At 38.7% G+C, this 62,479-nt stretch overlaps 1 protein-coding gene across 1 annotated transcript; it reads right to left on the bottom strand.

Annotated features, from left to right (window-relative positions):
* Positions 1-1,924: 1,924 nt before the first annotated feature.
* heatr5b (HEAT repeat containing 5B) lies at positions 1,925-43,922 on the bottom strand. The gene is made up of 36 exons (XM_073834322.1): positions 43,886-43,922; positions 43,409-43,535; positions 37,720-37,931; positions 35,983-36,091; positions 35,755-35,904; positions 34,741-34,912; positions 33,586-33,740; positions 33,158-33,407; positions 31,458-31,613; positions 29,978-30,228; positions 29,764-29,875; positions 29,523-29,675; positions 27,694-27,793; positions 25,922-26,035; positions 25,673-25,832; positions 23,951-24,126; positions 23,160-23,265; positions 22,882-23,072; positions 22,571-22,730; positions 21,487-21,676; positions 19,197-19,366; positions 18,869-19,016; positions 18,609-18,788; positions 17,458-17,718; positions 16,045-16,226; positions 15,471-15,539; positions 14,635-14,814; positions 14,275-14,506; positions 12,544-12,771; positions 12,329-12,456; positions 12,045-12,189; positions 7,887-8,150; positions 6,424-6,642; positions 6,202-6,353; positions 4,762-4,975; positions 1,925-3,369 (listed from the first exon to the last, which is right to left on the bottom strand). The coding sequence occupies exons 2-36, from the start codon at positions 43,532-43,534 to the stop codon at positions 3,065-3,067; spliced, it is 6,120 nt and encodes a 2,039-aa protein (XP_073690423.1). The 5' UTR covers position 43,535; positions 43,886-43,922; the 3' UTR covers positions 1,925-3,064.
* Positions 43,923-62,479: the final 18,557 nt, after the last annotated feature.

Below are 62,479 nucleotides of genomic sequence, written 5' to 3'. Positions count from 1 at the left end.
AAGGCTTTTACATTTGTCAAAAATACAACTTTTTATATTAAATACTTTCCATAAAAAGTAACTAAGTAACGCAATTAGTTACTTTTTAGGGAGTAACTCAATATTGTAACGCATTGCTTTTAAAAGTAACTTTCCCCAACACTGTTCATCACATACATACATTGTGCAATGTTAAATATATTGATTCAGGCACTAAATATTGAGTTTAAGTCTAAAAAGAACTAGAACTAGTCAAAACACATAAGAACAACCCCAAAATAACAGGCAACCAAATCTAAAATGTAATCAAATAAACACAAGAACTGCAGATTAGAGCCATAATCAAACAATACAATACCAGGAAACTCAGGAAACGTAGCTCAGCTAATGAGACTTTGCAGTGAGTGAAAGAACGGTCCGGTCATTTGGACATACAAACAGGAAATGAAGCATAGGTGATGGAAATGAGGGCGTGAGAACCGTTCGGTGATCAGCTCATACGGAAGGCTCACAGGTCTCAATGAGCCCAAACAAACATGTACTGTTTTCTAGCGAACACTGACTCATGACACTCGGAAACTATTCGCAACATTCTCCTCTGCACTCGGCCCCCCTCCACCACCTCCCGCTTCCTCTCGGACTGCTGATGCATTTGCCAGCCGTATAACTGATGATGGCATCCATCAGCAACCAGTTCTCTACCAACCTCCACCCACACATTTCCACTCTTCTTTCTCACCCCTCACAGTGAACAAGGTCTCCAAACTTTAAGTGCCAGATGTCGTATGTCCGATACCCTCTCACACTGATACCTGCTCTGATTCACCTTATCAGCACATCTTTCACCACTGGCAACCTTCCCATTGCATTTAAGCAGGCTCTGGTAACCACTGCTCACAAACTAGACAAATACATTTGACAATGCAACTTTCACATTGTAGTGTGGACTTTGAAAATGGAGGTATTTGAAAATGATGACATGATATGTCATGTGACGCATATTGTGCCCAAATCAGGGTTCCCACACTTTTTCTGTAATCATTTTCCAGGACCTTAATAATGCTGAAAATAAACGACAAGGTAAATGCCCTAAAGTAAAATCTTCCTTTCTCAAGAAGTCTTTAAAAACATACAGTTTATGGCCATGAATTAACTATAAAAACAGCTCTTTAATATGAGCTCTTAACTGTTCCATTCCTTCCTGGCCAGATGAAACCAGCAGTTTAATTCTAGGCTGCAACAAAGTCCGATTGTGCAGAGGACTCATCTGGTTCCTGCAGTCTTGTCCCGATGGCCATCTATGTGATGTGGGTCTGTCTCTGAAGCTCATCTAGTTGACACGGTTTCCGCTGACATCCAGGGCTGTAGGGGTCGTCTCTAGATGCTGATCCACCATCTGGTCTGGGTATGGACTGGATCCGGGGACTGCAGTGACCATCTAAACTGGATACAGACTGGGTTTGATGGCTACGGTGACCTTGGAATAAGAAAGAAACAGACTAATATTAACGTAGATGCCATTTTTTTAACGATGTAACATGTACATTGGGTGTTTTGGGAAGTTTGCCTAATTAATGCAGCCTAACAATCCTTAAATGTATTTGAATTATAGAAATGTGTTAAAGTGTTAAAGAGATGTGTCTTTAATCTAGATTTAAACTGACAGAGTGTGTTTGCCTCCCGAACAGTGTTAGGTAGATTGTTCCAGAGTTTGGGAGCTAAATATGAAAAGGATCTGCCACTCGCAGTTGATTTTGATATTCTAGGTATAATCAAATGGCCAGTGTTTTGTAGCGGACGTGAGGGACTATAATGCAATAAGAGCTTGTTAAAATACTGAGGTGCTAAACCATTCAGGGCTTTATAGGTAATCTTTGAAACAAAATTTTAAATGTATATGTTTAATGGTCAAACTTCTTGGTTCTAGTAAAAGCTTCATTGTGAACCAGCTGGAGTTTGTTTATTAAACGTGTAAATTCAACCACCCAATAAAACATTACAATAATCTAATCTTGAGGTCATGAATTAACATTTCTGCATTTGCCATTGAGAGCATAGGTCTTAATTGATATATTTTTGAGATGGAAAATTTTGGTTTTACAAATGCAAGATATGTGGCTTTTGTACTGAGCCTTGAGGTACTCCATACTGCACTTGTGATTGATATGATACCTCGTCATTCACTGCCACAAACTGAGGGCGGTCAGATAAGTACAATTTGAACCTGTTTAGAGGAGTTCTTTATACCCATTTCAGATCTTGAAGACTCTAGTAAATCAGGGTTTGATTAGGATGCTCCATGATCAGCACAAAATAAACTCAAGCAACACTTTTGTATTTCAGGTTTTACATCTGTTAGCTTATTTACATGAGAACAACTGTGCAGCGCATCAATAAGTGTCCAGTTTGTTATGGAAAGTTTTGAAATATTGATTGAGACATTATTTGTGGACAGACAAAAGTCATATATCATAATTTTACTTTAAGAATGACAGACAAAAGGCAGACATTACAATCAAGTTATTAAAAGCTCAAACTAAATGTTTAAAATATACAATAGATCCACAGACTGCAAATACATTTAAACAGAGATTCAGAACATGTTTGGTCTGTATACCCTGACATTCACAGCATAAGTCAAGTAGTTTACACTTTGAATAATCTTGAACAGTAGTTTGAAACAACACTTCAGTAACCAAAACCACAGGTGTAATTTATGGAGGGAAAAAAACGTGATATTTAAATTATAATTAGAAAAAAAACACCAACCTAGCAGTTGAATAAAAAGGTATATGGGATTTAAATTATAATCAGATTAAAGGAATAAAAGAGTTAATTTTTAATATTTCCACCAGTGTTATGTGAGCTTTTAAAATGAGGTTCTCCATTTTGACCATTCAGGGTGCATTTCAAAAGAGCCCAAAAAACAAACAAGATGCACTAATGCTTGTAACAGACCCAAAGCTTCTGACAATGTCGCTGTAACCTTTATTCACTTTAGAGGGGTGGTTGAATTCACTGGAAAAACTGAACACCCACATATGACTCCAAAGCAGCGTTGTGAATGGACAGCTGTGTGCAGAGACTAGAAGAAGCTGGTCTTGAGTTTGATGGTGGGAGCCGCTTGTACAGTCGGCTTTGGTCCTGCTGCAGTCTTGGCTTTACTGTTGGCTTGTTTGGATCTGATGGCCGCCTCGAGTCGGGTCTTGAGTTCCGGTGCCGCCCCAATAACAGTCTTGAAGGCAGCAGGGTACAGAGGACCAGTGTGCATCAGATTCTGAAGGGCAAACTCATGCAGGCCTTTAGAGGAGGTGGAGGCCGTGGAGAAGGTAAGATCATCCAACAGGTATGAAATGAGGGTCGGGACCAGCAGAGCCAGCAACTGAACTCCTGTGTGAGAAAGACCAGATGAGTTTAAGGAAAGGAATCTGGATTACAATTTAACATTAGCTCTGTATCTCCAAAAATGTGTCTTAGTAAAGTGAGATTAAAATGATCCAAGCATATAATGCAATACAACCCAATGATGATTGAGAGATGAACAAATAAACATTCATCAAGAGATGTGAGATGTTTTGGAGGCTTAGGAAGATAAGGCTTCTGTAAACAAACGTTCCTCAAAAGATCCTGGTGTTCAGATTTGAGATTCACTGATTTTTCTACAAAATGATTCATGAAGAATCAAGTAAAGCCAAGCTGCTTCAGTCCAGTAAGTGCGAATCTGGAAATATTACTCATGCTATTCTTACATTTACTCGATAAAAATCAGTCAGGATTTGACAGCAAAAAGACAAAACACCAGCTGAAGGAGGACGTTTGTACAATTACACTAAAAGAGCTTTGACTTGATAAAAAAAATTCTAAACTATCAATTAGATTAGGGCTGCTCGATTATGGCAAAAATCCTAATCATGATTATTTTGGTCAATACTGTAATCACGATTATTTAACACGACTAAGACTGGGTCCGTAACTTTATGATTGATTAATTTAAAGATACAAATACAATAGAAAAAAAAAAAAGATACAAATGAAACTGTTGTGAATTGAATGCACAATAAAACAGCATAGTCTTTAGTGTAAGAATGAAACATGCTTTGTTTCAAATAAAAACTACAAAAGTCCCTCCGTCAAGAGCAGTGAGTGATTTTGTCTTTGTGTTTGTTGTTTGATCAACATTAAGCTCAGAGATGGCAGAAGGAATATTTATTACTCGTGGTCGCTTTAAGAGCTGCACTGATCCAATATACTGTTACACACGGATTTCCATTCTCAACTGTTTATGTTAATTGGAGACATAAATGACGAAGGTACACGAATACTCACCAAACGCCGCATTTTGACATATATTTGCATGTATTTGAGCGTTCAGGTTCATGCATCTTAACAGCGCAAATTCTCTTTTGTGCTTTTAAAAACACAACAGCAAATAAATCAAGCACATCCCATTTTTAAGTCATGTTACACGATTTTACTGATTTGCACGTGAAACTGGGCTTTTATGGAGGAGCAAAAGCGCACCGCTGGAAAGGGGGCAGAATCGAGAGAAATAATCGTTTTATCTCTATTACTGCATTTTCAGAATCGTTTGGAGCCAAAACCGAAATCGAAACTGAATTTCGATTAATTGCACTGCCCTAAAGTAGATGACAGAAAGCATGGAGTACTCTGTGTGTGAAACAGGTTTAACAGCGAAGTTTGTTTAGAAATTTGAGTATTAAATATAATGAAGTAGCTACACAGAGTTAATTGCCAAAATCATTGGCCCAGCAAAGCACTTACGGTTCTGCTCTTCTCCCATGGCCACAAGACTCTCCAACACTTTAACTCCTTCCTGGACGGCCTGAAGCTCAGCAGGTGTGGATGGTCGACTCTGCTCCACGGCCTTCAGCTTCTCCACCAGCACCGGAGCCAGCGAGTGAATGTACGGAGTTGAGAGACTGCGACATGAGTGCTGGAAGACGGACAACAGCAGCTGATAACAGCGAGCCTGAGTCTGCAAAAACACATCAAATCAAGAAGTAATTCAGTGTTTTCATCAATACAACATTCATCTGTCCTACACCTGTATATCTGCTACTCATCGATGCAAAAGTACTCTATAACAATAAAGTGAAGCACTAATCCAGACCAGGGCTCTACAGTGCAACCATTTCACTCGCAATTGCGACCGAAGACTACTGCGTGCGACTATGAAAAAATATCTAGGAGCACCATGTGTGACTGACCCGATCAGCATATTTGTGTTCGCGCTGAGGGGAGCATCAAAGGTTTCTAGGTGTGTTTGCAGAGTTGAGTAATGTATCATGGACATATCTGACGAATCCTTTCATAAACAAAGTGTAGAGAGAGTGTAAATAAGAGACTGATTGTGCAGTGGAGAGAGCTTCCTTGATTATAATGGAACTTTGTGAGATCGCAATGAACTAAGACGACTGACAGCTTTTAATGATTTTTAAGGTGACATATTGATTTAATACAACACTTAAATAAACGATTAGTTAATATTAAGTGACTTACATTGTCTGAGTATAATAGTATTGCCTGATTTTGCTCTATTTCTCAAAACTGGTCTGAACTGAACCTCTTCGCATCTCCATTCAAACACAGTGGTTTATGAATGAACGTGCATTTTTAAAGGAATCTAGTGAAATTATTCAATTTCCTATTCATAGAGTCATTTTATTCCTGAATGAATCAGCCGTTCGAATGAATCAAATGAATGAATGATTCAGCAAATAAATCAGTGACTTGCCGCCACCTGCTGGCAGATTTAGTTTCATTTTTAAATGATCTTTTCAGTTATTTAAATCATTTAATATTTCTATATTCAAAATTTTATAGGCCTATTAAAACATTAATCTCAACATGAATTTGATTGCACTCATGCCACATCTGAGCCTCATTAAACATGAAAATACACCTACAAGCCACTTTAATAAAAATAAAATAGTTATTACAGATTTCATTTGATTGGTAACTTATTCTTATTCCACTTGTTCTTATTCTGTTGTTTTAATTAGAAATTTTAAAGAGCTAAAAAAAATCGGATTTTTTGATTAATTATTAGAAGGTGCTCCTGAAACTTTGACTGTGCTCCTTAATTCTTTTAAGTTAGGAGCACAAGTGCAGAAAAGTAAGCAGACACTGTGCTACACTGATTCAACAAGGAGAACAGACACATTTATAGCGCAGTATAAAGTCTGGATCCTTGTAACTCACCCAGGGATCAGCAGAGTCGAGTCCATGTCTGTAACGCTCAATGCATCCTTTCTGGAGGACAGAGATGCCGACTAGCTCACTGCTGGCTGACAGCAGAAACAGTGTGACGGCCGTCAGCAAACTGACTTCATCCGTGGTAGCGCCGCAGGCGTCTACAGGAGAGAGAGTGTCAGAAACAGCCGAGCCACTGGTGCTAAACACAGAAACATGCATTTGTCTGACCTGGCTGTGAGTACTCCAGTACAGTGGCCAAGCTGCTCCTGACCAGCGCGCTCCACTGCGTCTGGTTCTTGGGTGACAGCGGTGAGCTGAGGATGGTTTTGATGGCCTGCAGAGCTGCAGACACGGGCGCAGAGACCGAGTTATCGGACGTCTTCACCGCCGTCTCTCTCAGCACGCCAGTGATCAGGAAGAGCACCGTGGGCAGGATGGTCATGCTTCCTAAAGCAAGAAATACAACTATACTCAGTTAAACTGGTTCATTAAAGCCTATAAAGTCTGCTGTATTATATTTGATACTTTCCTAAGGCCTCTAAATGATCAAACTTTGCTGTTAAACCTGTCACACAATCTTCTAATGTCGTCTGATTGATGAAGCTCTTTCAGTGTAATTGTACAAATGTCCACCTTTGCATGTCTTTTTGTGGTTAACGTAATAATTACTTTAGTCATATTTCCAGAGGAACACTTACTGGACTGAAGCAGCTTGGCTTTCTCCATGAATTAATTCTCTATGAATCAGTGCGTCTCAAATTTGATTATCAGGTTCTTTTGAGGAACGCTCGTTTCCAGAAGCTTTACATTCACTGTTTCTCAGTGGAGGAATGATCTTCCCAAGCCTCCAAAACATCTCATATCTTTTGAGGAACATTTATTTGTTCACCTCTCAATCATTGCATTATGTTTGGATCATTTCAATCTCATCGTACTAAGACAAATTATTGGAGATACAGTGACCGATATTTAGATCATTTTATGTCAGTATCTCCTGTACTGTTATAAAAGTCTCATTTATTTACATTACAAGCAGCAGAATTTATCTTATAAACATCAGCATCTGTACCAAATTGCATAATTTTGCTCACTTTCTTTAAAATGTAAATCTAAATGGTAATAAACTGTTCCATTTCAAAAAAAAATATTTTTCAAACTATTTTATAACTTTTATTGTATACATAAGTATGTCAGGTTTTACAGAGTTAGGGAAAGGCAGAAAATAAATGTGTAATAAATTCAATATAATTGAAATTGTACATTATTTGCAATTGACTGTAGTACTTGTTTTACCAAGTTCATGCATATTTAAACAAAAACTAATAATTGCATTGATACATCTTTAAGAAGCAGAAGCCATAGAAGTCGAAGAAGAAAAAGTCATAGAAGTAGAGGTCAAAGAAAAAGTAGAAGAAACAGAAGCCACAGAAGATGAAGAAGTAGAAGTCGAAGAAAAAGTAGAAGCAGCAGAAGCCATAGAAGACGTCAACATGTCAGGAACTGACTGTCAGATGTTTTTTTTTAAATGTGTCAGAGATAGATTTGCTTAGATTTTACCAGTATTGGTGTTGGTTGAACACAAGGTGCTGCACAATAACAAGACAAACTGATTTAAACTTTGAAAAACAGGATAAGTGTCTGGATATGTGTGTTGTGGCAGTGTGAACCGCACAGGAACCCTGGGTGTGTACCTGCAGGAGAGCAGAGTGATGGCAGCTCGGCGAGAGCCGTGACTGTGGCTGCCACCAGCCGGTTGCTGTCTTCGGACAGGTGTTGAGGTGGTGGTCTGACCGCATCGGTGTCCTCTGCTTTCAGATGAGGCAGATGACGGACCAAGATAAAGACCAGCAGCTCCATCGCAGCAAACACCAGAGATTTTCCTGGAAGAAGCTCCCCGGTTTCACCTCCTTCCCCGAGCACTGAGACACACTCCTCGTCTCCACCGTCCTCTACAGCTGCCACAAAACACACAAACATAACATCAACTATTGCTGCCAGTCTGTAGAACATGTGACTGAATTATCAATGTATGCAAATTCAACCACAGCTTTGTTTGTGGTAGTTTGCCATTATGATTTATTACTATTTTATATATGTAAAATGTGATTTGTTGCAATTTTAGAGTGATATCAAAACTCCAACAGCTGTTTCAGAGTTTGTAACTGTATCACTCCGCTTGCGGTACTTCTTATAGCGAATGTTATGGCGAACGCCCAAATCCAATATCATTTTGTAAATATTACTGTTTTCAATCAAGGAATGTATGGTTTTCAGGTGAGAATGTACTTGTTTATAGTTCAAATATGCACTTTGTTAATTAAGACAACATCTATTTGAAATTTGCGTTAACGTTTCGGACAAGGGAGCTCCAGATCGTCAGCAGCCATTCTCACCCAGATCTACTGAAATTAACCGCTGGCTCTGATGTCTCTACAGCGGTTAACCATGAGATATAATTTGTTTTGGGTAAATCAAAAACAGTAGACTTTGGTCTCATTAATCTATTATTTGTTCCAGGGAAGATAGCTTTGGCAAAATCTCATGTTTATGTAAATTCAATGCTGTATATCAGAGCGCTGCCTTTGTACTTTTGGCTGAATTGCCTAGCAACTTTTATGACGGCTGTTGTTGTTATATAAATATTAATAGTGTTTAGTATTGAGCAACAGTGTTTGTGTGTGTGTGTGTGTGTGTGTGTGTGTGTGTGTGTGTGTGTGTGTGTGTGTTTGTAATGGTGATTTTAGTTACATTGTTCCGCCATTAGATGGCGACAAGAGACTGTTTTTATGAGTCAGCAGTAAAGACTTTACAATAAAAAAAAATATTCCATTTATAGTGTCAACTTTTCATTTCACCAACAGCTTGACGCAGCGAACAAATGCACTGAGCAATAAAACCACCCTTAACAGATGAAAGGATATTAACGTTATGACAAAGATAATGCTTTCCAGACATTCAAACTAATGTTTATTGTGAATAAGAGACCAACTCGATCCTTCCATCTCTCTATTATAATACTCTACTACACATAATACAGTGAGCTTATAATACAATAACACAATTAGCTTTCAATTACTAGTTCTAAAGTGACGCTTTGGAATTAGTAAGACTTGGGCTGTTAAACTGTCAACAGATTTGAACTTGTGGTGGAAGGAAGTAGTCCTGCACAAAAGAGGACTTTAAAAGACACTTATTTTGTTGATGTATTTACACACTTGTGCCATCGAACTGTTAAATAAATGCAATACCACACTCAGAGATGTAAGATATGGCTGTATATCGGCACAGCAGTCTCTTACTGCTCACCTAGGCTACATTAATATACAAATAGCTGTTTTCTATGTAAATATATTGTAAAATGTCATTAATTCCTGTTTCATGTTTTAATGGCAACCAAGCTACACTATCGCTGAACGTTTTGTAGTAAGAATTCTTTTTCTTTTTTTAAAGAAATTAATATATTTCCTCAACAAGGGCACATTAAATTGATTACAATTCATCTGTGAAAAATAAAAATGTATCCTGGTTTCCAAAAAAATATGAAGCAGTACAACAATTTTCTTAACACTGATAATAACCAGAAATGTTTCTTGAGCAGCAAATCAGCATATTAGATTGATTTCAATGAAGACTGGAGAAATGATGCTGAAAATTCAGCTTTCATCACAGGAATCAATTACATTTTAACATAGATTCACATATAAAACAGCTATTTTAAATTGTAATACTTATAAAAAGGGATTAAAATAATTAATAATAATTCGTTACATTTATATAGCGCTTTTCTAGACACTCAAAGCGCTTTACAATGTCAGGGGTATCTCCTCATCCACCACCAGTGTGCAGCATCCACCTGGATGATGCAACGGCAGCCATAGTGCGCCAGAATGCCCACCACACACCAGCTTACTGGTGGAGAGGAGACAGAGTGATGAAGCCAATTGGAATATGGGGATGATTCAGAGGCCATGATGGTCAGAGGCCAATGGGCAAATTTGGCCAGGATGCCGAGGTCACACCTCTACTCTTTTCGAAAGATTTGGGATTTTTTATGACCACAGAGAGTCAGGACCTCGGTTTAACGTCTCATCCGAAGGACGGTGCTTTTTGGCAGTATAGTGTCCCCGTCACTATACTGGGGTGCTAGGACCCACACAGACCTCAGGGTGAGCACCCCCTGCTGGCCTCACTAGCACCTCTTCCAGCAGCAACCTAGTTTCCCCCAGGAGGTCTCCCATCCAGGTACTGACCAAGCTCAACCCTGCTTAGCTTCAGTGGGCGACCAGTCTTGGGCTACAGGGTGATATGGCTGCTGGAAAATGGTTTACCTGGGAAAATGGTTTACCTTACCTTAAGCCACCAAGATACAGTGTATAAATGTATATGAAGGAGTGTATAAAATATTCAGAACAACTAGTAGTTTGGAAATGCAGGGGTTTTGAGACACATTTAACTGATAACGACTTGCCATAGAATGGAAAACTGTGTTTACCTTGGCATAGTTGAGTAATAACAGTTTAGTAAATGGACATGACATACCATGAGTCTCAAATAGCATTGTTTTCTCCTTCTTATATAATTCTGGTGTTTGCAAAAGACCACCTAAAAATAGGTCAATTCCAACATAACAACGACTATTACGCAATAGCCCCGATCGTTAATAGTTACGCATCACCCAATCATCAGTAACGTCAGTACATCAGTAAAATAAGGCAAGCCACTGAAGGGACATGGTTAGCTTAATGCTAGCGCTAGCCTGTTACATTGCAGTACATAAGATTTCACTTACCACATAAACAGAGTAAGGAGAGATGACTGCACTGATGATGCGGTGAATGATTAACAGATCCTGAGCATCACTAAAGCATCAAAGCTTGTGTGGTAAGTCCTTCTTACGTTATACTACTTCACTGCAGTATAACGTTACACAGAGCACATGCGATCACAATAGTGAGAGTAAAATGTCGGCAGATTCAAAACGGCAGATTCAACAAACCGCATATTAAAAGCGGCTAGAGTTAAATAAATAAAGCAGCCGTAATTAAATATATATTTCCATGTGTTTCCTTACGGTGTGTTCACACGGGGCGCAAGCGTCAACGCTTAACGGAAGGCGTGGCTGACGTTTATGGTCATAGCAGCGTCAGCCAATGAAATGCTGCTCTTGAACAGGATGAACGTGATTGGCTGCCGCCTGGCCACTGTATTTGCATAGAGCGATCTGATTGGCTGACGCAGCGCTTCACTGGCGTTGCTCGCGGCAGAAGTTGAAAATTTCTCAACTTCTGCCGCGAGCAACGCGAGTGAAGCGCCGCCGACGGATCCACAATTCCTTTCGGCAAAGGTTGACGTCACCCATTCAAAGTCAATGGGAAGCGTTGACGCTTGCGCCCCGTGTGAACACACCGTTACAGCTGTGTGTGAGTGAGCAGCTCTGTGAAACAGCCAATCAGTGCAGAGCTCCTCATTATTATGCATGAACGTTCCAAATAAGGCAATAACAGAGCATTTCATTCTAGGGACAAATCCTAGGGTTGTAAATGGACCTGTAAAACCGTTTCTGGAGAATTTTTGCTCTTTTCTATGCCATATACCTTCTATGTAGATGTCAGAGAACAATTTAAAATATTGTTTCAATGCATTCTTTGGCACCTTTGATCTTCAACACTCATGGTGTGAGATGCTGATAAACTGATAAGGACATCCTTAATAAGCAGTCACTTTCATTTCCCAATTTGCTTCTCAAACCTTCAGATGACCCAGTTTAGTTATCCTAACAACTACAGGTAATCCGTCAGCCGTGACTGACCCAGTGATGTTAAGAACATATAACTGTGACTTTCACTCACTCTTGCTGCTCCTGACGTGCTCCAGATGCTCTTGAGCTGCACGGATGGTTTTCTGCACGACTGTCGTCACCTGCAGCTGCGCGCTGGGTGGGTCGCGTGTTAATAACAGCCGGTGAAGCACGTTGAGCAGCTCCACAGCCAACAACTACCACAAACCATGAATTACAGCATTAAAAACAGTACAAAACAGAACGACCACCACATGCTGTTTAGTGGCCCGTGTGTATGATTTACTACTGCCTAAAGTAAAATAAATGATAAAGATGTTGAGCAACTGCTCTGACCTGGTCTTCTGCGATGTGCGTCCGAGCGCTAGGTGAGTCCAGCAGTGTGCAGAGAGCATACAGACATGACATCACATCCTCAATGGGCTCCTCAGCCCGAGGAAAACACAGGAACTCAATGCTGATGCCTGAAACAATGTGAGAGACATTACAGCCCTTTACATACTTGAAGAGAATATGTAAAGAAGTCTTAATCAGTCTCATGAATAATTTACCCAAAAGAAGGTGCAATCTGTCTTTCACCACGTCTTCATTGTTCTTCCTCGGAGCAGAAGCCACTATAGGTCCGGTGACGGGAGCACTCTTGCCCTCCGTAGAGTCTTCAGTCATACCAAAACCTGTGCTACTGAGCCACAGAGCCTCAGCGTGCAGGACAGACGCCCATGAGTTACGGTAATGAAGCCTGGCTGTGTCTATGGTCTCAGGAGTGTAGAAAGCCCCTCCTGATGAACACATGAGCAACAGAAACTGAACATTATTGGCTTCCATTGAACAAGTACAACATTAAAGTCAATGGACCATATGCATGGATCACTTCCTTGTTTTAGACAAGCCAGCTCAGTCATTTCCGGTCAACTGTAGTGTGCCGTAATAGGAGTGTACTTTATTTTCTCTATCATCCATTCACAATCAGAGAAATGTTTTGTTTGCCTAAGAGAACCAAACATCCATGTATACCGTTTCAAGAATGGCAAACGCAAGTTTAAAAAAAAAAGTGACTAAATCGGCTAAATATGCGTGAGTCATTGCTATGATCGACAGTAATAACCGGACGAAACATCTCAAAAAAGAGCTGTGCATTAAATGATTCAGACTAAATTCAGAGTAACAAACTACAGCAGTAACAAGTTTGTGTTGGTTAAATATTTAAATATTTTTACAGTTCAATTATTTTACTTTTACAGTTCAAGATAAAGCTTAAAAGATGTAGTTATTAAATAAAATAAAATAAAATATTTCGAATTCATATTGAGTGCATTATTTAATTCTTATACCATCACTATTTAACTTATTTCATTTGTAGTGAACTATATATAAGAATTTCAATAATTCATCCTTATAGGCTGTTTATTTATTTTAATGACTTTCTGCACTTGCTATACTATATACTAAAGTGCGGCAAAAATATACAATTCATTATACTAGTAATTTTATAATACATCAAAAAGCAAGAGGTCTTGAAAAAACTATGGAGTTGAAATGGCAGCTGCAGCCAATGATTGATCCTCTGCTGCCATCTTCTGATTATATGGGTCATTTCATGTCATTTTCATCTTAAAAAGACGTTTTCTGTAAAAATATTTTTTTCCATATCATCTTTATGAATGAAAAGTGAATCTTTGAAGTGAACTTTATTGCACAGCTGTAGAGTTGAAAAATAATAGTCTTTAAAGTATTACAAGATTTTAAAAATCTGCTCACGACTATGAAGGCAAGTTACTGATTATCAAGAATACGGTTATGATGTCCTTGAAGAGAAGGGTCGCTAGCTAGCTAACGTTAGCCTAAACATATTATGATAGTGTTTAGCTGTCAGCATTTAAATATGACTTGATTTAAACTATGCAGGTTCTCTCCTGGGATTACCAGACTTGGCATTTAAATGATATGTTGTTAAATAATATGAAACTGAATGTTCATGCCGCTATCATTATTTACAATGTTGCAATTGTAGAGTCTCAAGAGTGTCCACATATATATAGCACATATAAAATGAGCTTCAGTAGAAGTTTAGGAGCTAGCTTATCATTATGCGGAAGTCCTAAAGAATGTTCCGTGGATATGGTCAATTAGTCCCACAATTCAACCTTTTTTAAGACCTGCACAATTAAAACTGATACCATCTGTACTTAAGAACAAACACATTCTCAAAATAAATCATGCATCTCAGATTCTTTTACTAATTTAACCAATTACTATTTAAATCCCTCTGGGTTTGACTTTACCTTCAGGCGGCAGCTGACTGGAGAACTCCGCAGGCAGAGTGAGCAGCGCATAGTCCCTCAACACCGCCAGCCACAGACGGCTGAGAGACGGCAGCTCCGGCTGAACTAAAGTCATCAGGCTGTCTGGAGGAAGAACATCTCCTTCATCTCCCACATCCTCATCCTCCCCCTGAGGAGGACGCGCCGGCCTGGACTGAGACTCCTTCTTTATGTTCATAGCCACGACGAACACCTAAAACCAGAGAGAGTAAGTAATGCTAATAAACGTTGGGAGGATGTTGATTTATTTTAAAAGGCCATTATCATTGTTCTTTATAATTGTAGGTGCTGAAGGGGCAAAGCTGTAAGTGTTTGACTCACCTCAGCCCATGCTTTGAGCACAGCGAGTTTCTCCATAGTAGTGGCGCTCTCACTGTACAGCTGGCTGGACTGGCCTTTACCCGCCTGAACTTTGTCCAGAGAGGATACTAAGAGGTTGTGGACACGCCGCAGATCATTGAGGTCACTGACAACACCACTGCCTATCCATGCACTGCACACCTGTACATGAATATGAGAGGAACTACTGTTAAACACTGAAGAATGCACTAATGAAGAGGTATTTTGTCTGATCAAAATGCAGTCAAATTTAAGACACCACAGGTGAATTTTAACGAACAGATATCACCATACTTTAACCATCTAATTAATTACAGAATATCAAGGTAATTGTTTTGTATTACAATTCAGTTTTCTGAAATGTTTAAATATGCAATTGAGGCCTTACCTAAATATGCACTCATTTGAATAAAAGCCCAGAACAAAAATGTGAACACTGGATGAAGTCAGGTTCAAAATTCTTGTTTGATTTTGTTGACATATTAAATGGCTCTTCCAGAGTGGATTTTTTTTTTTTCACTCCATAAATCAGAAAATACAGTCAACAGTCACAACAAAATACATTTCTACAAATGTGTATTTTGGATGTTTTCTTTTCACTATTCTAATAGAAAAAAAGCAAAAGTGTCACCCTTTGAAAGGGTACTAATATGTATAATTTAAGGGTAAATATAGTACAAAGATGTAACTTTTAGCTGTTGTACCTTAGGTACTGCCCTACAGACAACACTTTTTTTCCTGACAGTGTTGGGCTGAAATTTGACTACCTGAAATAAGACTAGGTTGCGGTGTAGTCTAAAGACGGGTTAAACGTTTACCTGGCAGGCTTTGGCAGTGATGTCTGACGGTGTATCTGGGGAAAAGGCTGGTCGGAGTGCAGCACCAACCTGCAGTTTAAGAAAATATAATTAATTCATTAATGTCACCATGAAATCAAATTCAAAATTCTAATTTTATTGTGAACAATTCAACCATGAATGGGTTTCATTGTTTTAAAGTGTTTTGAGCTGGTGCTTCCAAATCATTGTGACTTTAAAATGTGTATATAATGTAAGACAATGAAACAATACCAAATCAAAACATCAAAAAGACAAGGGTCTGATGCATGTATGATGCAGCTCATTTTATTTTGAAATTGAACATTTAGCTTGAACTGAACTAAAATAAATTGTGCTTAAAAATTTGTTAATTAAAATAAATCTTTAAAATGTACTGTATTTGAGCAAAAAAAAAAAAAAAAACTCTTTAACTGACATGTTAATTCAAAGCGTGTTTCTGTCTTCTTGTGGTTTCTAATAAAGTAGTGACTGCCAGTGCATTAACATGTCATATGACTGAACGCAATCGAATGAGTGACATTCACAACACTAGACACACACTGAGAACACTGACATTGGCCTGATACTGCTCCAGGATCACATGACCAGGAAACTCTGGCTCCGGCACAGCGGCGAACTTCTTAATGATGTCCTCGAGAGCCTGCAGACCAGCCATGCGCAGCTGGTTACTGTGGTCTGTGGCAGCCATGAACGCCATGCGAATCAGGTCACACAAGTGCAGCACGAGGAGGTCAGCTGCAGAAGATACAACAAATCATAATTTAACTCCCACTTTAAATGTGCTGGTTGATCACACTCTGCTTTTAAAAGGGTCATATGACGCAGTTTCTTGTTTTCCTTTGTCTTTGGAGTGTTACAAGCTGTTTGTGCATAGATAAGAAATGTGAAGTTGCAAAGCTTAAAGTCTCAAAACCAAAGAGATATTTATTATAAAAGTTAAGACTCAGCCACATCTCCCTAAAACGGCTCGTTCAAACACGCCCCACTGGTGTAGATTAGATTAGCATAACACCGCCCATATGTATGTGGAACTTTTACCGGCTGTAGTAGTGTTGCAGATGTTGTGGAGACGCAGTGTGTTTCATTGCCAAAGCAAAAGTACTTTGTTTGTCCTTCCAAATGAGGACACAACTAGAAATCAGTGGTTAAGTTATATTTACAACACTGTTCCTGAACAATACAATGCAAATATTCAAGAGGGTGATGTGCATTTCACTGCGGACTGTTTGCTGAACCTGGGAGAGCAGCTTCCAATGCCAGCTGTACACAAAGGGTTAAGGCTATAAAGTGGGGCAATTCAAATGTTGCAAAGACACTCCACGCTTCTGACTCGCAGCCTGTAAGTACGTTTTCATATTTAAAGAACTCAGTACTGACTATTCAAACGCAAGTTTTGAGTAGTGCTTGATGTTTCTCATTCTACGATCGCAAATGCAGACATGGTGTTATGATTATGCGCGTGACACACTGCAATGCGTAAAAAGACAGCATGAGTCATTACAATCAGTAGCTATGTCCCCACTGGATGCAACAAATGCCTCGTTTATAATGGGTTTTATTGTTTGTCTCATCACGCTGAGAAACGGCATCACAACATGGTAAGGGACGTAACATTTCCGTCACACGCTTGAGGTATTCGGCCAATCACAGCACACCGGATAGCTGGCCAATCAGAGAACACCTCGGTTTCCATCAACGATGAGTTTTATAAAAATCGTTGTAAAAATGAGTTTCAGAAAGGCGAGTCAGAGAAGAGCAACAATAATGTACAGTATGTGGAAAATAATGTTTTTTGAACACATTGCATTACAACAAATACACAAAATAATGCTCTCTTTAGCAACATCATATGACCCCTTTAAAATGCCTGACAAATTTCAACCAAAAATGAAAATTCCTTCATTATTTACTCCCAACATCAAATGAATGCCATCCCTCCTGTGCATGAAGAGTCACAGATGATTACCTTCAGGTTTTTTAGCCTTGGCGACACGGGCAGCGGCCAGATCAAAGTGGGCCTTGTCTGCATTTTCACAGAGATGAATGATACGGCACAGACAGTCGGCAGCAAACACTCGAGTAACCCAGCGGGGCGCCACGGACGGTTTGGACTTGTCATCCTGACCCAGTGATGTGAACATGATGTCATCATCCATCTCATCCTTCTTCTCAGAGTCTTCCTCCTCATCCTTCCTTCTGCCATCAGATAAAACAGTTCCGCCAACCTCTGCAACACAAGCACAGATCAAATACAAGTTGGAATGAGAAAATCCTGCCGATTACAGTAAAATGTGCACCATTTCTAACACCCAGTCGATCACTGGCAAAATTCTGGGTTGGCTTAGCTTTAGTATATCAGTATCAATAGTGCCCTCAAGCAGCACATAAAAAATGGTGTTGTTCTGGCTCATGTGTCTAATTAATCGCATTCTTTCAAAATTATCACAAACAAACGAGATTATCATCACTCACTGTATTATAAAATGTTATCTACAATAAGATGATAATAGCACTTTATTTTACATGTACATTTACATGTATTTGGCTGAGATACAACTTTTTGAAAATCTGAGGGTGCAAAAAAATCAAAATATTGAGAAAATCGCCTTTAAAGTTGTCCAAAAGAAGTCCTTTTTTATTTTACAAAATATCTTCATGGAGCATGATCTTTACACAGTATCTTAAAGATTTTTGGCATAAAAGAAACATCGATAATTTTGACCAATACAACGTATTTTTGGCTATTGCAACAAATATAGCCATGCTACTTAGGACTGGTTTTGTGCTCCAGGGTCACATTTTTGACAATCACTAAAGAACCTCTAAACAGCTGCCATGAAATCTCACTTCTTGTACAATGCATTAATTTTCATTCGATTCTATTATGAAAAACTAAAGAACCTGGAAAATTCTTAAACCAAACTCCACACTTTCCCAAACCCTGTAGGAACCCGGAAGTCCTTATGGCTGCAGGTTCAAACAATTTGTTGTTATCCTATCCTGTAAACTCATTAGATGCATGTATTATTTACAGGCTAGACTTATAAATGTACTGCTTTATCTCATTCTAGTCATAAAGACTTCAGCTCAAAAACACTGCCAATGAACTGTTGTTACCTGTAGTAGCTGCCAGAACATCTTTGCAGAGTTTGAGCCAGTGAGGAAGTTTCTCCACAGCCAGAGACGAGAGCATGTGACCTAACGTGTCATGAATGTCCGAACACAGCTTCCTGTCCGTCTCACGGTCCAGCATTCCAAACAGGACACCTTCCAAACCTGTCTCTGTGATATTCAGATCTGAAAAAATACCAGATATAACCGATTCAGAGATTTGCTGGGATACATATTATATAAATATTATGGGACACGTTACGTACTGAAGCTCGTGTTGTCTTTGCTGTCTCCAGCCCTCCTGGCGAGACTCATGGCGTACTCACAGACCTCCGCCGCCTCGCGCTGAGCCAGCTGCCGGAGACACGCCACAGCGGCCCGCCGTAACAGCAGGTGAGAGCTGCACAGATGCACCTGTGCACACGCAAACACACATCACCTACTGTCAGACACACGTGTGGAAAATCAGCTTGAACTGATTTAACTGCGTATATTCTCCATGTACTCATATTTGCAGCCAACCAAGAAATGATTCCCTAAGGCAGAGCTCTAAATGCGAACATGTTAAATCTGTAGTTGATGAAGCAGCCTTACACAGAGGCTGGGCACCAGGCTGGACAGGTTGACGTGTCGCGGTGCAAACATGTGCAGCTGCTGCAGACAGGAGATGGCCGCCGCCTGGACCAGAGAGTCCGAGTGATCCTGCATGATGGCGCAGCCCACCAGACACGACGAACGGATCGTAGAGACGCTGCCACTGTTACCTGGCCAAAAAAAAAAAAAACTGAGTTAGAAATAATTAAAGTACTCTTCTGCAGACACATCTTAACATTTTATGTTCACCTATGTAACACTGATAGGGCTAGGGATGCATGAGACAGAGGAAAATGCAGTATGTGATAATGTGTCACTTTTTAATTAGGGCCTTAACATGCTCAGAAACTCTTGACAATTGGCACACATGTTGGAATCTGCGGTCATTAGGACCCCACAGAGACTGAGACCCAGATGCGACACAGGGGCTCTATGGCGCCCCCTGGAACACAGTCAGGAAACTTGATGTATAGCTCATACATACTTGCACGTATACTTATGAAACTTGGTACACATTTAGACCTCACTGAGCTGAACAAACTTAGCACTCCATGTCATATGCTCCGCCTAACAGGAAGTGAGCTATTCAGGGCTTTTTGAAAAGCGCATGCTGTGGAATTTGAGATACTCCTACTGGGTTTTTCCTCTGATTGCCACCAAACTTTGTCAACATGAACTCAAGATACTGGGGATGCTAAACTGCAAGGTTTATATATATATAACTATATATACTATACTATAATAACTGTTGCCCACATTGTCTGATTCTGATCAAACTTCAGCAGTTTGTTCCTTGTATGATGCCGATCACATAGATGTGACTGTTAGATGTTAAAGTTATAGTGCCACCAACTGGCAATAGAAAGTGTCATTTTCATAATGCTTTGAAATCAGCCTCTTGTTTTTACTCTATTTGCTTCAAACTTCATCTGAATAATGTAAAAACACAGCCGATGTAAAACTGTGAAGGGATTCTTGATATTACTGTTGCCATGGCAACCTGTCAAACTTTAATATTCTTTCCAGTGATTCTGAGGCACTTAACATTCTTAGAATTTCATGAAACTCAAAACACACATCAGTACTGATGATAGTTAGACACTGACAAAAGCTCATAAATGGGCATGGAGGAGGCTCCACCTTTTGACAAAAGTTGGGGAGGTTAGTTTTTGCTACAGCCACCAAACTCAGTACATATATTATTCTCATCAAGCTGGACAACTTTCTAATTTACAGTTATTAGCTACGACCAACGGGAAATCAATTATTTTGGTTTAAATGTGGATTTTTTGGGAAAAATCAGGCTATGGAATAATAAGTTTGTCAACATGATGCCAAGATACTGGAAATTCTAAATTGCAAATGGATTTGGGATATTTTGAAGTGTGTTGCAATGGAGATTTATAAAAGTAGCTTACTTTAATCTTTAAATTGTATTATCCAAAACTTTTTACATATGGAGAACAAGTAATTTTCAAGAAACATGATGTTTTCCTGATGCCACCGGGGTGGGAGCTGCAAAGGCATTCAGCTGGAGTGCCTGATTTTTTGTTAGGCCCTAAGCATGATGCATTTATAAAAACTAAGCATGTTTCCTGAGAATGACTTGTTCTCCATATGTAAAATTGAAGAGTTTAAATAATTTAATAACACTTTAAAGATATACTGTTACTTTAATAAATCGCCATGGCAAAACCGTTCAAGACATCCTTTCGCAGCATTTTGAAATATCACTGAAATCTAAAATGTTGTTATTGTAACAACTTTATTTCCTGCAAAAAAATAACTACATTGTGACATATTACTCGTATTGTGATGTAGTAATTAGGTATCACCTACTCCTATTGTCCAGCTTTGAATTCAATCAAATAGAGGTCTACACAAACAGAAAGCTTAATTACACAACTGACATGTGCATAATGACACAGACCAATTCTGAAAATAACTGCTCTTTTGACTCTTTTTTAACAATTAAGGAAAAACAATAAAAAATGATGCAGAACCCAGGTTGCAACTAACCTAATTTTGATAACTGATTCACTTAATTAATTCATTCATCACAGTAGGCTAAATATTATTCCACATTTTACTAAGAAAACATGTTTTTCCTAACTGTCCCGGTGCTTTTCCCTCATGTAATGTGCATAATGTACATCATGTATAATATACAGTTTTTCCTACTGGATTTTGTGAATGCATCAAACTGTGGTGGGCCACCTCTGTCTTGTACTTAATGGGAAACACTGCTATGTTTTAAGCACAAATACTACAACTGGTAATTGTTTGGTACCCTGTAGTTCTGGGCCCACGGTGGTGATGAGCGCTCCGAGACACCGGCCCAAACACTGATGCACCTCTGTGTGTGAGGGGGGGACCGTTAGGAGCAGCGTCAGCACCAGAGACAGGGTGGGCTCCACATAACCGCGGTACATGGGCCCGCTGGAGTCCACGATGAGAGCCAGAGAGTGCAGCGCCCATGTCTGAAACAACCACACCAACACATCACACATCTGACCTCACCAGCAGCAGAACTCTCTTCAAACTAGGGATGCACCGAAATGAAAATTCTTGGCCGAAGCCGAACAAAAAAAAAACACAAACTGAACACGTTTTTTTTTCGTGTTTTTCCCCCATGCATTTCGACAATTTTTTCACTATTGCATAAATTAAATAGCCAAAATGTGCTTTTTACAGTTTTGTTTTGCTTTTCAAAAAAAAAAAAAAAAATCAATTACAAAACAACAATTTGAAAATATTTACTTAACACTGAACATTATTAATATTCTAGCCGACATTATAGCCTACCAACAAAGCACAATTTAACTTTAACAAGTTAGTAAATAATATTCTTTGGCCATTTTTAAGACCCCCTTCTTGAGTCAGGCATGTGTTTTAATGTACAAATAAATGCAGCCTTGCTGAGCAAAAAACAATGCTAGAATAAATGTATTAATAGAGCTGCTCATCATTATTTTTGTCTTTCTTTTTTATTTTATTTGACAGAACAACAGTAAAATGACAATACTAACATTTATGAACGTTCACTTTTTGCTGACAGCAGCAGATTTATGAATGATTGTCATCTTTGGTCTTTGAACCCTGGCTAAGGAGCTGCTGCAGCGCTGTCAGAGTAAATACAATTGGTGCGTGTATTAGACAACATAACGTTCTGTAGTTTATTTACTTATGGATGATTTCAGTCATCATACAGTAACCTTTCTTCTCATGAAGACATGCGATGCGCTTCTAAACAGTCTCTCGCTGTCGCTGCTTGGAATGATTTTTGTCTTTCTCTGACAGTTTTAAATGCTTCTACACTGACCACATGTTTGCTGCATTAGTGCACGCCTCTATTTGTTTGTTTCACAGCTCACCTGGACCTCGTGACACGTGGCGTCTTGAGCCAGGGCCAGCAGGATGCTAACGCTGGTCTTGAGGTGCTGTCCTGACCCAATGCCGCCCACATAACGGTGCAGGCATCCTAAAGCCAGAGAGTGACCCGTCCTGGACACCACGTCACGTGCCGACTTCAGCCTGAACAGAAGATCAAAGAAAGAAAAAATGAGAAACACCAAGACAAACATAAGGAAATAGCAAGAAACAAGACAACATCCATTCCACGATCCTGCACACCACAGTTTTCTTGACATTCAGTTTGATTAATGAGGGCGTTTAGCTTGCATACTTGTCAAAGCTGTGCTGTGCCATCCTGGCGATGAAAGAAGCTTCTCCTACAACTTGTGCCATCCTGCCCAGAGCCTCTCCAGCAGCACAGCGCAGGATGGGGTTAGGGTTATCCAGCGCACCCATCACCAGCGCTAGAGCTGATTTACGCACCTCCTCCGGGCCGAGACTGCTCTTGTTCTCAGCCAGACCCTGTACAAACACAGAAAACAATCAACTATTTTTTTTTTTTGAAGGCTGAAAAGCTACACCAGTAGATATTGAAGGCAGGATATGAACCTTGAGGGCGCTCAGCACTGCAGTGAATATGTTCAACTGAACAGCCTGCTGACGGACTCCTTTAGCTTGTTTGATGCATTCAGCAAAGTGATCCAGCATTTGCAACCTGGAATAGACAACAGGACATTAAATAAATCACAACCAATGCTCTACAGGAACGGCTAATGCTATGAACCCAATCCTTAATTTTATATTCACTGAGGAAACAAGAACATCCATTAGCACTACAGATTTGGTGATAGTAAAATTTCTCAATGTTTTTGAACAAAGTTTTGATCATGGAATACAGTAAAAACATATTATTACATTTAAAAGTGGAAATGTATTGTAAAATGTAATTGATTGGTGTGGTCAAAGCTAAATTTTCAGCATCATTGCTCTAGTCTTTAATGTCATGTGATTCTTCAGAAATCATTCTAAGATGCTGATTTGCTGCTCAACAAACATTTCTGATTATTATCAATATTGAAAACAGTTCATATTTTTGTGGAAAATGACATTTTTGCTTTTTATTCTTTGAAGAATAGAAAGAACTTGAATTAAAAGAACAGAATTTATTTGAAGTAGAAAATGTGTGTAACATTATTCATTTCTTTTATTTCATTCTAAATAAAGGTAATAGAAACACAAATCTTACTGACCCTTTTTTATCTTTTATATGGTAGTGTGGTATTTGATCTTTAATATACAGATGGACTTTGGACCAAAAAAAATTCACTACTGTCTGTGACCCCAAATAACATCAAACACAGAAAGCAATAGAAGGCCAACACAATGCTGAATGAAAGTACCTGTGTTTGAAAGAGACGTGAGGAAAGACGACTCCAAACAGAGCGACGGAGGCATCGATCACAGACACCCCGAGTGGCAGTGGTCCAGGCATGGCCTCCACCGCAGGGACACGCAGGTATATGGAGGACGGGTCGTGTTCGAGAGCGCCACTGCCTGATGCACTGTTGGGCTGCAGCTGTGTCACAGAAATACATGAAAACATCACAAAACTGCATGAAAGTCATGCTAAATTAATCCTGTGCACTAAAAAAAGCTGCAGAGGATTACTAAAGGGTCATTCTGTGTCAACTCAACCCGAGGTCCCCTGTTCAAATTTTTGATTTTGCTAATAATTTTTATGAAGAAAGATATGTGATGAAAGACAAAATATCAAATGTCTTGGATGAATATCTACTGAGTAATCTGCGATTCTGTAAAGGGGGTCAAAATGCCAATTTTCACCTTAGATTCAGAGTCAAGTTACGGGGGGTAAAAATGACTTCAGAAAGATGGCAGCATCACAATGTTGTTTTCACACAGAGATTGGTAGCTCTGTTAGTAAAATCTGTTGACTTTAGCAATCTGTTACATTATGTGCCAACGGTGACCATTCCAAAATGGGTTTTTGCTCCAAAGTTTGAATGTCTGTAACTAGCTTTTTACTAAGTTTTTAGTATTAAGTACTTAATTGGATACAATTAAAATTGTAATATTATTCCTCCTTCAGAAATTGTTCTTTAAATAAGTATTAGCTAATTTGGTTTCCGACCACTGAAAATGTGTAATTTTCAATAATCTGGACATGGAGCCTCATTGAGATCCCCATATCTGTAGGGCCTAGAAAATTATGATTCCACAAAAAAAAGACCTAAAATTTAAAATCCTATTGTAATACATTTTCTACCTCTTTAGGTTTAGCACACAAACTTTGGAAAAATAATATTTATGGCACTCAGACAGGTATGTTTAATGCAGTTGTGCTGACTGAAGGAAACAAGATACATCTCTAGTTTCAACAGTATTTGTTCTTCAGACATTCCTCTTTAAAACAAAATATTTATGCAAACTGGCCCACATTTGGTTTTTAAAGACAGAAAATGTGTACATTTTAGTGATTTAGTCCTGGAGCCATATTGAAATTCCAATATCTCTGGAAGCGAACCATATAGGGCCTTGAAAATGAAGATGCCAAAAGAAAAGTTTGTGTAGACCAAATATTTAAAAAGGCACTAAGATATATTTAATACTTCTTGATTTACAAGCATGCAAACTTTAAAGAAAGAACTTGAAAAGTGCCGTTTCCCCATTTTTGAATGGTCACCATTGGCACATAATGCAGCAAATTTGCTCAAGTCAACAGATTTCACTAAAAGACCTACCAATCTCTGTGTGAAAATAACATTATGCTGTTGCCATCTTTATGAAGTAATTTTTACCCCCCTGTAACTTGACTCTGAATCTTAGGTGATAAATCACCATTTTGACCCCCTCTAAAAATAGTGGATTACTCAGTAAATATTCATCAATGACATTTAATATATTTTGGCTTTCATCACTACACATGTTGATCTTTCTTCAGAGAAAATATCAGCAGAATCCAAAAACTGAGCCGAGGAAGTTTTGATTGGTTTGACACAGAATGACTCTTAAGCCAAACACTGGGGGTTATAATGTGAAATATAAATGCACAGTTGCCATTCACCCATTAAATGAGTATTTATGCACATCTTCAAAGTGATTACCTGATCCTCAATGGACTTATGATCTGTTTCCTGAAGCCACGAGCCCATCAGCACGCTGTCGTCATAATGGCAGAGCGAGCGCAGCAGAGATGTGGTGGTGTTGGCGGAGTTATCTGTGAGCGTGAACTCTGCCACCAGCTCCCTCAGAAGAGCATTAAAACTGCCTGTGAATCATGGGGAAATCATAACTCATAATCGGCTCTCACGTCATCAGTGCTGACAGCAGCAGTGCAGGTGTTTGTGACGGACTTGCCTTCATATGTCTTGGGCGGCAGCAGCGCCAGTATGTCGTAGAGTCGCAGTCGGACCATGGCAGCGCTGGCCTTCAGATGAGCTCCATGAACCTTGATCACTGCAGGAACACTGCACACCAAAAACACTTGTAAGTAATGCATCTTGTGTCTTTTAGCAGAACTGTGCATAAGAGAAAAAAAAAGTCCTGCTACAGCATCATTATTAAGTATTTACACAAGATGTCTATTTCAATTAAATGCTGTTCTTTTGAACTTTCTACTCACAATAAACAATAAAAAATAAAATGTATCAGTTAAAGGCACAATTTGTAAGTTTCTGCCATTAGAGGGTGCATATTCAAAACAAACACAGAAACAAAGGCGTAGTTTGATCATGCCGTGATTAAGTGTGGAATCATGGGAGTTGTTGTCTTCATCCCCACAGCCGATGCAATCTAACAAGCTTATTAAGGTCACTGTAGTATGAAGCGGCATGGGGCTGAAAGTCACAGAAGCAAAACAAGGGCGCTAGAGCGATTGCTAATGAGGGATGAGCGCGACATGCTCGAAAGCAGCGGCGCTTTTACTATGCCACAGTCGCTGCTTCTGCTTCTTCCAGTGCATATGTTGGAAAATCAGCACTGTTTTATCATACTAAATACACTGAGTGCATTGAAAGTTCAGCTATAATGCTACTATGTGTCCGTCACCTGTCTAATAAAATGCATAACATATTAAAGTGTCTTAGGGGTTTCTGTTTTCTACAAAATAAAACCAGAAATTCGAGGGCGTATGACGTCACTGGCAGGCGACATTACGACACAGTACGTTACACTAGTTCAAATTGCTTATTTCTCTGGAATTAAACATTCTTCGAAAAATTTGGGATAATGTAAGTACACAAGCCAGCAAAATATATAATACTGTTCTAGTGTTTTTTTTTTTTTCATTTTAATAAAAAAATCTTACATATGTGCCTTTAATTCAGAAATTTGAGATAAAACTCAGAGAAATAGAAATAAAGTCAGCATAGAGATATGAAATTTACACTTATTTATTACATATTACATTTTGAATTAACTCAAAGAATTGCAAACCTACCTAATTTTGTGCACAGAAGGATGTTTCTGGATCACAAAATGCATGTTATGAACACAATACTTATTTTGTGTGTTAAAATTAAAATAAGTGACCCAAAAATAAATAAATAAATAAATTCACAGCCAGTCAGAACATTTGAATTCAGATGTTTTGAGTTTATAGTTTAATTTTAGATGTTTTGAGTTTATGTCTCTGAATTTTTATTTCTAATAAAGTACTTTTAACCTAAAAACTCACATGACATGACTTTTTACAGTTGGTATGTAATCAGATTACTTTTTTCAAGTAACTAGTGAATGCATTACTTTTACATTTATAAAAAAAAATATCTGGGTTACTTTTATGTGAATTTACTTTTCCTTCAAGCCTTGAAGGCTTATTCATTTCACTTTTTGGTGTAAAAGGGCTTTTACATTTGCTAAAAATCTAACTTTTTGTATTAAAAACAAACAAGCAAGCCCTGCCCAGATTTAATGCATTACTTTCCATAAAAAGTAACAATGCAACATAGTTAGCTACTTTTTTTGGGAGTAACCCAATTTTGTAATGCATTACTTTTAAAAGTAACTTTCTGCAACGCGGTTCATAGCAACAACACCAGCATCAAGGATTTTTTCCATACACAAAGCACTTCTCAGATCCTATCATTTTAACAGTGGCATTAATACAGTGTTGTGTCACACTCACTGAGACATCATGGTCATGGCACACTCGATGGGCGTCATCAGTCTGCGGATCACATCCTCCGTCAGCAGCTCTGGACAATGAGCCACAAAACTGCGCATGGCTGTGAGGAACAAGCAATATGAGCTTTTCACAATGCATATTGAAAAAACAACAGCAGAGAACGTAGGGCTGGACGATACGGCAAAAAATTATATCACAATATATTTCTTAATTTCGGTCGATACGATATAATTCCGATATCCATATGGACAATATTAAAAAGCCTCAGGAAAAAACTGCAGAGGACACACACAATGGATGTCTGTACCTACAAATGTCTGCAAACTGAATTTGCAAAGTCTATAATACCTCCAGGCTCCTCCTATTAAAATTATAGAATTTTTTTTTTAACAAAAACAGTAAAAAAAAAATAATAAGGTTCACTTTTTATTTGTATTAAGCCTTTACAAACAAGAAATGTGAAACAAACTATCAAATAAATGAAACTCTCAGACTCAGCTTATTAACAATAATATATGTGACCCTGGACCACAAAACCAATCATAAAGTTAAATTTTTCAAACCTGAGATATATACATCATATGAAAGCTCAGTAAATAAGCTTTCTATTGATGTGTGTTTGTTAGGATAGGACAATATTTGGCTGAGATACATCTATTTGAAAATCTGGAATCTGAGGATGCAAAAAAATCTAAATACTGAGAAAATCACCTTTAAAGTTGTCCAAATTAAGTTCTTAACAATGTATATTACTAATCAAAATTTACATTTTGATAGGTTTACAGTAGGAATTTTACAAAAAAATCTTAATGTAACATGATCTTTACTTAATTTCCTAATGATTTTTGACATAAAAGAAAAATCAATAATTTTGACCCATACAATGTATTTTTGGCTATTGCTACAAATATACCCCAGCGACTTAAGACTGGTTTTGTGGACCAGGGTCACATATTTCCATTTAAACTAGAACAGGCTGATTTAATTGAGAGAACTGTGAATAATCTATACAAATATGTTTGTCTTGACTAAAGACTAAATTAATTCCCAATAAAATCGCTTAAAAAGGGGGAAAGAAATCATAATAAAAATTATGCCACTAGGCCAACTAATTATTAATCCTCTTCCAGAAGGAGGTGCTCTTTCCCGCATTTTCCTGGTAACATTTGGACACAAAGTAGCACAGTGGTAATGAATTACTTTATAAGGAATTATAGTAAAAATTAAATGAAAATGGCAGAAACTTTTCTGAATACAGTAAAGTTTCCTTTTTAGAGACATTCATTTAAAAAAAAAAAAAAAACAGCGCCACCCTTTGACTGTGAAACGTGCAGAGCTCATGTTTATTTAACGAAAAAAAAAGCCTTTTTGAAAATCTATTTGAAGCGGCCAACTGTGTATAACTTACCAATGGCAGAGTTTATCCGAACTTAAAAAGCCGAACCACTTCCACACCACTGAATTAGTCTTTCCTGTCTTATCAACTATTTCATCTGCCTTCTTACTTGTGGAAGCTTGTTCATCCACATCTGTATTGCGGTCAGGGATACTCATTTTGTAGATAAAAACTTTCCGCAACGGAGCTCAACCAACTACTGCTGCTGAGCGCAGTGTCTGTGATGTACGTCATCACGCAATTCTTTTCTGCTCTTTCTGACGGCTGAGCATTGAACATCATATATATGATATGCAAATGTATATCGAAATATCGGAAATGGGTTTAAAAATGGTATCACCGTTATTGAAAAAAATTCTATCGCGATATATATTGATATCGAATTATTGTCCAGCCCTAAGAGAAGGCCATGTAGGAATTTGAGGTGTTTTACCGCAGAGAGCGCCGGCACGACCCTCCAGCATCACCTGCCAGCTGAAAGAGTCTCCTCTGGCCTTCTCCGCCTCCAGCTCCTTCTGAGAACGAGGAAACACGTTACGCCACAGCAGCAGCATCTTCGGCAGGTGGTATCGCACTAAAGACGGTCCTGAGAGGAGGAAACAACAGAGGGGCTGATTTCACTGGCATGGCACCTCAGAGTGGTGAAGCATCTAGTCATGTGTTGAAAGACTCACCTAAGGTCATGAGAGCTCCTAACAGCAGCCAGCCTGCTTGAGTCCGCTGGAGAGACAGACGGCTGTTCTGGGCTGCAGAGCGCAGCAGGTCTTCAGCTATACTCACCACCATCTGAAAGACATTCCAGTTGTATTAAATTATAGTATTCTGACTGTAACAATATGGAGATTTACATTCTTCAGCATCCAGTGTGAGTGAGAGAGAGAGTCAGACCTTCCCCTTGGAGTGTGGGATGCCCAGAGGACACTGATGGACTCCTCCCAGCAGAGCCGCCATGGCGAAGCTGTATCCGCTCACAGCCTCCGGCGAGTTCTTCAGGTTATTGATGCACTCTGCGCAGCGCTCCAGGAGAGGCGTGAGCTGGTGCGGCAGAGCTACAGCGACGCAACGCAGACACCAGGCCGCAGCCAGACGCGCAGCCATGCTCGGGTGCAGCAGCACTGATGTGACCGTCTCTAAAAGACCTGTTAATGTAAGCACAAGACGTCTAGACTGTGAGCACTGGTCTGTTCATCATAAAGTGTCTCAATTGCTATATATAATATATAAGCTACAGTGCCTTGCAAAAGTATTCATACCCCTTCATTTTTTCCACGTTTTGTTGCAGCATTATGTTAAACTGCTTTAAATTATTATTTTTTTCTACATCAATCTACATCTCATACACCAAAATGACAAAGCACAAAACAGGTTTGTAACAACTTTGCAAATTTATTAGAAATAAAAAACTGAAAAGATCCCATTGCATAAGTATTCATACCCTTTTCTGGGACAATCGAAAAAATGAGTCTGATTTAGAAAGGCACACACCTCTCAGAAAAGGTCTAACAGCTGAAAATGCATATCAGAGCAAAAACCAAGATAACTGCCTGTAGAGCTCAGTGACAGACTTGCGTTAAGGCGATGATCTAGAGAAGAGTTCAGAAACAAATCTGCTGCATTGAAGGTTCACAGAAGCATTATCCATAATGGAAGATGGTTAGAACAACTAGGACTCTAGAAAATGTCTGCCAGCCCCCATCCAAGCTGACAGAGATGGAGAGGTGAAAAGGTGAGGCAAAGAATGGCAGATAATTGCCAAATGCAGATGTGCAAAGATGCTCACATCAGACCCAAAAAGACTTGAGGCTGTAAAGGTGCTTCAACTATGGACTGAGTTAAGGGTATGAATACTTATGCAATCTACTTATTACAGTCTTTTATTACGTCTTTTATTTTTAATACATTTGTAAAATTTGCAAATATGGGTTTTGCTTTGTCATTATTATGGAGTATGGAGTGTAAATTGATGTGGGGAAAAAATAATTTAAAGCAGTTTAACATAATGCTGCAACAAAATGTGAAAAAATGAAGGGGTATGAACACTTTTGCAAGGCACTGTATATATAAAATAAATAAATAGGCTTATAGGTGAAATATATATTTCTAAATAATTAATAAATTAACAAAACAAAAAAACAAAACAAAAAAACTGTGCAACAAGTAGCAGCCTATATGCAGAACTGTGTTTCATTTTTGTGATGCGCTCTTGAGAAAGCGGCATCCTGTTTGTTTCCGTCATAAAAATGAAATGAAAACACATGAAGACTTTTGATAAACATCCTCTGTGGAATGACTGTCCAGCTTGTGCCAGGCTGGTACGTCATTGTTTGTACCCAACTGAAACACAATGCGGTTTTATGCAATTTCCTACCGACAGATGGTTCCTGGATAAGAGGGGAAGCTGTGGCGCTCAGACTCTGGACCAAACTGCCCAGCTCTTTAAGAGCACACACCATCACGTGTTGACTGGCCGACACGTCTGCGGCCCCGGCCCGGTTCTCACTGCTGGGGTCATTCACTACAGCCTCTGTGAGAGACAGAAACAAAACACGCTCATGAGGGTCTGAAACCGGGTCTCACATGAACACTGCCATAAGAAAACAGCATGCTGTCTTTAAATCAGATGTATTCTGTTAAACTACGGAGTACAGGAATTAAAGCAAAAAAAATGTTTTTGACAATGTTTTGTCCTCAGCCAAACACAATTCCACAGACATACATGTCACACACCCAGTTTAAGAGCTTTTTTTTTCTTATAATTAGGAATGATTTTCCTCCGAATTCAAAATTTTTAGGAGCATCTTCTGATCAATAATCAAAAATCTACTCCTTAAAGTGATTTACAGGGTCATTTTTTTTTACCTTTGTAATAGCATTTTTCAAATTTTATTAAAAGTATGTCATCATCTATGTCAAGTTCAAAAATGTATATATGTGACCCTGGACCACAAAACCAGTCTTAAGTCGCTGGGGTATATTTGTAGCAATAGCCAAAAATACATCGAATGGGTCAAAATTATTGATTTTTCTTTTATGCCAAAAATCATTAGGAAATTAAGTAAAGATCATGTTCCATGAAGATATTTTGTAAAATTCCTACTATAAACATATCAAAATTTTTGATTAGTAATATGCATTGTTAAGAACTTCATTTGGACAACTTAAAAGGTGATTTTCTCAGTATTTTGATTTTTTTCCTAACAAACTATTCATCAATAGAAAGCTTATTTATTGAGCTTTCATATGATGTATGTATCTCAGTTTTGTCAAATTTAACCTTATGACTTGTTTTGTGGTCCAGGGTCATATATATATAAAAAAATAAATTTACAGGCTTTTTTAAATTTCTAATTAAAACAATATAATAATAAGAAGACTGATGTGCCTCTAGAAGCTTGTGTTCTGCAAGTGAACGGCGCATTATTGTGGCATCCCAAAAAAGCGCAAAATTACTTTCACAGACTTTTACATTAAATGTACCCTTCTGGTGGAAAACAGCTGAGTCCTTACCATCTTCAAGAATCAGCTTAAAATACATATCTTGCATCTTGACTTGCCCCTCTAACTCTAGCACTCTCTAATCTAAAAAAAAAAAAAAAAAGCCCTTTTAGACTTATTCTCGATTAATTAACTTACTGCTTGTTTTCTAAAAAGAAAAAAAAACTAACATTAACTTCTCAGTTCTTCTTGTATTCTATCTATATTTTTAGGCCTCCAACACTAGCTTGCTTTTTTCTTTTTTTATTCTATTTTTTTTTGTTCATTATATAATAAAAAAAAAAATGATACGTGTGCTGCGTTAGGCTGAATAAGACTTGTCATAGCTGTCATACTGATCATAAATCTAGAATGAAAATGAAAATCTGTCATATGACTACAGATTGTCTTCATTTTCCTTCACACTGTAAATGAACAAATTTTCTAAAGTACCCAAGAAGAATGTGTAAGTGTTATAGCAAAAAAAAAAAAAGAGGAAATCTTTGATCCTCTAGATCTTAATTGGACAATGACAGCTCTGATTTCAGACACACTGAGGAGTATTGACTGATGGCTGTGTGATCTTCATCTTACCCACGGCTCTCATCTGTTTGCTGATGGCCAGACAGATTTCCTTCGCTGCAGCTATTTGAGCTTTCTCACCCAGCAGACCACCCAGAGTCGCCCGCAAGGCGAAAGACACACAGCGGCGTGAATACACAGCCTCCACGTGAGTCTGCGTGGCCCGAGGATGAGCCACCAGCTCCAGCAAATGAGATAAAAACACTGCGAAATTACGCTCCAACCACTGACCGCCCAGAGTGGTGACGAACACAACATACGCCTGTACAGAGACACAAATCAGCAATGAGCACTTCAGTTAACAACCTCAACTAAACTCAATTCTCTGTTGCTTATGGTTTGTAATAAAAATGAGTTGCATGCTGTTTTTGTGTTTTCAAATTTAGTTTTAAGCGGTTTACATGAGTTTCGGAGAGCAGAGTGATTGTTTCCAGTCTCACCTGAGTGACGCCGACTCGCACTTCTCGACTGACTGACGCTCCTTTCAGCATCTCTCCTCCGCTCTTCAGGAAGCCAGAGCCTCCTCGCAGGAAGCCTGTGGCCATCAGCTCCAGAACCTCCTCTAGAGTCGCCCGCTTCACATTCTGACGCATGACTGACACGCAACAAACAGAGAACAGCTCAGACCTCACTCATATCAGTCACAAATCACTCCAAATGAGCTCTTTTTGGACACTGGCTGCGTGCTAAATGGTTCACAAGAAGTATATGTTCCTATATGTTTCAAAATAGCATATAAAAAGTTTGCAATGTGCATCAATTTCAATATAGTTTCAATAAAGTATGAGACAGAGCACATTTAGGCCATGCCCACCGGGGGGAAAACAATCCAACACTCTCCACTGACTCCTTGTCATTCCTGACTTATAACAAAAAACAGAACAATTTCTAAAAGCTGCTATGTGACAAGGTGTACAGTAAACAAGCTAAAAAACACAAAACTACATTTTTATAAGCTGTCGACTCAAAAAAGGAGTGTTTAAGGACACAAATAGTTATAGATGTCAGGGTATTTCACGTTGGGCCATTCAGTTGGATCATTTCTCCAACAAAAGAAAGGTAAGGAAAAGGAGCACTGACATAGACCAATAAAATTTAGTTTCTCAATATATCTCCTCCTTTCAGGGTGATGAAATAATCCTTTGACATGGTTAAATAATGAATGTTTACCGTCACCGTTAAAATTCCCTCCAGCGGGTGTAATTCTTAGAGTAATATGACATGTTGCGCTCTACTTTTGTGTTCTTAAACACTCGTTTTTTTGGGTCGACAGCTTATAAAAACGCAGTGCTGTGTTTTTTAGCTTGTTTACTGTACACCTTGTCACATAGCAGCTTTTAGACATTGTTCTGATTTTTGTCAGAAATGACAAGGAGGCAGCTCCCCGCAATACAAAGTCAATATAGAAATGTGAATACCGTGCAATGATAGTATACTACAAAAATGATAGCATACTATTGCCTGCATAGTTGAAAAATTCCATGAGGGACACATGCAGAGCAAATATGAGGATAAAATTATTCATTCAACATTTACGTTTCATCAATATGAAAAGTAAATGAGCAGATGTTTGAGGTCTAACGGCTGAAACTGACCTGTGGCCTGTTTGGGCATCAGCGCTGTGGCCATAGCGGTTCCCAGTAGTGTGGAAACAGCCACACGCACACTGTATGTAGAGCCTTCGAGAGCTTTAAAACACAGCGTGGCCACGTTCTCCAGTTCAGTGGTCCAGATGAACACAGCCTCATTCTGCAGCTCTAACAAACACTGGCCAATCACAGAAACAATAACATTACCGTCATCACATTATCATTCATCAAGCCAGTTCATAATCAGCTCTTATGAACATCCACTCACGAGATCTGTGGATACACTAATATGAAGGTTTAGAGTCAAATAGTCTCTTCTGCTCACCAAGACTGATTTAACTGATCAAAAATACAGTTAAAACAGTAACATTGTGAAATATTATTAGTTTTAAATAGCTGCTTTCTGTGTAAATGTCTGTTAAAATGTAATTGATTGCTGTGATTAAAGCTGAATTTCTAGCATCATTACAATGCAATGCAATGTTGAAAACAGTTGTGCTGCCCAATATTTCTGTAGAAACTGTAATACATTTTTTTCCCCCAAGATTTACAGATGAATAACTTTTTATTTGAACTTTTTTCTTTATTGCCACTTTTGATCAATTTAATGCATCCTTGAATAATAAAAATATGAATTTCCTCCATAAGAAACCAATTTTACTGATTGCAATCTTTTCAATAATAGTGTATAGTCATCTATTATTATAAATTGTATTATAAAATAATAAGCAATAAGCCACTTGAAGGTGTGTATTACAGTCATCTTTAGTGACCTTTTATCACATCTTGACCATGGTAAAATCACGGTATAATGCACAGGCTTACTGCTTTTATAAAAGAGCACAAAAAAAAAAAAAAGACAGCAGTGTTCAACAAATAGGCCTAATGACATAAATTAATAAGTAGAAGAAAACTCAAATAAATAATAAATATTGTGGCACAAAATATTAGTGCTGTTCACTCAATGATGTAAGACTGGGAAAGACTGAAAACCTCCCCGTCTCTCTTATTAATGCTCACCTTCGCAACGGCGCAGCGCACCGCCATGGACCTGTCCGTCAGCATTGAGCGTGCGTTCTTGTAAATGTCTCTGTGACAGGAGGCCGCCGCGCCACCGAGACCACTGAGGACCTTCTGCAGACTGAGCAGGATCTCACCTCGACCCTGAGACTGAAACAAACACACAACAGCTTGACAAACCCACACATCTATCTGTAGACAGACATAAGCACACAAGAACTGCTGTACCTCTGCACTCTTCAGAGCTTTCAGGAGGTTATTGATGGTTTCAGGAAAAGAGCTGCCCAGCATTCGGCCCATCCTCTCATAAAACGCTCCGACACACGCCACCGCAGCGCTGAACAAAACACAAGACACGTCACACACACATCTGACGCTCCACAACTCACAAATACACTTTTTACTTCATTGGAATGGTACAAACTTTTGTTACTTCTGTGCTATTCTTTCTGTGTAAAGATGACAAGAATGTGTCAGTTCATCTGTCACGATGTGAATTGGCCTCAAAACATCAAGTAAGCAAAACAGAGACTTATGAACTGGTCTGCCTATGTCAGAGCAAATCTTTGCAAATTCGTGAAATATAACCAATACGTAGCCACAATGCACAAAAGATAATTGCAAATCAATGAGGGGGATAAACTCAAAACCACCAAGAGGCAAAAGCAATTATGACAGACAAAACAAAAAAACTTTGAGCAGCCCTGCATATAATCTTACATCCATACAGACAGCTATACAGACATCTAGTGGTTACACTATGGCATTACATATGAATAGTATCTTTCTGGCCAACATATGGCTCTAATTTTCCTATTTAAATTTAAGCACCATTTATCCTTAAATACTGCATTAACTAAAAAAGTTAAATATTAGAAAATGTTGAATAGAGCCTAAATAGAAATTAGGGCCAAATGAAATTGTGTGAAAATTACAACATAAATGTGATCCTGGACCACAAATCCAGTCATAAGCAGTGTTGGGGAAAGTTACGCATTACAATATTGCATTACTCCCTAAAAAAAAAACTAATTAATTATGTTACTTAGTTACTTTTTATGCAAAGTAATGCATTACATTACTTTTGTGTTACTTTTTAAATCTGGGCAGGGCTTGCTTGTTTGTTTTTAATTTAAAAAAAAAAATTGGGGGGTAAAAAGGGTAAAAGGGTAAAAGCCCTTTCATGCCAAAAAGTAAAATGAATAAGCCTTCAAAGCTTGAAGGAAAAGTACATTCACATCTGTACAGTAGAAATGTAGGAAAAGGAAGTTTAAAACTCTTCAGCGATGAGAAAAATAAAGCAGAAATGTTAGTTAATATAAAGTAAGTTTTGCTTATTAGAATAGTTGATTTGGATCAACTAAGGTCAGCAGCAAAGACATTGGTTAATAAAATGGAATTAAATACATAAAGAAAAAAGTAACTCAGATATTTTCTTGTAAATGAAAAAGTACTAGTTACTTGAAAAAAGTAATCAGATTACGTAACTCATGTTACTTGAAATGCGTTTCCCCCAAAACTAGTCATAAGTAGCACAGGTATGTTTGTAGCAATAGCCAAAAATACATTGTATGGGTCAAAATTATCAATTTTTCTTTTATGCCAAAAAACATTAGGATATTAAGTAAAGATCATGATCCATGAAGATATTTTGTACATTTCCTACCGTAAATATATCAAAATTTCTGATTAGTAATATGCATGGCTAAGAAATTCATTTCGTATTTTTTGCACCCTCACATTCGAGATTTTCAAATAGCTGTAAATATTGTCCTATCCTAACAAACCATACATCAATGGAAAGCTAATTTATTGAGAAATATTGACCCTTATGACTGGTTTTGTGGTCCAGAGTCACAAATAATTGTGAATTGAACTGAACTGCATTATTCAGTCTGTTCAGTGTGTCACACCACTGTGGTCAAGGCTCCGCTGATGAACATCTGCACGCGTGAGCACACTCACAGTTTGGTGGGTAAATACGCGGCGGTGTCGTCTTTGCTCTTGATGATGTCATTGCACTTATCGAGCGTCTGGAAGACGGTGAAGGTGTCGCCGATGCTGTAGAGGACGGCCAGGTTCTTGGCCAGCAGTTTTCTGGTGGGCGGTCCGGGAGAGCTGCTGATCAAACCCGTCAGCTGCTCCACCAGCTTCTTCTGCTTCTCCTTCACATCCACCTGCGGACAAACACGCGTCTCAGATCAGATGAATGAGGAAACACATCACGAGAGCAAACACAGTCACGAATAACACACATCCACCTCATTTCACATAATGGAACATTTTCACTCGAGGATCCATGTCCAAAAACAAACCACATACAGTATGTGAATATGACAAGTTGACAACCTCGCTGCTGTAAACATTACATTTTTTTCACCAACTAATTACACACATTACATGCGTGATTCAAGACTAGCAGAAGTCCTTTTTGCAATTCCAGTCTTGAATCACAAGCCTATCAAGGCCTAAAGTTCAATTTAACACTTCCTCTGTGGTGGCGCAGAAACCATGACACAAAATAGGCTCTTGACATAAAATTTGCCAAGTTCAAGGGTTTATAAAAAAGACCGGTACTGTAAAAAAGAGTGTTTAAAATGTGGCCTTCGTTAGGGCAGTATGCCATATTTTAAGGCCTTGGGTCTCTTTAACGCATACTTTGTGGAGGCCAAGAAACCACACTGTGAAATGTGCGTTGTCTTACATGCTAAGTTTAATGGTTTCTCGTGCACAAATAAAATTCTGTATGTTTTTTATTTTTGCAAGGTCCTTAATGTAATACGGTGCTAAAATTATTCTGTGAAGAAACCCAAAACGCTTATAATCTGCATTTTGCATAATCAAAAAGTGCATATTTGACAATTACTAAAGAATCATTAAACATAAAACCATGCCAAATTTCACTTCTTGTATAATACATTTATTTTCATAAAATTTTTAATTTTCTATTTTAAAAAAACTAAATAAGGGCAAAATTATGGAAACACAAACATTTTCCCATACTCTGCTTTTTTTCAATATATATATATATATATATATATACACACACACACACACATATACATACAGCTATCAGCAGGATTTGTAAAAACGCAATATAAAACACATTTCAGCAAACCACATCTTGCAAGGAATAAAAGTGCATGCACATGATTAGTAGATGTTAGATTTTCAGTGGTTAATCTCTTTTAAATCAACCTCAGTTCAGAAGACACTAAACATTAAGAAAACACCTTGTGAAGCATCCATTATACCTAACTATTTAGTAACATTAAAAACTAAAGAACTGCATGATCTAACATAGGGCTGCACGATTTAGAGAAAAAATCTAATTGCGATTTTTCTGATCAAAATTGCGATTTGCGATTTAAAATGCGATTTACTACTATTTCATAAAAGAGCTACAAGTTTAATATGGTGGTTTTAACAGCACCAAAGAAAGACCAAGCATAATCACAAAGTATGCTACACTGTTCTACTGTTTATTTAAAACCTCTTAAACATTGTTGTCATTTTTTAAATAAAGTTGTCATGACAAATTAAGAAAATAACTACAGTATCTTAAATAAAATTGAATTAACAATTAAAATGATATAATAAAATATTATTTAAATCTTTTAAAATAAAATATATACTATTATACAAAATTAATTAATAAAAATATTATATATTTTATTATATAAAATCCTAAAAGACATACATACATACATACATACATACATAAATAACATTATTTTATAACAAAATATAATTAAAATCTTTTAGGAATCCAAACACACTGTAAACTATTTTACATTAGTAAAACACTGATGATAACCTACATTAAGAGACACTTTGTTGGGAAGTTTAGCCGCTGCTCCCGCTCATCTTTTCCAAATGGCGTTACCGTTATTTGCTCAGTTCATGCAGTAGAGACCTGCACTCCTACGAGAGTACAGCGGGACCCGACGCAAACGAATGCGGCGCGGAACATAACTTGATGGGAGAGTGCGGCTGTGCGGGACGCGGGAAAATAAAATGATTCGCGGGACTCCCGCAAAATAGAAATATCTAAACAAAATATTTAAAAAACAAAACATTGTTATTCATCTATTGCACAAAAGCAGCAAGAACAACTAGTATACAACTTACAGCTATGATTAGTAAGCACAGGGATAGGCAGTCATCCGAGGTCTTTAAGTTAGAATCCACTCACTGCTCAAATGTTCTTGCACAGTGCTGAATATTGCGTGCTCACGAATTAAAACACACGAAGTGTAGACATTGTGAAAGATTCACTGTGCATACTATTCATTGTAGAGCTTGATAAGTTCGCGTATAAACTGAGATATCAGCTTTAAAGGAGCTGTGTCTGCTTGCATTTTCTGTTAAGAATAACAGTGGTTTGTGAATGTTGATGCTTAGCCTATAGGCTATAACAAATATTTTTATCGGGGACGTTTATGCTGGGGGTTTGTGAAACTTACGAGATCTGTTTCGTGTAAATTCAATTGATGTACTGAAAAAACAACAACTATAAAGGTTACTTTTATGCGGGCTTTTGCGGACAGAAGCGGGACAAAACATGAATTTCGAGGCGGGAACGGAACGAGATAAACATATTTCTGCGGATGCAGGACTGAAAAATACGTCCTGTGCACGTCTCTACTACATGCAGTGTTAAAATGCCCCCTGTTGGTTAAACTCTGCATCAAACGTAATATAAGCATGAAGATGTAATATGCACATGAAGCGACCTGTCAAAAACGATTTATATGCTTGTTACCACAGTTGATAATAAATCGAAATAATCGCAGCTCTTGCGATTTGAAAATCGCACCCTTTCAAATCGCGATTTCGGTTTAAAAACGATTAATCGTGCAGCCCTAATCTAACATAGGAGCTGGACAGTTACTAAAAATCTATTTGTCTAATCAAAATATGTGCTTTACTGGGTTCCTCCCTACGGGTTTGGAAAAGTATGGAATTTGATATAAATATCTTACAAGTCTGGAAAACTATTGAAAAAAAAAATGTCTTTCCAGACTTTTGCTCTCATTTTGTTTTTTATTATAGAAAGTTAAGAATTTAATGAAAATAAATGTATTATACAAGAAGTGAGATTTCATGGCAGCTGTTTAGTAATTGTCAAATATGCACTTTTTGATTATGCAAAATGCAGGTTATAAGCATTTTGGGTTTCTTCTCAGAATATTCTTACCACCGTATTACATTGCCTTAAGGACCTTTGCAAAAATAAAAAATATACAGATTTTATTTGCGCACGAGAAACCATTAAACAGTCCCTCCAGTTTTTCGCGATTCTGCGATCGCTGAATTTAATGCAAAATCAACAAAATGTCGCATTTTTTTTGCGATCCTGCATAATTTGTCATTTAACCGCAAAATAATCGCAAAAAATGGTTATTCAAATATTTCAATAATAAAAAGATTTTAAAATATATATATCATGTTGATAAAGACGCTGCTCACGTGATGTCTGTGAGCTGTCTGTCTGCAGGGCTCGCAAGATCGATGTCCCGGGGGCTATTGTGTTTTTCAGTCGAGCTACCAAAATGTTTCACTGGCCTGCCGACCCGCTATCGTAAAGTAGAGGGCTTCTGTTGTTGCAAATGGAACGCCATAAAAGTTTTGAATTTGTTAAATAGTATAAGAAAAGTCTTAATTATAATTTTAAAAGTCAGTTAGGGACGGAAAGACGAATCACGATAGGGCTGGATAAAACTTCTAAAGGCAATGATGTCATTGAATAAATATGAGCCCTGCACATTTTAAAGTCAAAACGCAGCACTGATGTCTTTAAATGAATGTATCTGAGTAGAACCGACTGTCCTCAGAAACGTGTCGTTGGCATTTTCATTTCATGCTGATAAAACAGCGTTAAAGCTGATTTGTATACAGCCGTTACTAGGGAAACGATAATATTTCAGCGCTCCTAAAGCGCCCCCTTGTGACAGAATTTTTAATTTTTATTTTTTAGAATTTTTTCCAATACATTTTCAGCTGTTTGTTTTTATGCAGCAAACACATAGGGTTTTTAATGTGCCTTCTAAAAAATCTAAACAATTAAGACAGTAATATTTATGTTTTAAATAAATATGATAATTTATATACTTGATTTATCCCTTTTAATGGTATAAAGGCTGAAATGCCATTGTATAAGATATTGTTTTTGTGTGAATCTGTATCTGAATTATAAATCATGTCATTTTATGACCTAAAATTCTACCTTACATTGTCCAACCCCACCCATTCTGTTCATTTTACTTGTGCAGCTCTTAAAAAGGATCATACATTGCTTTAAATTGATATTTAAAAATTCTGCAGATACACTAAAGAGTGAAATAAAATTCCTTCCTTGATATTTGTTTATATTTGTGTATTGAAAACATATTTGATTGACATTTAGACTCCTGTTTGAATTTCTATATTTAAAAAAAAAAAAATTAAAAAGCTTTTTTATTTGGGCTAGTTCAATTAATTTTTGGGCTACCAAAATGTAAAGAGTACCTGAGACGTGACTGAAATGAAGTAGGCTATGTACAGTATACATTTCTACACCTGCTGTTAATGTTTACAAAGGTCACATAAGAATATTGCCCATAGGTTATTTTAAAAGTTCAAATGTATCAGAATAAACAAATTTTATGTTTGATTTGTGTTATGCATGATAATTGAGCCTCTAACATAATACCTAATATGGTAAATGTGATATCCTAATTATTAATAAATAAATTAAATAATTAAATAAATCGCAAAATTTTTCGCAAATTTCTAGGACTTGCCACCACAAAATTTATAATTTTCATCGCAAAAATCACAAAAAAAAATCGTGAAATCCTGGAGGGACTGATTAAACATATTTACGGTGTGGTTTCTTGGCCTCCACAAAGTATGCGTTAAAGAGACCTAAGGCCTTGAAATATGACATGCCCTAACAATTAAAAAAATTTTTACAGTACCGGTCTTTTTATAGACCCTTGAACTTGGCAAATTTTATGTCATCAGCCTATTTTATCTCCTGGTTTCTGTGTCACCACAGAGGAAGTGTTAAATTGAACATTAGGCCTTGATATTACAGATATTAGGTTATAGAGAACTAGAAATTATTATGCGTAAGCATGCAAAAAATTCCCATGTGCATGTGAACAGTTTCTAGAGGGAACAAAAACGTTTCACAAACACAAACAAAGATGTTTTTTTTTTTTTTTTATTTAGGGACTGTATGTTGTCACAAGATTCAAAACTATTTATATTTACAGATGACTGAACTACATTCTAAATATAAAGCTGAAAAAAATGCTCTGTGGACTATTTACGTTAAAGATTATCTGAAAATCTACTGAGAACGTTGGAAATTTGAGTCTGGAAAAGTATGGAATTTTGACATGGAACATGGGTAGGAACCCTGGCTTTATTTACAACAAATCTTGTATTTGTTTAACTGTAAAATTGACAGTCACAGTTGTTCAGATTGTCAATTTAGTGTAATTATGTGATTGAGATATTTGACAGAAATATTTTTGTTAGGATGAACATGAACATCAATTAAGGAGCAAATATTACTCTTAATTAATAACAAAACCTCAGTGACAAACTGACAGTGGTTTCCTCACTCACACACACACACACACGGTTTCTGATGAGGTTTTACCTTGTTGGCAGCTATAAGGACTTTATCCAGGAATCGGAGCCACTCGAAGATGAAGACGGCTCTCTTGGCTTCAGTGATGTGAGCCAGAGCCTCTTCATTCAGCAGTAAACTGTGTGCCAGCTCCATCCTGACACAAACACAACACAGGTGTCAATGCTGTTCATGAGACAGGCCTGCTCTGACATTCAGCTGTAGCTTTAGCTGATAGCACGACAGTGTATTCCAGTAAAGCTCTGTGTTTAACACTCCAGCGAGACAGAATTAAAAAGACATTGAGTGAAGCACAGTATCATCCTCACTCGCTCATCCTCATATGAATGACATTCGTGGCCTAAACCGAGCAGCTAACAGACTACATTTATAACTCAACTACTGGAGAAGAAAGGTTACCTTCATCAAGAGCAGACTGGGAATACTGAGACGCGATGGTATGTCTAAATAAACTAAATTAAGTTCATGAAATAAACGTTATCTTACCTGTTTTCCGTGTAGTGGGGTTTTATGTTTGCATTGAGACTAGTGGAAGGGTTGCTGTGAGTCACTTCCGCTTTCACAGCCAATCAATGGAGAGAACGCTGTGACGCTCGTGGAAATGAACGTTAACTTCCTGCAGGGGGCGCTCAGTGGCCCAGAAATCCTCTATTTAACCAATGTTGAGCATATTATACAGGTCTAATAATTGAATTAATTACAGAGATTCTTATTTCTAAATTAAAATTCGTCCAGTAATAACTGTAAAGTAACAGATCACGTCTGTTCACGTCTTCGGATGGAAATTATGCGTTTATGGCAGAACGAATATGTGCGTAAGATGATGTTGGCAACGACAAAATATTGCATTACAACATTAAATCCCACACTGAAGAACAGACTGCGCGTCAAATAACAACAATAACACGCAACAATAACTTAAGGCGACACACTGAAGGTGAATAGGGTGAAAAAAATTGTATTACAAGTTTTCTAAAATGTTAGGTTTAAGTATGCAAATGAGACATTATTTAATTAAATTTGCGCTAATTTGCATACATTTCTAGTGCGAAAATCTAAACACTGGATGAAGTCAGTTTCAAAATCCTTTTTTTTTTTTTTGACATATTAGAGTCAGATGTTTTTACAGAGGGGATTTTTGGGTATCTCATTTTGTTACTTCATAATTCAGAAAGAAACTTTGAACAGACAGAAAACCGTGTATTTTTTTAACCATTTTGTGGGGAGTAAAATGTATAAAATCAAGCAACTTATATATTAACAAATCCCTCTGTAAAAACCTTCAGGATATAGACAGGAATACAAATGTAAAGTGTGATGTGTGAAGTGGAGATTTATGGCTCAGTGTAGGAGAAAAAAATGATTTTGAGAAAACGGCCTTTTAAAATATGCATTGTAATTGAAATCTATTGACACAAATAGATAAAGTGCTATAAAAGAAACACTTAACAGTGTAGTCTAAAAAAAAAAACACTTTATGAAAAAGCAAAAAGCCCAAAATCTTAAATTTGACAGGTGCATGAAAAAAACAGCATTTTTGTCTGCAGTGTCTCCCTTAAACGTGGTAATGTAGGCCTAATATAATAATAATAACAGGTTTCAGTCCTACACTGGACAAAGATGGATGGATAACAGTATAAAAATGAAACAATAGGATTTTTGGAGTATACAGCTCTGGAAACAAATGCAATGGCCCCTTTAAAATTATTAGTTTTTCCATTTTTAATTATATATTTGAGTAAAATGATTATTTTTGTTTCATTCTGTGAATGACAACCTTCCTTCTGAATTCTAAATAAAAAATATTGTTATTTAGAGCATTTGTTTGCAGAAAATGACAACTGTCAAAATAAAAAGATAAAGATGCTGTAATTGTAGACTTCAGATAATTAAAGAAAAACAAGTTTATACTTACTTTTAATTTTTTTGCTGGAGCAATTTAAAAGTCTAGCTGTGCTTTAGCTTCTTGTCTGGTAGTGTGTGATCTTCAGTCGTTTAGTGATCGATCTCTGCAGATTTTAAAAGTCATGTAGTGGTCTCTTATTTCCAATACCAAGAGATGTACAAAAATAAAATAATTACTAACAAAAAATCTGGTCTAAAAAGTCTAAAAAAGTAACATTTTCATTCAGAGGCCAAATTCTGTTGATAAGCAGAGTTGCACCTAGAGCACTTTTAACTTGTAAAGTGACTCAAATGCAGTGATTGAAATGAGATGGGATGTCAACAACCAAAGGCCTCACAACAAAGGAAGGGAATACAACAACAACAACAACAACAAAAAGAGTTTACCCAATTCACTTGCAACAAATAGTGGAAGAAAATGGGAGATTTACAGAGATAAATCTGACAGAGTTCATGTATCCAGAATGAGTTTTCACAAATGAGAAGACAGATCTGTTAAGAGAAGAACACAAACTGTTAGGAGACACAGCAGATAGTGGGCCTGAGCCACTGTACCACCCTCACAACTGAATGGACAACAGAAAATCCCTCACAATTCACACCATGCACAAAAAAATCTATTACAATTTTTAAATGCATTTTAAAGTTGCAGACCGGTTATATCTACAAATATATCTGCAGTGCTTTCGCAGCCTTTGTAAAAGTAGGAGTTCACTCGGAAAGATCCACTCAGCGCTGCTCGGCTCACACTAAATCTGGCACTGATAACTCTTGACTGCTTGGTCGAGTGAGGAGTATGTTGAGATTCATGCATTTTAGCGCTAACACCAATGAAGTAAAAAAAAAAAAAAAAACACAATACAATGAAAAAACACTAAGTAAATTGATTAAAATTTTATTTGGCAAGTTTTTGCACACACATTTTTTAAGTAAAATTTAAGTATGGAATTAAGTCAAATCTACTAAGTGTGGAAGTGTGGTGTGGAGACCAGGTGGAGCAGATTTAGCTGATGCTTTTGCAACAACAGACTGCAATCTCGATGGCTCACACGTATCTGCATCTCAGAGGCCAAAGTGTTTGCACATTTTTAATCTAATTGAGGTCTTGTGAAGCTAATGGAATCAGGTGTCTGTGCTGATACTCAGTCCTAGTGCTTTACTTTCAAATACAATTCAAGCATAATAATGAACAGATAAGACCCTCATGCACAATATCTTCTAAAAGACACTTTCCATGTTGGTTGACCAAATGGTGTGTGAGCAATGTGCCTGGTCTCAGCTTGTAGACTCTCCTGCTGTGTTACTGTCAACCCCCGTCCTTCACTCCACACACACACACACACACACACTCTTATCATTTATCTGTGGTGTTTATCTCCAGTTCTCTTCACCGATCTCCCTGCGTGACTCCATCTTCACCAACCTCTTATCATCTCAGTTATCATCCACTGCTAGTCAAGTCTCATTACCGATTTACTTAGCCGTTCTACAGTAAAACTCTCTAAAAAAAAAACTCTCTCACCCTATGTGTGTTGAAGTCCAATAACTTGTCTAATGAGACTGAAAATGAGTAGTTATCTTATACCAAGATGCCTTTGGTTTTGCCTTTAAAATTGTTATTTAGTAAGTAGTTTTTTTTGTAATATGTTAAAGAACTTAAAGAGCATGGGATTGTGTCATTTAAAATTTTAGTTTTTGTAAATAACACCACAATTTGATGTTTTCAAACAATATAATAAAACATGAAATATGCTGATTTCACCACCTTACTTATGGCACACCAACTAAACAAAACTGTGCAAAATGACACTTTCATCTTATCTGCTCCATTTTACCTTTCTAGCACTCCAAGTGGAAGATGCAAAAAAGCTGACTTGACAATAATCAACATCAATTCAACATCGCCTAAACCAAACTCAGTGGGAAAAAAGACATTCTCAAACCATAATAACAGGAAACAAACACACACACACACACACACACACACACACACACCCAGCATTATTCTTGACAAGATCTATGGGGAAAACAAGCAAGTTGTATGACAAAACTGAAAATCCAAAGAATCCTGAAAATCAGTAAAACCTCTATGAAGAAACATCTGAAACAGCTCAAAAAATAACTTTCAGTTTCAGAGCTCCAGACCAATTCTGGCACCCCCTGTGAGAATGACTACAACAGAAGGTTGGTAATTGATGCAGATCTATAAGGTTGACGTGTGCTGCAGGAGAAGGTAAGAAGATGATGATGAAGATCAGTATATCCACAATGCAGATAAACACACCATGAGCACACTGCCTGCAGAATAAGACACAAGTGAGTGGAAGGAGAGCCTGGTCAAGATGCTTGAACACAGTCCATTATCGCTAAACACAACAACTCTGAATATTAGCTAATGATCTTAATAAACGTAAGGAAAATGCACAAAATCTGAGCATATTTCCAAACTGAAAGACTTACAATTTAAATTATGTGGCTCAAATGTTTGATTTTGCTAATATTTATTCTGAAGAAAGATAGACATGTATACTGATGAAAGCCAAAATATTAAATGTCATGGATGAATATTTACTGAGTAATCCACTATTTTGTAGAGGGAGGTCAAAATGGCAATTTTCACCTTAGATTCAAAGCCAAGTTATAGGGAGGGTAAAAATGACTTCAGAAAGATGGCAGCATCATTATTTTATTTTCACACAGAGATTAGTAGCTCTATTAGTAAAATCTGTTGACTTTATCAATCTTTGTTGCATTATGTTCCAATGGTGACCATTAAAAAATGGAGAAACAGCACTTTTCAACTTTTTCTCCAAAGTTTGCATACCTCTAACTCAAGAAATATTAAAGAAATCATAATGCCCTTTTAGATATTGGGTCTTATAATAACCCACCAAACACAGAGACGTCCAAAAGACGTAATTTTGACGTCTTTGCCATACGTTCAGAAGACGTCCACTGAGAAGCCAGAATGAAAGTTTTTGCGACGTCTGTTTTAGACGTCTTTTAAGTGTGCAGGAATGACGTCCAAGTGACATAAATAGTGAACGTTCAGAAGACGTCCACTGAGAAGCCAGAATGAAAGTTTTTGCGACGTCTGTTTTAGACGTCTTTTAAGTGTGCAGGAATGACGTCCAAGTGACATAAATAGTGAACGTTCAGAAGACGTCCACTGAGAAGCCAGAATGAAAGTTTTTGCGACGTCTGTTCTAGACGTCTTTTAAGTGTGCAGGAATGACGTCCAAGTGACATAAATAGTGAACGTTCAGAAGACGTCCACTGAGAAGCCAGAATTAAAGTTTTTGCGACATCTGTTTTAGACGTCTTTTAAGTGTGCAGGAATGACGTACAAGTGACATAAATAGTGAACGTTCAGAAGACGTCCACTGAGAAGGCAGAATGAAAGTTTTTGCGACGTCTGTTTTAGACGTCTTTTAAGTGTGCAGGAATGACGTCCAAGTGACATAAATAGTGAACGTTCAGAAGACGTCCACTGAGTGTCAGAGTTCTACCACAGCAAGATCCACCAACCACGCCCCCTGAAGACACACACACACACACACACACACACACACACACGTTCACTGTCACCTGATTACTAATTACTCACCTGGATCCAATCAGCTCCCCTATATATACCCGGACAGATTCATTCCTCGTTGTCTGATCTACCGATTACACCCCTGCATGCTCTTCCCGTGGACTCTATGGTTTCCTGGTTCCATAGTTGGAATTACTTACCTGAACGCTGGACATCTCAGATAAGAACTCTTACCTCAATACCTGCTTCAATATACTTACCAAACCTGTTAATAAACTTACCTTTTATCTTATACATTCACCTCCGTCTCTGCCTCCCTCTGTGCTGTGACAGAAGATCAGACCTACAACATAATGGACAACGAGGAAACACCTGCACCAGATCAACTCACCGAACTCATCAAAGCCTTCAAAGCGGCACTAACACCATCTCCCGCGCCGCCATCTGCCTCAGGAAGTCCCATGGCTTTACCAAACACATATTCGGGTGAAGCGGCTGAGTGTAGCGGTTTCCTACTGCAAGTCCAACTATTCATCAAGATGCAACCACAGCAATTTTCTACGGATGAATCGAAGTTAGCGTTTCTCATTTCACTACTCACCGGAAAAGCTCTACAATGGGCAAAGTCAATATGGCAAGCTAAAACTCCTTTAATTCAGTCTTTTGAGCAATTCACCTGTCATTTCTCTGAGGTTTTCAGTTCAAACACAGATATACTCACCGTTTCTGATCAGCTCTTCCGACTGCAACAAGGTTCTTCTTCCATCCACGAGTACACCCTTCATTTCCGGACGCTGGCGGCGGCTAGTGGCTGGAATGAGACATCGCTGCTGGGTGCCTATCGTCACGGTCTCCACCCGGATATTCGCGCCGCTATGGCCATCTAGGACGACAACATCGGGTTGGAGACCTTTCTACAGCGAGCTACGAGGGTATCCCAGCGCCTAGCCGCCTGCCAGCCACCTGAAACCGCTCCTCAGTCCGCTATGGTGGCAGCACTCGGACGTGGGCGGATCCGGTATTCTTCACCATACATCACTCTGCAAGTTGGTTTATTTCATCAGGAACAAATCAAGTTTCTGGTACTGGAGAACTCCACGGTTGACATCATTCTGGGACGTCCTTGGCTCCATCGTCATCATCCAGAACTCCGCTGGGATCCATGTGATATCATCGGGTGGAGTAAACATTGCCTGAAGAACTGTTTTACCCGTTTACCCTCTCCAGCTTCTGCTCCACTGACCGTCGCATCAACCAAGATTGAAAGTCCTGAGACTGACAGTAATGTGGAGATCCCAGCAGAGTATGAGGATTACGAGGACGTCTTCAGCAAGCAAGCTGCCACCCAACTTCCTCCTCACCGGCCATGGGACTGTTCCATCGACCTGCTACCTGGGGCTCAATTACCTAAAGGACGCGTCTACCCTTTGTCCAACCCGGAGCGCCAGGCGATGGAGGAGTACATCCAGGAAGCTTTGAAGCAAGGATTCATTCCATCATCCACCTCACCAGCTGCCTCAAGCTTCTTCTTCGTGGGTAAGAAGGATGGAGGTCTCCGTCCCTGCATTGATTACCATCAACTTAATGCCAACATCATCCAACAACCATACCCTCTTCCACTCGTTCCTGCCACCCTCGAGGAACTCCGTGGGGCTCACATCTTCTCCAAGCTGGACCTGCGGAGTGCTTATAACCTCGTTCGTATTCGTGCGGGAGACGAGTGGAAAACAGCATTCATAACACCTGCTGGCCACTATGAATACCTGGTTATGCTGTACGGTTTGTCCATCAGTCCCTCTGTCTTCCAAACGTTTATGAACGAGGTGTTCCGGGAATTTCTACATAAGTTTGTGGTCGTCTATATTGACGACATTCTGATTTATTCCCGGAACCAGGCCGAACATCGCCAGCACGTCCGTCAGGTCCTTCAAGTCTTGCGCCAACATCAGCTGTACCTCAAGCTTGAGAAGTGTGAGTTCCGCCAGACTAAGATTCAGTTCCTGGGTTATAACATCAGCCCCGAGGGTGTGCAAATGAACCTGGAAAAGGTGCAGTCCATCCTGAAATGGCCCAAACCCAGTACAGTCAAGGAACTTCAACGCTTCCTGGGGTTTTCCAACTTCTACCGCCGATTCATAAAGGATTACAGTCTCATCACTGCACCCCTGACCTCCCTCCTATGTGGTTGACCCAAACATCTGGTCTGGACCACCTCTGCCCACGAAGCATTCCAGCAACTTAAGAAGATTTTCAGCACTGCTCCTCTCCTACACCATCCTAACCCCGATCTCCCGTTCGTAGTTGAGGTAGATGCATCCACCATCGGCGTCGGAGCAGTGCTGTCGCAAGCAGCTGGTGAATCCACTCTCCTCCATCCCTGTGCCTACTATTCCAAGAAACTGTCTCCGGCGGAGCAAAACTACGATGTAGGCAATCGTGAGTTACTTGCCATCAAACTCGCCTTGGAGGAGTGGCGTCATTGGCTGGAAGGGGCTAACCATCCGTTTACCATCATCACGGACCATAAAAACCTTCAATACCTTCGAGAAGCCAAACGACTCAACCCCCGCCAAGCCAGATGGGCATTATTCTTCACACGTTTCCAGTTCAAGATAACCTACCGTCCCGGATCCAAGAACATTCCTGCTGATGCTCTATCCAGACAATTCTCCCACGATGCCGTGGTTGAGCCTGAAAACATCATTCCTTCAGATCTCATCGTTAGCCCCATCCAGTGGGACATTGACACCTGGATCCACGAAGCCACTCTCCAAGAGCCTGCTCCGCCGGAATGTCCAGAAGGTAAAATCTACGTACCCAGCTCCCAGCGTCAACACCTTCTGGACACAGTTCACCAGTCTCCGGGCTCTGGACACCCAGGTAGCAGACGGACCCTCTCGCTCATCCAATCTCGGTACTGGTGGTCCAGTATGACCCGGGATATCATCAGGTACGTCCAAAGCTGTTCAGTCTGTGCCACCTCTAATACTCCTCGTCATCTGCCCACAGGAAAGCTGGTGCCACTACCCATCCCGCAGAGACCCTGGTCCCATCTCGGGGTTGACTTTGTGACGGACCTCCCAGAATCTAAAGGTAACACCTGCGTGCTGGTTGTAGTGGACCGTTTCTCCAACCCCTCCTCCGGAGATCCTGGATCAACCTTCCATCTACACCGTGAGTGAGATCCTGGATTCCCGACGTCGGGGCAACCGTCTGGAATATCTGATCGACTGGGAGGGGTACGGACCGGAGGAAAGATCATGGGTGGCCAGAGACGATATCCTCGATCCTCAACTTCTGACGGACTTCCACCAGAGCCACCCAGAACGTCCTGCCCCTCGCGGTCGAGGTCGTCCTCGACGTCGGAGAGGGGCGTCGGGAGCCGCCCCTGGAGGAGGGGGTAATGTCAGAGTTCTACCACAGCAAGATCCACCAACCACGCCCCCTGAAGACACACACACACGTTCACTGTCACCTGATTACTAATTACTCACCTGGATCCAATCAGCTCCCCTATATATACCCGGACAGATTCATTCCTCGTTGTCTGATCTAACGATCACACCCCTGCATGCTCTTCCCGTGGACTCTATGGTTTCCTGGTTCCATAGTTCCATAGTCCACTGAGAAGCCAGAATGAAAGTTTTTGCGACGTCTGTTTTAGACGTCTTTTAAGTGTGCAGGAATGACGTACAAGTGACATAAATAGTGAACGTTCAGAAGACGTCCACTGAGAAGCCAGAATGAAAGTTTTTGCGACGTCTGTTTTAGACGTCTTTTAAGTGTGCAGGAATGACGTACAAGTGACATAAATAGTGAACGTTCAGAAAACGTCCTCTGAGAAGCCAGAATTAAAGTTTTGCGACGTCTGTTCTAGACGTCTTTTAAGTGTGCAGGAATGACGTCCAAGTGACATAAATAGTGAACGTTCAGAAGACGTCCACTGAGAAGCCAGAATTAAAGTTTTTGCGACGTCTGTTTTAGACGTCTTTTAAGTGTGCAGGAATGACGTACAAGTGACATAAATAGTGAACGTTCAGAAGACGTCCTCTGAGAAGCCAGAATTAAAGTTTTTGCGACGTCTGTTTTAGACGTCTTTTAAGTGTGCAGGAATGACGTCCAAGTGACATAAATAGTGAACGTTCAGAAGACGTCCACTGAGAAGCCAGAATTAAAGTTTTTGCGACGTCTGTTTTAGACGTCTTTTAAGTGTGCAGGAATGACGTCCAAGTGACACAAATAGTGAACGTTCAGAAGACGTCCACTGAGAAGCCAGAATGAAAGTTTTTGCGACGTCTGTTTTAGACGTATTTTAAGTGTGCAGGAATGACGTACAAGTGAGATAAATATTGAACGTTCAGAAGACGTCCACTGAGAATCCAGAATGAAAGTTTTGCGACGTCTGTTCTAGACGTCTTTTAAGTGTGCAGGAATGACGTCCAAGTGACATAAATAGTGAACGTTCAGAAGACGTCCACTGAGAAGCCAGAATGAAAGTTTTTGCGACGTCTGTTTTAGACGTCTTTTAAATGTGCAGGAATGACGTCCAAGTGACATAAATAGTGAACGTTCAGAAGACGTCCACTGAGAAGCCAGAATGAAAGTTTTTGCGACGTCTGTTTTAGACGTCTTTTAAGTGTGCAGGAATGACGTCCAAGTGACATAAATAGTGAACGTTCAGAAGACGTCCACTGAGAATCCAGAATGAAAGTTTTGCGATGTCTGTTCTAGACGTCTTTTAAGTGTGCAGGAATGACGTCCAAGTGACATAAATAGTGAACGTTCAGAAGACGTCCACTGAGAAGCCAGAATGAAAGTTTTTGCGACGTCTGTTTTAGACGTCTTTTAAGTGTGCAGGAATGACGTCCAAGTGACATAAATAGTGAACGTTCAGAAGACGTCCACTGAGAATCCAGAATGAAAGTTTTGCGATGTCTGTTCTAGACGTCTTTTAAGTGTGCAGGAATGACGTCCAAGTGACATACATAGTGAACGTTCAGAAGACGTCCACTGAGAAGCCAGAATGAAAGTTTTTGCGACGTCTGTTTTAGACGTCTTTTAAGTGTGCAGGAATGACGTCCAAGTGACATAAATAGTGAACGTTCAGAAGACGTCCACTGAGAAGCCAGAATTAAAGTTTTTGCGACGTCTGTTCTAGACGTCTTTTAAGTGTGCAGGAATGACGTCCAAGTGACATAAATAGTGAACGTTCAGAAGACGTCCACTGAGAAGCCAGAATGAAAGTTTTTGCGACGTCTGTTTTAGACGTCTTTTAAGTGTGCAGGAATGACGTCCAAGTGACATAAATAGTGAACGTTCAGAAGACGTCCACTGAGAAGCCAGAATGAAAGTTTTGCGACGTCTGTTCTAGACGTCTTTTAAGTGTGCAGGAATGACGTCCAAGTGACATAAATAGTGAACGTTCAGAAGACGTCCACTGAGAAGCCAGAATGAAAGTTTTGCGACGTCTGTTCTAGACGTCTTTTAAGTGTGCAGGAATGACGTACAAGTGAGATAAATAGTGAACGTTCAGAAGACGTCCACTGAGAAGCCAGAATTAAAGTTTTTGCGACGTCTGTTTTAGACGTCTTTTAAGTGTGCAGGAATGACGTACAAGTGACATAAATAGTGAACGTTCAGAAGACGTCCACTGAGAATCCAGAATGAAAGTTTTTGCGACGTCTGTTCTAGACGTCTTTTAAGTGTGCAATAATGACGTCCAAAAAACATAAAAAGTGAACATTCATAAGATGTCTTTTTAAACATGTTTTTATTGCTGACCAAGCCACATCATTAGTTTAAAATGACAAGAGATTACTTAACGTTTAATGAGTTTTTCAGCAAAATATTAGCATATTTACAAGCTGATATAAATACATTATAATAGCTAAACTCAAAGTTCACTACACTGGAAATAAACAAAAATGCCTTACAGTACTCATACAAAAGTCCTCAGTTATTTTCCATCAAATCTAATTAAAGAAACACAGAAATAAACAAATGACATGAGATTACTCAAGACAAGAGGAAACTTAAGTTCTTCAGAAAAAAAAAAAAAGCTGAGAGAACTAAATTATAATATTTAATTAAACTAATAGTTCATTTTAAAAAATTTGGTCTGACATGGGGGGGAGGGGAGGGACTGTAAAGTCATGCAACAGTCCTTAGTTAGTGTCCACCCCTGTGTGCCATCCATCTCCCTTCCTCCCCGGGGCATGTTTGAGATGTTCTGAGGCATAATGCTTTTATTGTCGCCTCTGTAACTTCTTTGTTCCATGTCATGACTGCAGCTGCAAGAGTAGAACGAAAACAAAAATTACAAACATGTAAAGAAAACCAGTGTAAATTACACTGCAGTATGAATGTTCAGTTAGTATTTTTATATGAAAACATTAAGATCTGTTAAAATCTCTCCCGTCAAGAAATCAAATAAAAAGGAAGCACTATGCAGAATGCAAATACTGCAAAATAGCAATAGGAGGAGGCTGGCACAACATCCAATTTCTCTCAATAACTCACAGATTTTTAGACTTGTCTCTAATGTTCCATTTTTTTCGCTGACCCAAGTTAATCATTCTATATAACAGACCTGTACAGACCTTTATATGTAACTTTACTCACAGAAAAATCACAGGAAAATCTTATATGAGTGAGTTGGTGTTAAAATTACATGGTTAAAACGGAGAAAATGCTGAGTACCCTTAATTGCTTCATAAGTTTTAGTCGTCTCCAGAGGAAGATTCTGCTTCTTTCCCTTCCACTTCATATTGAATTTTGCCATCAACTGGTTGGTAAAGAGCCTAAAAAACTAATGCACCATTTAAATTAAAATTAAATGGATAGTTCACCCAAAAATTATACGATTCTCATAGTTTTTCGTCTTCAATAGTTTGAAATGAGTTTATTTCTTCTTCTGAACATGATGGTTATTTTGAAGAATGTAGGTAATCAAACAGTTGCTGGTCCTTAGTGATTTCCTTAGTTTTTTTTTTTTTTTTGTCAATGTGGACCAGCAACAGTTTGGTTACCCACACTTAAAGTATAAATATATTTTATTTCTTCACCACAAAAAAGGGCAAACTGTGAGAAGAAATGTAACAGGATTGTCAAGTTCTGTGTGTTGGGATACTGTTGCAAATACATGTCAAGAACTTTGTGGACACAATCCCTCACTTCTTTCCCTCCAATTCTTGCAAGTTGCAACACCTTTAAAGAGAGGGGTTAATATTCCTGTCATGTTAGAAAACATTAGACTCTAACTGGCTTCACTGATATATGACAGAGGATTATTGATAAATAAAACAGAGCTTAAGATTAGACCACTTCCAGAGTGTGTCTTGTAAATCATACCAGGGACATTTGGCCTACTGTAACACTTTTGTTCGTTCCCTGTTTGTTTGTCCTGTTTTCCCTCTGGACTTTTAATTGAACTTCGTCTCCCACGATCCTTTGTATGGCTTCCCACCATCTTTGATTTGCCCCACACCTGTTTGCAATCCCCAGTTCATTTGTCCCGCACCTGATCCATATTATCCTCCACTATTTAAGTCTGTCTGTTTGTTCAGTTATTGGTTGGTTAGAGTTGTGAATCTTGTTGTGGTTTTTCTGTTGATGTATATTGTTTGATTAACCTGTTTTGTTCCATTGGACTTATTAAATCATCTTTGCACTCTTTCTACTTGTAACACCGTCTACATCTTGCAGCATAACACTTCTGCTTGGTTCATGTCTTCTATAATCCGGGTCTTACATAAATAATTGCATAGGGTTGCACAATTTTGGGAATAATCAGGTGGGAATTAATAAAGGGTGTTGACATTTAGGCTAGTAACAGAAGTAAACTGCCAGGTATGTTTACACACATATGATGAATATGTTTTGGTGACAGATGCTTCCACAAACAGAATGAAAGTGACAAGATGAGATACAGATAATAAAAAATATATAAAAATAAGTGCATTAAAATATATACAAAAAAATATTTAAAGCAAAATAGAAAAAAACACAATCATACACAATATATTAAGTACAAATGCATGGAAATGTAAATAATGTGTGTCATATACACTGTAATAAAGTGTTGTCTATTGTAAAACTGTTCAAGAGATTTATTGCCTGAAGGAACAAATGTTCCTGTGCTCGGCCGTTCTGGTGCTCAGAGCCCAGCAACAGTTTGAATAGGGAGTGTGCTGGGTGTGAGGGGTCCAGAGTGATTTTGCCACCCCTTTTACTCACTCTGGATTAGTACAGTTCTTGGAGAGTGGGAGGGTCGTACCTGTGATTTGCTCAGCAGTCCGGACTGCACTGCAATCTCCTAAGGTCTGATTTGGTTGCTGAGGTAGTTATGAGTGCACATTCGGTGACTGCAGCGTAGATCAGTGTGGCAGGTTGAACTTCCTCAGCTGGCGAAGGAAGTACAACCTTAGCTGGGCCATTTTCACAATGGAGGTAATTTGAATATCCCACTTCATGGTGGTGCCCAGGAATCTGTTAGACGTTTAGATACTGAACCAGATGTGCATGTCCACAGACGTACAAAAAAAGTCCCAGTTAGACGTCAGATACTGAACCAGATTTGCACGTCCACAGACGTACAAAAAAAGTCCCAGTTAGACGTCAGATACTGAATCAGATTTGCACGTCCACAGACTTACAAAAAATGTCCCCGTTAGACGTCAGATACTGAACCAGATTTGCACATCCACAGACGTACAAAAAAAGTGCCAGTTAGACGTCAGATACTGAATCAGATTTGCACGTCCACAGACCTACAAAAAATGTCCCCGTTAGACGTCAGATACTGAACCAGATTTGCACATCCACAGACGTACAAAAAAAGTGCCAGTTAGACGTCAGATACTGAATCAGATTTGCACGTCCACAGACTTACAAAAAATGTCCCCGTTAGACGTCAGATACTGAACCAGATTTGCACGTCCACAGACGTACAAAAAAAGTCACAGTTAGACGTCAGATACTGAACCAGATTTGCACGTCCACAGACGTACAAAAAAAGTCCCAGTTAGACGTCAGATACTGAACCAGATTTGCACGTCCACAGACTTACAAAAAAAGTCCCCGTTAGACGTCAGATACTGAACCAGATTTGCACGTCCACAGACGTACAAAAAAAGTCCCCGTTAGACGTCAGATACTGAACCAGATTTGCACATCCACAGACGTACAAAAAAAGTCCCAGTTAGACGTCAGATACTGAACCAGATTTGCACGTCCACAGACGTACAAAAAAAGTCCCAGTTAGACGTCAGATACTGAACCAGATTTGCACGTCCACAGACGTACAAAAAAAGTCCCAGTTAGACGTCAGATACTGAATCAGATTTGCACGTCCACAGACTTACAAAAAATGTCCCCGTTAGATGTCAGATACTGAACCAGATTTGCACATCCACAGACGTACAAAAAAAGTGCCAGTTAGACGTCAGATACTGAATCAGATTTGCACGTCCACAGACTTACAAAAAATGTCCCCGTTAGACGTCAGATACTGAACCAGATTTGCACATCCACAGACGTACAAAAAAAGTGCCAGTTAGACGTCAGATACTGAATCAGATTTGCACGTCCACAGACTTACAAAAAATGTCCCCGTTAGACGTCAGATACTGAACCAGATTTGCACGTCCACAGACGTACAAAAAAAGTCACAGTTAGACATCAGATACTGAACCAGATTTGCACGTCCACAGACGTACAAAAAAAGTCCCAGTTAGACGTCAGATACTGAATCAGATTTGCACGTCCACAGACTTACAAAAAATGTCCCCGTTAGACGTCAGATACTGAACCAGATTTGCACATCCACAGACGTACAAAAAAAGTGCCAGTTAGACGTCAGATACTGAATCAGATTTGCACGTCCACAGACCTACAAAAAATGTCCCCGTTAGACGTCAGATACTGAACCAGATTTGCACATCCACAGACGTACAAAAAAAGTGCCAGTTAGACGTCAGATACTGAATCAGATTTGCACGTCCACAGACTTACAAAAAATGTCCCCGTTAGACGTCAGATACTGAACCAGATTTGCACGTCCACAGACGTACAAAAAAAGTCACAGTTAGACGTCAGATACTGAACCAGATTTGCACGTCCACAGACGTACAAAAAAAGTCCCCGTTAGACGTCAGATACTGAACCAGATTTGCACGTCCACAGACGTACAAAAAAAGTCCCAGTTAGACGTCAGATACTGAATCAGATTTGCACGTCCACAGACGTACAAAAAAAGTCACAGTTAGACGTCAGATACTGAACCAGATTTGCACGTCCACAGACGTACAAAAAAAGTCCCAGTTAGACGTCAGATACTGAACCAGATTTGCACGTCCACAGACCTACAAAAAATGTCCCCGTTAGACGTCAGATACTGAACCAGATTTGCACGTCCACAGACGTACAAAAAAATTCCCAGTTAGACATCAGATACTGAACCAGATTTGCACGTCCACAGACGTACAAAAAAAGTCCCAGTTAGACGTCAGATACTGAATCAGATTTGCACGTCCACAGACGTAAAAAAAAAGTCCCAGTTAGACGTCAGATACTGAATCAGATTTGCACGTCCACAGACTTACAAAAAATGTCCCCGTTAGACGTCAGATACTGAACCAGATTTGCACGTCCACAGACGTACAAAAAAAGTCCCAGTTAGACGTCAGATTTTGAACCAGATTTGCACGTCCACAGACCTACAAAAAATGTCCCCATTAGACGTCAGATACTGAACCAGATTTGCACGTCCACAGACGTACAAAAAAAGTCCCAGTTAGACGTCAGATACTTAACCAGATTTGCACGTCCACAGACTTACAAAAAAAGTCCCAGTTAGACGTCAGATACTGAACCAGATTTGCACGTCCACAGACGTACAAACAAAGTCCCAGTTAGACGTCAGATACTGAACCAGATTTGCACGTCCACAGACGTACAAAAAAAGTCCCAGTTAGACGTCAGATTTTGAACCAGATTTGCACGTCTACAGACCTACAAAAAATGTCCCCGTTAGACGTCAGATACTGAACCAGATTTGCACGTCCACAGACGTACAAAAAAAGTCCCAGTTAGACATCAGATACTGAACCAGATTTGCACGTCCACAGACGTACAAAAAAAGTCCCAGTTAGACGTCAGATACTGAACCAGATTTGCACGTCCACAGACGTACAAAAAAGTCTCAGTTAGACGTCAGATACTGAATCAGATTTGCACGTCCACAGACATACAAAAAAAGTCCCAGTTAGACGTCAGATTTTGAACCAGATTTGCACGTCTACAGACCTACAAAAAATGTCCCCGTTAGACGTCAGATACTGAACCAGATTTGCACGTCCACAGACGTACAAAAAAAGTCCCAGTTAGACGTCAGATACTGAACCAGATTTGCACGTCCACAGACGTACAAAAAAAGTCCCAGTTAGACGTCAGATACTGAACCAGATTTGCACGTCCACAGACGTACAAAAAAAGTCCCAGTTAGACGTCAGATACTGAACCAGATTTGCACGTCCACAGACGTACAAAAAAAGTCCCAGTTAGACGTCAGATTTTGAACCAGATTTGCACGTCCAGTAGACTTCTAAAAGTGGTTCTGTACCGACAGACGTTATACAGACATTATTTGAACGTCTCTCTGACGTCACGTGTTTGCTGGGAACCTAGATTTCATTACTAACTACCATTTCCATTATGTAATATGTAATCAGTAACAGACATCACCTAGCTCTGGCCACAGGGTTACTCATATCAGCATGCCGTATAGCACAATGATGTTCACTAATTCCCTTGATGTTTCACTTCTATAAACTACATCAAGTGACTGGTGTTAAATAAACTGACCTATCATGGTCTCTCCTCTATTTGGCACTTTTGACTTCATAAACCATCAATGTGTAGTTAGAATTGTTCCATTGTTCATTCTTGTGTGTGTCTGTGAGCACAACAAACACATGAGCCTCATGAGACATTCGAGAGGAAACTATGAGTTATATATTAAATGCATTCCTGTAGTCTTATAACATGACACTTTTTGATTGATGGACCTCAGAGAGAACTCTTATTTTTCATAAAAGACCATCCAGTCGTGATTTACAAATCAAGTAAAGGAAAAGCAGATCGATCATGAGCTTGAACCCAGCAGCTCTTATCTAGATGTTCCTGCTGACAAGATTCTTCTCTTTCTGTATTTTCATCATTATTTCATGTTTTTTTTTCTTATGCAAACAGCAAATTCAGTTTTGAGAAACCTTATTATACCTGATTCTGATCACTCACTGTATAAAACCATGTGCTGCCAAGATTTTAGTGTTTTTCTTCAAAGTAATCATTGTTCTGTCTTACAGACGGTTGCCTGTGTGGATCACAGCTCCCTGATGGAGAGCGCCTGCTGGGACTCCGATAAAGTACTTTATGGCCAAAGAGAAAGTCTTTGATCTGTAGCTCTGCTTGAGTTCTAGTCTAAGTGTGACCAATGCATTTACAATGGTAACACGATTCATTGCTCATTCAGTGTTCTCACTTTACTGCTGTACTACAGTCACAGCTTGTCTTCATTGTTATTTATGTTAACTTCATCATTCTGAATCATCAGATGAGATCCCTTTCTGTCAGATACCTCGACCCATCTTCATTGTGAGGCTCTCTCACAATCCCAGAGAAAACCATGAAGTTTGTAAAGTAAAGTAGAGGAATACAGCTTTATAAAAACTATTAGAAAGAAATTAGTAATATATATATACAATATATATGTGACCCTGAACCACTTAAGTAGCACAGATATATTTGTAGCAATAGCCAATTTTTTCAGTTTTTCTTTTATGAAAAAAAAAAATCAATAGGTTCCAAGAAGTCATTTTGTACATTTTCTACCGTAAATATATAAAAACCTGATTAGTAATATGCATTGCTAAGAACCTCATTTGGACAACTTTAAAGGCGAATTTTTTCAATATTTATTTTTTTATTTTTGTTTTTTGCATCCTCAGAGTCCAGATTTTCAAATAGTTGTATCTCGAGCAAATATTGTCCTATTCTAACAAACCATACATCAATGGAAAGCTTATTTGTTGAGCTTTCAAAATCTCAATTGCAACAATATCATAATAGCTCGCAATGGTGTAGGCCCTATTGCCTTTTTATCTTTTCTAGTTGTGATAAAAATTACACTGAAGTACACCAATGTGACAATGTGAAACCATTTAAAATTCCATTAATCAATTCCTTCAACTATAAAACAATGTTTTATTAATTCCTAATAAAAATATAATATATCAGTCCAGATTAGTTTTGTTTGTATGCAATGGCCAAGCCAATGAAAAAACTTTTTGTGACACGTTTTTGAATAATATATATACAATAGTGATACTTGAAATACAGCAACAAATACAGTACAGTAAAAATACAATAAATAAACAAAATAAACAAAGCAAAAAAGGGCCATTTTTTTACATAAAATTCCTTACACAAAAACTTTAAGTGCGGAACAAATTTTAAAAGTCTTCATAGCTTTCTTATTAGTAGATATTGAAACCAAATTAATATAAGTTTCCATATCTCTTAAAAAGACCACAAAGACAGGTTTAGAATTTGAGAATTTACATTTGTGAATATAAAAT

The sequence above is a fragment of the Garra rufa genome, chromosome 2 (assembly GCF_049309525.1).
Source record: "Garra rufa chromosome 2, GarRuf1.0, whole genome shotgun sequence".
Taxonomy (NCBI): domain Eukaryota; kingdom Metazoa; phylum Chordata; class Actinopteri; order Cypriniformes; family Cyprinidae; genus Garra; species Garra rufa.
Note: the sequence above shows the minus strand (reverse complement) of the source record. Positions and strands in the feature narration are given on the sequence as shown.

Bases quoted from the DNA above. Each gene is read 5' to 3' on its own strand.
- heatr5b (XM_073834322.1), bottom strand. From the start codon at position 43,534: ATGGAGCTGGCACACAGTTTACTGCTGAATGAAGAGGCTCTGGCTCAC. The intron at 33,408-33,585 runs GTGAGACTGGAA...GTCTCTGTACAG, and splicing joins TGCGAGTCGGCGTCACTCAG to GCGTATGTTGTGTTCGTCAC. The intron at 17,719-18,608 runs GTAACAACAGTT...CTTGTGTTGCAG, and splicing joins TGTTCTGGCAGCTACTACAG to AGGTTGGCGGAACTGTTTTA.